Consider the following 71488-nt stretch of genomic DNA (forward strand, 5'->3'; position numbering starts at 1 on the left):
TCCAGATTGGCTGTACCACAAAACCCCTCATGTTTAGAACAGGAAAATGCCATAAAAGGGGGGGTTTTTGTCCCTGTGATTTCAATCAGCAGAAAGCACTAAGTAAAAGGGGTCTGAGCTTAATGAAAATGTGGCAGGAGCCTTTTATCTTGTTCTGAACAGGATTAATTAAAGCAAAGTGTGGAAGTGGCTCCATGACAGGTTCCTGCAAGCTCCTCAAGTTCTCACACTGCCAGCCTCCCTGGATTGCTCCCAGCATTTCACTCTTTAAGCCACCCTTGGTTAACCAGTCCTGCATGTCCCATTAGGGGCAGCATGTCCTCTGGGGACCAGCTCAAACTGCACAGCAGGAATCAGAGATGGAGAGACCATTCTTAATGCTTCAATGACGTTATCCAAACCATTCGAACCCTGCAGTACTGCCACAGTAGAAAGTACAGATATGGTTTGTATCAGCACAGGAGTATCACCCATTGTCTAGTGAATGTGGGGTTTTTTAAGAAGCGGTACCAGGATAAAGCTCATTGGAGAAATTTGAGAAGCCATGGTCTGCTCCAAGCACAAGGTAAATACGTTTCATCACAAGGATGCTGCTGCTGCTCTGAGTGTGATGTGCCTCAGCTCACAGAACAGCAGAGTGAAGTCAGCACCTCCTCCAGCTGCAGCTGCTGAGAGCTCTGCTCCTCACATTTCAGCCAAGGAGATATTAGAGCCCAAATGTACTCCAAACCAGAGCCTACCACTGTTCTGTATGAAGGCTCTGGCCTAAATTTTTTTTATTATTAAAGGAAGTAAGTTTACACAAGCTCAGTATTAAAGTTTAATATCAAACAATTTGCTCAGTGTTACCAATTTTCAATTACAAAACAGGGTCCAAAAAAATTCCATAAAATATGTTTAGGTGGCTGAACAGAGTTAAGCGTGTTCAGACTGCAAGGGTGAATATCCATAACTTTTTGGTATAAATTATCTACAAAACCTGGTATAAACAATATTCCAATCTTAGTATGGGTTCCACTTAGGGTTAGAGAAATTTTCAGAGTGACATCCAGCAGGTGTTAAAGTTCATTGCCATTGACACATTGCTGCTGCTGCAGCCTGGCCTTCCGCAGTGCCTCGAGTTGCTTTGCTCTCAGCCACCTCTCCCTTGACAGCGTCGTCTGCCCCGCACTGAGTGACAGGAACCTGGGAGAGCACAAAGAGCCCGTCAGGAACATCTCCTTCAGCTACTGAGGAACCAGCACAGCTCAAACCCAGCTGTCTTTCACTATCCGGGGAATTAGAAAGCACAGGATGAAAGGGAGGGAATACTTTGCCTAAGAGGAACAGGGCAGAGGAGATTCTATCAGGCTGGTCTGGCACAACTCGGTTCAGCTGCAGACCAAGTGCTGGCTCAGTTTGCAGCTTGCTGGGAAGCTCTGAGTGGTGACAAGAGCACCACACCCACCTGGCCACAAGCAGCATTTTGTGCAGGTCATCGGCAGTGACGCTCTCAGGGTTGTTCTTGCGCATTTCCACAAAGTCTTCTTCTACTGCCTGGAACACAGCATGGAATTATGGAGCAAAACAGATCTCCACCGGGATATAAACTCTTGAGGAGCTGAACACTGTAACAACCTTTAAATTTCAATGTTTCAACTCACTGCTGTCCAGAAGTGAGCCTGAGCAAAGCCAGACTACTTATCTTTGAAAAGAACCCTTTTTCAAAATGAGTGCTAGAAAGCAGGTTACATGTGCTGTTCCTTATCTGGAATAAATTCAGTATATACTTTACAAATCCTCAAAGGTGCAGTCAGGATGTGAAAACACTTTTGTTTGGGCTTTGTTAAAGGACAATCACTGACAGGGAAAGCACAGTAACTGTCTACTAAGGTGCTTTCTATCCAAATACACCATTGAAAACATACTAGGGAAGCGTCCATACCTTGGTCACCTCATCAGATATGCTGTAGTCCAGCAGCCGCAATAAACTCAGATAAATTCGGAATTTGTTCAGCACAGAGGGAAGCACTGCAGTGAGGAGGCTGCTCATGTACTCTTCCATGTTCGGGGGAATTATCTGTGGTTGTAAGTGGACTTGGCAATCTGACTGAAAGAGAAAATTACATTTCATCTCCTTCCACATCCCACTATTTTCTATTCCAAGACTAATTTACTCTCAAAAGCAGCAGAACTAAGAACCAGAACTAAGGTAAGACAATTCTTGAAACATTCCCCAGCTCGCGTTTTGAACAGTTCCTGATTCAAGCAGGAGAGCAAAGGCTCAGCAGCCAAAGCTGGAGTGTCAGAGAGCAGATGTTTGCAAGCTCAGGCTGCTGCAAGGGCAATGCCACATCTGTGCCCATCACCTCAGAACCCACCATGCCAGAGAGAGGCTTTGAGAGTGGCACATGTCTGCAGCTTTACCCAGCCCTGGGTCCTTCACCTCCTCGCCACCCCTGTTCAGAAAGGAGGGAAGCTCCATCTCTGTGTTTTCCCATGAACAGGTTTCCATCCATGAGGGTGAAGGCAGCAGCCACTGCCAGTGTGACACCCTCCCTGGTCACAAGACCATTTCCTGTCCCCACTTGTCCCTGCAGAACCTGCTCTGAGCAGCAGCTGCCAGCCCCATTTCCCAGCAGAACCTGGAAGCCCTTCTCATACCGGCAGGAGCGAGCGGCCCTCGGAGGTGATCAGAACATTAATGTTGCATGGGAATTCCATCTGGTGGTAATTGAAGTCATAATCCACCTTCTGCCAAGTGATCAGGTTACCCAGTGCTGTCACATTATGGACACCTGCAGAGCAAGAACAAATTCCCTGACCACTGGACCAAAACAAATGCCAGCCCTGATTTTTGTTTCCCATCTGTCTTTAAGGGGAAGCCAGCAGAAGGATTCCTGCAATCATCCTGTTCCTTCTTGTGTTTGAGGTGTCTTCCAGACAGAGACACCACTTCTCAATGGGAATTAAAATTAAGAATTCTTGATTTCAGGCCTAAACTCTGCCTGGCTTAGTACATTAGTATATGAGGTTATAGCTCATGCTTTCATTGGCCCTACAAAGCCAGGTATCTATTTACAGAGAAAATCCAAAAAACAAATCTCTCCTCAAAAGCAGAAAAACACTGCCAATTTAATTTTGCCAAATTTTTATAGTACTCACTTGCCTAACCTGGAATTAAGTTATTTAAAATACAAAATGTTAAAACTGACAAATTAACTGGTTGACTCTTGGAATTCTCTCCTTGAAATACCAACAAATTATACCTGACAAATTTAATCTCTCTTCAGCAGTTACTACATCAAATGACAAAACTACTGTTATGATTTTGCCTTTAAATACTTAGTAATAATTCAGTATATTGTAAATAAAGGCAAAGTTAGCAAATAAAGGCTCATTTAATATTAGGGTTGGCTTCTGGGACATTTTTCCGTTTGAAATTTCTAAGCTGTAGCTTCCAAGAGTTTCAAACCAACTACAACATCTGAAGACACCCTGCTCTCGGATTAAATTTTGTTCCCAATGTTGCTGTAAGAAATGAAAAATTTTTACTTCTTTACTCTAAATTCAGTAGAAAACAATATCATATCAGCAAAAATTAAATATAATTAACAAGCCTTTTTTATCTACAACTTTTAATACCTAAAATATTATTTTTTCACTACATGCTGAGGATTTTTAGACATTACAAGCATTTCAGAAAACCTATAAACCAGCAGAGCAAGAGTTCTCTCTAAGTGGGAGTTTATAATATTTTAACTAATTTTTTTAGAAACAGACAATGCAGAGCTTGTTACTAGTTTTATTAAATTTCCTTTAGCAAAATTTTGTAGCTTTACTAAAGCTGAGTAACAAAAAAATACTGAAAACTCAAAAGCAACCAAATAATTAGCAACTTTGAAGAGCAGTAATTAAAAAAAGTCTTAAGAAAGCAGGCTTTCTTAAGACAGCATTTTTATTTTAAAATTACTTTTATTTAAAAATCACTTGCAGTGATTCCCTGTTGTTGTTTCATAGAATCTCCTGAGTTGGAAGGGACTCAAAAGGATCACTGGGCTCCAACTCCTGGCCCTGCACAGGACAGCCCCAGGACTCACCAAGAACACCTGTACTGTGCATCCTTCAGGAACTGAGCTTTTAATATGCAACTCAACTCTTTTATGTGAGTTATAATTAAATTAATTTCTAAAGTTCTGCTGAAAGCATGCTACACAGTGCTACATCAGCTTGTAAGATAGAATTCCCACTATTTTTAACATAGTAATAGCAATCTTTCTCCAGATTTTAGCTGTGTTCTCAGGGATGGTTTCCAGATACACGGCACAAGTATAGAGCATAAGGCATCAGCATATGCTTTTCCCACTTTGTGCACTATCACAGGAAACTGAAAGGCCATTCTAATGAATCAGAGTTATTTTGGTAATAAAGAATTCTCCCAATTTGCCTTAAGTTGGCTAAGAAGGCTGCAGGAAGCTGCTTCAAAGCAGTGAAATAGGATGTAGAAACCACAAACAGTTTTGCAATAGACTCTTTATCAGTGAGACACGATTATCACCACTGTCTTAAAACACAGCAGCTTTTAACCTGCCAAATGAGATTATAGACACCAAAAGCCATGTACCTGCTGTGTCCAGCTGTCCCTGCTCCAGCTGGGTCTCATCTATGAGCAGGGAGGTGTTGCTGGCCAGCTGCAGCAGCCCACTGACCAGGCGATTGGCCGTGTAGTCCTTGTGCGGGATGAAGCGCGAGTGGTTCATGCTCTCGATGCTCATCCGGAGGTGGTAGGACTGCAACGAGAAACAGACCATCAGCACCTGTCCTGTCCTCTCCAGCTTCCCCAGGGGATGCTGCTTCCTGCAGCTAGAGCTGGGCTGGGAACCTGCACAGTAAAACAAAACATGGCACTGCAATGCTTTATCCCTAATATCCAAATGCTGTATGCTTAAAATTTCCCAAAGGAAAATATTGCTGTTAGGAATTCCAATCACCTGTTCTGCACATCTAGGATGAGCTCAATAATAAATGATTCATTGCAGCAATACTGCTAGTGTGACCCCAAATTGAATTACTGTGGCTTTTCTGCAGAGCAGTATCCACAAACTTGAGTAAACCCTAATGACACCATAATTAAATGACCCAAATGTCTAAACATACCAATCCAGAAAGACCAGACAAAGCGTGCAGCACCTGCTTGTCAGTTCAATACCTCTGAGGAGAGGATTTCATTCCATATTCATCCTAGACAATGAGGTACACAGACTTCTACACACAGGCCAGCCACATCTCTATCGTTACCTGCTCTCTAAATGGGGAGCAGGAGAGCATGTCATCAGCCTGCTTTGACCTGGTTGAATCAGTGAGCCATGTCCCCCCCAGAGCCTGCCCAGTGCAATGCTTACTGCTGGCACCAGCTGCTGGATAAGGCGGTACAGGTGCTCCGCGAAGGCGCTGTTCCGGGGACAGCCGCTCAGGTTCACGGTGAATTTTCCCAGAGGAAGCACGTCCCGTCTGGCATAACTGCACCAAAACCAGCACAGGTTAGGCAAACATCTGGATAACACTGGATACAGGTGTCATTCAGCTTGAGCATGGTGTGGTGGCTCTGACAGCCAGCAGGATTTCAGAACACACACACCGGAATCGGCCAACTCCTCTTCCTTTCTTCTGCAGTGCCCAAGAAGCTGAGCCCGGCTGGAGCTGCTCCTCAAGGCTTTGCAGCACCACACAAAAGCAGTAATTTACAGTGCCTGGCATCCTGCAATGGCCGTTCAGACGTTCTGTTCTTGTACTCTGTCGTTACTCAGTGAACACACTTCATTCTTGTCCTTTCTGGTGCCCAATCTCAACTTCCCTCCTTATCACACTTGCTCATCTCCTTTACCTGCCCTCAGCTTTCCTCTCCCTCTTCTCACTGTGTATCTTCTCCCCATTCTTGACAACTCTCAATTTTTTTGTGATACCAGCTAAGAGAGAAAATACATTCTAGTCTAAGTGTTGGAACATTCACAGTCCCCCTGAAAAGAATGAAAACAATCATTTTGATTTTGAAGACTAAAATGACTAGCATTAAATTTGGGCCTGGTAACTATAGTGTCTGAAGTTTCACACTTAAAATTTTAATGAGTCAAAGGATGCTGCTCTTTCATCCAGAAACAGAAATTTATTCTTATGTTGATTTAAACTATCACATGCTAAATAGGTCACTTGAACTTACCATTGAACAGGTTTACATTTAATTAAACAAATTCCCAGAATGTAATTTTCAGTATCTTGCAGTAACTAAGCAGTAATTCCTGCAGTCAGGGAATGCTGTCTTTGGGAAGTCAGTGGCATGTCATACTCATTAGAAGAAGCCAGAGGCAGAAAGATGTTTGCATGCCTCTGTTTAAGTGTCTTGGAGATTCTGTCAGCTCTCAAGGCAGCACTGAAAAGATACACTGCCATAAAGCTGGTCTTTTATCAGTATTTACTATTATTTCAGACACTGAAATCTGCCTTTGTGTGTATTGTGACATGACAACTCTACCTGGACAAAGTATTACTGAAAGAAGCATTATTTAAGCTATTTCTGCCATTTATTTGCAGACTGGTGAAGAACCCCATAAAAAGAGATTACTTTTAAATGATAAATACACAAATTGTCAGCACACATGTAAATACTTACACTGTAGAAATGAGATGCAATATCAGGTATTCAGCAGCCAAACTGTCTCCCAAGAGGGCATGGGTGAGGAACCCCAGCAACTCTGCTCTCACTGGTGACAGCTCAGACATGAAATTAGAAACAACTGGCAAAAGAGCAGAAAACAAGTGTCAGAAAATGTTCTTGTTTCTCACCCTCTTCCCTCTATATAAATTTGACTTTCTGTCACAGTTTGATGAAGAAAAATGTTTATTCCAAAGCAGTCTAGGAAAAATAAATTAATGTTCATTGTTTTTTCCAGCTAGCTTTGGATAACCTGAATCACTCAACACTTCCTTGGAAATGATTTTTTAAAAAATTAGATATTGTGTAATGCATTTGCAGCAGGTGATAAAGCATAGAGCCAAATTTCTAAAATCCATAGCTGCTCCATTTGATATTAAAGGCAGAAAAAAGCCTCTTACATATTGCTCAGAATAAGCAATACAAGGCACTCAAGGAAGCAAGTTATAAATATCAGGTCTGTGAGCCATAAGTCAATGAAAAAAATAACAGTCAAACAAGGAATAGCACAGTTGCTTAAAAGCAGAATTGCTTTATTTTGTGCACAGTATTATGAGTCTCTATATTATCAGTATGTTCCTTATTTCCAGTATCACACTAAATTGCAAATCTGATTTTCCAGCAATTCACAACTCTGAAAACAAATCAAATCTTATGGCTGAACAATTTGGTAAAATCCTTGGGCACGCAGAATGCAAAACCAAATTCCACATAAATCACATTTATTTCAGCCAAATAAAAATGTAAGCATCATATAAACTCAAACATCTGCATCCTGGGCAGCACTGCATGGTTCTTCCATTTAACAAGATTTAAATTCAAACCCTGCTGTTGAGGCATTTGCCTCTGAGCAAAGCGGTATTTGTTCAGATGTCCTGGGAAGTGCCCAGAGTTCAGAGACTCACAGGTTTTACTCTCCTCTTCCTTAAGGCAGGCAGGCAGCAAGGGGTTAATGTGTTGCAACTTCTGTGCCAAAATCACGTGGATCCTGGGCACTAAGGAGGCTGGGGGGCTGTGCACTCTCTGCTCCTCTGCTGTGTCCATGCACTCCATAGGATCCAGGGTTGAGCTGTCCCTGGGGAGAGGGCACAGCACAGCTGGACTCAGACACATTCCACAGGAATTTCTCTCCCTCTGACCCAGAGCAGCTGGAACCAGGCCAGGAAGAGAGGAACAAACATCTGCTCCCAGCTCCTGGTAACTCCTCCCACATTCAAACTACCTTCTTTAGGATCTTGATAAACACAATAAATACTGAATCACAATTACATAAGGACATACTAACATCAAAGCAGGCTTGACCCAAAATATCTGGATTCTATTATTTTCAGAAAATAATCAAGTAATATTTTTCTGAAGAAAAAAACAAACAACCCAAGAAAAAACCCCATAAAACCAAACCCCACAAACAAAACCACATTTATTATTTGCTACACCATTTAATAGGCTGTAGCTTCAAGTAAAATATTACACACTGTTCTTCCCAGCCTGTACTGAATGAAGTCTAAACAGCAGCTTTCAAAAAAAATAAGGTCATTTATTACATTTGTCTCTGCAGGCACATGTGGGATTTTCATATCCCACCAGGTTTTGGAGCCTGCCAAGATCTGCTAGACACTCACATGACAGCTCTATCGCTGGCTGAGTAAAAGAACTATGAATAAATAAATCCTAATGTACCTCTGATGGAACCTGGAGGTATTACCTCTTAATTTAAGAGTTCAGATACACAAGCTTTGCTCTCCCTGAAGATGTCTTACAAAATTTCTTCCAGGTTTTCATAGTTCATTTTCATTTTTAGAAAGTAAAATCCCTAAAGTGACTCTATCAGATGACAGTAAAGTTTAGCACAAATTTCATCCTCTTGTACTGGTTTTAAAAGCTGTCAGACTTTATAACTTCAAAGCCACTTCAGCAGTTCACCCACACACTATCCACTCTTTCCATTAAAAGAGATTTATTTTGTTTGCATTGAAAATGTTGCTAGATGCCACCATTTTGTCTTCTAGTTATAGAATGACACAGGAAAAAAACCCACAAGCACCTGTGACAGAGCAACTGAGCTGTCAGTCTGGGATTAGCTGTCACACAGATGATAACAAAAAGCAGCTGACCAGGCTGAGTTAATTTTTAAGAAGTTGGCACTATAAAGGATTCACATTGCACTCTGGGTATTGTACTTGCCAGACAGATAAACAAACTCACCAACAGAGATGATTCAGAGTGCAAGACATCAGCAGTATTTACGGTAGATTTTAGTCAAGAGTTTTATTTTGAAAATTGACTTCTGGCAGCCTAAATTATTTTGTGTTTTGTCAGGCATTAGGAATTACAGAACAGCAGGCAAAATGGGAGGTTTCTATCAGTGGATTAAGAAGATGAGATACCTTAATTTATGAAAAATCAACCCATTTTTAACTCATTTTTGTCACTACCACTCTACAGGCAGACATGCAAACTTTTTTTAACATTCTTCAGAATTGTTTACATTAAGTAACAACTTTCATGGACTTGGAAATTACTTCAAAAGGACATTTTATAATTTTAAAGCTTCCTTGAAAGCTTTGTTTACTATTCACTCATTCACTGAAAATTTAGTAGATGTGAAAAGTATGAAAGATTTAGCTATAGAAGCATTTTCTGCTTTACAGACTGTACAATAACCTAAAAAAAGATGCACTGGGTATCCAAGGATATGGATGTACAAGAGCACATTGGACTTCAGTTTCCAGGATGCGGGATGTAACACTTTCCTCATCAAGCTATTTTTAAACGACAAAATTCAGTTCTTAAGCATAATTATCATGTATTTACACATTTCCTTGTCTGCTCACTGCAATAAAAACCTGCATTTCAGGGCAGCCTTACCTCTCTTCACTGTTCACTATGCTCAGCACTGGGTCCACAGACAGAACACCAAACACCTCCAGCACATCATTGACTTTGAAGCTCTCCCAGTTCTCATAGACCTGCCCCAGGAAATAAAACACACAGGCAGATGGGCCAGATGCAGGACAGCAGAAAAACTGTCAGACAAAGGAAGCTCAGGAGACTCAACTGTGGACTGAACAGTCTGAGTGAAGATGTCTCTCCTTGCCCTTGGTGTCAGTAAGCTTACACTGGAAAAGGGAGTTTCTCTGATTCCATGCTTTTTTTATTGGCATTCTTTGCCACACAAGTGTAAACAATTGTATTCTACTCTGATTCATCAAGATTCGCTGAATAGGAGAGAAGTCAATACAGCAACAGCAGAGAAATTTTGTGTTAAAGTTTCACAGTAATATAGCATAGCAGTGAATCAAGGACTATTTCAAATTCAATAATCAAAAATGTGTGGCTTATTGGTTTTTCACAGCTGGTTTTCAATTAGAGGAGATATTCTAAAAGAAAAATTCCAGGGCTTAATACCAGCTGCATCCTCAAGCGTCTAATACTGGAATATTTTTTTTTTAAACTAAGTGGGGTGAGAAGGTGAAGGATTCCAGCAATTCAAATGCAGCACTCAAGAAGAGAAACATTGTGTTAGTGAAGAGAAAGAATGTAATTATCTCTAGATATAAAATTCTGGAGTTGAGACACAATTTCTGTGCCTAACAAACCACTGCAAGGCTGATTCTGGCTGCTTCACTGAGACCACAGCCCTGCTCATCATTTCCTCTCTTACCTTTACAAGACACGCTGGTCCCTTCTCTCCTGGCAAGGGAAAATTTAGGTCAAGTGGAGGGGAGCAGTTGGGAGAAATGACATGGTGACCTGCAGAAGCTTCTGTTTCTAATCTCTTTGGCTCCACACATCCATGGATATCACCTCCACTGCCTGAAAAACACAGGATTTGCAGGATTATTTAAACAGAAATGCAGAACTGAACAACGTTCTTCAGTGAGCAACACAGACTAAAACTCATTTAACAAGACATCTGAGCCAAGTATATTCAATAATGCAATATACTTGACAGAATATATCCTTAATATGAAAAGTCTCACAAGTGCATATTTTATGTAATCAAGTTAAGTGTGAGAGAGAGTAGTGGCAAAGATCCGTGTGTCTTGGTAACCCAAACAAGGCCAGAAATCTGATTTTCAAAATACAATCTTTAAACCATGGAATGATTTTTTTCTGCAGTCCATAGGACTACAAAGGTAATATTTTTCTGCACTTCAAGTTTAAAAAAACAGGTTGGAATATGCCAAACAACCAGTTTATATTAAAAATCTCTGTAGATTGTCAGCAAGTCATACAAGACCCATACACACCCCTTCAAATCAAACCACTGACTTCAACAAAGCCTCCAAATCATAAAGGTTGCAACAACATTAATAATTAAAACAACTGCAAAAATTTCAGTTTTTAGCAATGAATTTTGACAAATCCTGGAAAGATACCAGAACAACAATTCATCAACAGCAACTCTTACCCATGTGTTGTTCTTTCTGTTTGGAGGGATGCAGATCCATGTCCTCATCCTCCTCATAGCTCCTCTTGTGGCGGCTGGGGGTGTAGGAGGTTGAAGGGCTCACTCGGGCTTGGCTGGCACTGATGTAGGCGTGGCATTGAGGGTTAAGGAAGCCACAGACTGAGCAGGGAAAACTCAACCACACTAAGGTTTAGCTGTTTTTTGGTTTTTTTTTTTCCACAAAATCCCATTCTTAACATGTTCAGCTACAGGTGTTTTATAGGAGACTCTCACTGTGTAACAGTGTCTTGCTGTAGAAAATGCCAATGGCTCAAAGCGAAGTTTCTCTTTTCCTAAGCACTTGCAACTAGAAATTAACAGAAATTTTCAACACCCTCCCAAGCAAAAACGTCTACTAAATCAAAACAAATGCTCTAAATTCATTTGCATCCTCTTTGTGCATATTACCACCAGAAACTTTATTTTTTCCTCTTTCTACACCTGTCATCTCCCCAGATTCACTTAAAAAAAAAAAAAAGAAAGAAGAAATTTTAAATAAACTTATCTTTCAGTCAAAAAAAGATATTTCTTTTACCCATGCTGATTCACCAGGCACTGGAACACAGTAGAAAGTCTGTCTCTCCAAGGTGACTGTTTGTGAGGAGTTCAAATCGATTTCCTGCTGAGGCTGGAATCCCAAGAGAAATTTTGTTAAAAATATGATTACAATGTGTTTTTGTTTTTTTTTTTTAAACAAACTCCACAGATTCAGTTACTCAGACAGAAGTTGCAATTAACATGAAAGACTAAATAACTTAATATATAACATAATGTTTCAATTCAAATTGTACTGCACTACCAAAAGTAACTGTTTTCCATAGTAGACAGTTTCAAGGTCATGGGCACTCCCCCCTCCACTCAACCAAAACAAATTTTAAATACAACAGAAACAGCTGGAAGCCTACTGAAATTAGAATGCCAGTGAGCAGCTATGAATACTCTGCTTCCCAAACCAAAGATTAATTTTGCATTTAGAGCAGTATCTTCAGGAATCCATTGCCAAGTACCAAAGAAGCTCTGTCACACTTATAAAACATCAACTTTCCATCTAATATTTCTCCTCTAAGTTCATATAATTTATAGAACTTACCCCACATTCTGCCACATCTCTGTATTTACCAAAATGCAAAACCTGTCAATAGGGAAAAGGCAATGCAATCATTCTGTTTCTGACAGCATCCTGAACATGAATTACATCAAAATCACTGCAGTCCAAAGTCCCTCACAGACATCCTACCAAAGCTTTCATCATTCCAGCATTTTCTATTCCTCAGTGAAATGTAACAGGTTATGTTTTATTGATGCCACTGGACTTGATCACAGTTACTACCAGTGTCTAGACTCCATAGGTTTAACTCACAAACTAGAGAAATACATTAGAATAAGTAAAATTCTCATTTTAGTAAAATAATTTTTTTTTTAGTAAAAAAGTAAAATACAGAGAATAAGTAAAATGACAAACATTTGCTAAAATAGTAAATCAGTATTTCACTTACACGTGCATTTGTGTTTGGGTCAACTGTTTCATACACTGCCATGTAAAACTCAGGATCAAACATATCTTGAACCATGCAGCGAAATTTCACTAAGCTGTTGGGTTTTAGGTAATGTACAGGAACATCATTCAGTGATGGAACCTGTGAAAAAAGAGACTTTTCTATACAACTGGTATATACTGAGCAGAGCTCTGAAATAAGCCAAAACCAGCACAAAAACTTAATTCTTTGACCATCCAGTATATCCTCCTCCTCCTCAAACCCCTATATATATAGCACTTTTAATATTTTTTGAGTGCATCTCCCACCCTAATCTAAGCAGTAACAAAGTATATCTATCCCAACACCTTTCTGCTATGGCTGTTACAGATAATTGTTAGAATTATCAGGCTCTTAACAGTTCCCAAATTCCTCCAGTCCCAAAACCATCAGTCCCAATACTGGACTATGAAAGAAATGGTTATAGGTCCCTGGAACTGTATGAAAATTCCAACATTTGAAACCAACTTTTAAATCTGGAATTATTGCAGCTGCAGGATTAAACAGAATTTATCATTTATCTTATTTCTACTTAAAGCACTTCTACCACGTGCTATGTACCAACACTACTAGAGCAATAGGTATGCACAATTTCTTATAACAAAAGGTCCTGGAAAACCTGTATGTTAATTTCCAAGTCCACACTGGGGAACTCTTTTTCACACAGTTTTACATGACAATGGGAAATCGGAATGAAAAAAATCAATGCCTAAGCACGTGGTATAACTTCAAAGAATGAGACTTGCAATTGAATAGAGTTTTCTAAATTTGAAGATAAAATCTTTGTTGAAAAAGCCCACATCCAACATTAAAATGCAACAAAAATCATAAGTGGCCCTATAGGAAGTGGCATTTTAACAGAAGTATATCTCCTCATGATTTTTTTGAGTAAGAAAATATGATTTCAATTCCTACTGATCTTGTAAATCTTACTCAATTTTGCCATTTATGCTTTGATTTAAGCTACTATTTAATACTATGTACAGAATACTTTCACTGACAGAGAAAAAAATAATTTTCACCTGTTTTTAGCCATAAGTAGAACAGATTTGATATGAAAGTTTCTAATCCCCTTGTCAGTCCCATTTTGACATTTCTGCTACAGCCTTTTAAAAAAGCTTTTGAACTCAACTGTGCACATCTTATTTTTAAAACTGAAAGCACAGATTCCCTGGTAAAGTGCACAAACCAGGCCTGACCCAACCCAAAAATGCAGAGCTTTAGTAGTAAAAGCATTTTTTCCTTAAAACCTGAAGGTCAAGGGAACTATTTATTCAACTCACACAAGCGTGCAGCATCGTAATAAAAGCTCCTGAGAGAAAAGGTTTATAACCAGCAGCTGAGAAGCACGTGGTGCACACTGAGGACCCACACTTCCCCAAAAATGACAATATTTGTCATCTCCTGCCATCTACTGACTGCTACAGAGTGGCAGCACCCAGCAGAGATGGCCTGGGGGAAGGAGGGTGCTGAAGGCAAGGGGATGGATAGGCTGGGATTTAACATCCCGCCTTTGCACTCAGGTTAAAGCAGCCGAGGTGTAAATTCCACATCCCAAAGCCTGGGCCTGAAACTCCGCTGCGCACTTCTCATTAAAAGGCAGGACCTATCAAAAGCCACTGCAATAAAATGTAAAAAACAACGAAGCTTAAGGAAAAGTGTACTTGAAAAAAAGAAAACACTCTTACCCAGTTAGTAGCATTATTTTCTTTTAATTTCTCCTTGAAGTATTCAATTACCTTCTTCTCCCAGTCAGAGTTTGGAACATTTTGGGCTACAAAAACCAACATATTTATGTGCCTACTAACACCACATAGGAGACTTTTATCCAGTATTCTCCCAGCATATCAAACAAACCCAACTTTCACTTCTATCTTAGGGAAGTAAGTCTAAGCATCTTAAACTAATTTATTCCCCTTGCAACTCACTGACTTCCCATTTCAAACCCTTTCAGGCCAACGAAGAAGCACAGAGCTATTCCTTGTAGCGAGGGAAAGCTCCGGAACACCCCAGTGGGAAAGAGCAGGAGCCGAGGCACCGCTTTCCGCGCTGTGTCGGCTGCGGAAATTTTTATTTCAGTATTCTTTTAGTTAAGCTCAAGCCCAGCACGGAAACAGGCGCGGCTGATAGCACTGGTAACATCAGCACCGCGTGCAGACAGCACGCGTTGTTGCCGGAACCCAGAGATACCTGAGATATACCAAACACACGCTGTACACAAGATATACAAGATATAAGACAGATATATAAGAGACAGAGCCGGCCTCGCCGCTCCCCCGCCACCACCCCGCGAAGGAAAGCGCCGTCCGGTTCCGGGCGCCTCGGGGCGCTCCCGCCGCCGCCCCGGGGACGCGGGCCCCGCCTCACCGAAGATGCCCTGCACGATGCTCAGGGGGCTGTTCAGCCAGTCGCCCACGCACGGCATGACGGGGTCGCGCCTCGCCGCGGGGCTGCCGGCACTCTGCGGCCGCCGAGTCCCGCTCGCCAGCCCAGCGCGGGGCCCGCCGCCGCTTCCTCCTCCTCCTCTTTGCCCTCCTCCTCCTCCTCTTCCTGCGGGAATGGCGGCCGGGCCCGCCTCCCGCCCCTCACGGCTGCGCGCGGCGGCGCCGCCATCTTGGGTGAGGGCGGAAGGGGCCGGGGCAGGGACGTGGCCGGGGCGCGGCTATGGCGGCGGCGAAACCCGGGGGAGGCACCGGCACCAACCTGCTCTTCTCCTCCTCCGCCACCGAGTTCAGCTTCAACGTGCCCTTCATCCCCGTCAGCCAAGCTCCGGCCGCGCCGCCCGGCCCAGCGCTGCTGCCCGCCGGTACGGAGGGAGGGAGGGAGGGAGGGAGGGAGGGAGGGAGGCAGGGAGGGCAGCCGGGAGCTCAGGGCATGTGCGGGCTCCCGCCGGGAAGGGCCGGGGTCCCCGGCCAGGGGAGCCCCCGGAGCCGAGCCGGGTCTCCAAGGGAGGCTGCGGGCCTGGGGGCCTCGCTTCGTGTGGGCTCGACCCGGCGCTGGGGCTCCCCGAGCCAGGTGTCCCTGGAGAGACGCTGCTTGGGATGACATTTTCTGCTTTCCTAAATTTTTTCTTCTAAAGAATTCTTCTACTAAATTTCTTCTACTTCCCCCCTTCCTAATGCTTGTGCATGTGGTTTTTAGTTTTTAGCACTGTGTCTAAGGACGGGCGCTGATCTTCGCACTTCTAGCTCACCTACGCGTCAGTGTTTCCATTCAGTGTATACTTAATGTTTTCGTGTTTTTAAACGTTTTTCCCCTCTCTCGTGTTATCTTCCGCTTTCCCGGTTTGAAAATAGCCCATTAAGCAGCCACCTTATATATCCTTGCTAATTTAAGCCTGGTTCTAATATCCTTTTCTCCTAAAGCTTTAATGGTATTCCCAACACATGCTTGTGCAACTTAAAATCTGACGCTCAGGCAGTTTCAGATAAAGATTTTTCTGGGAATGTGTTCAGTCAGAGATTAAACCTTGAAACATTAGAAATACATCTAGAAACCAGATATTTCAAATTTTACTGTATTGTACATGTTGGGGTTGGACTAATGACCTTTGAAGGTCCCTTTTAACCCAAACTATTCTATGCTGAGTCTTCAAGGCTTCATTTCAACACTGTTGTATCTTAGCTACCTTAGCTAAAGTAAGTATTTATATAGCTGGAAGCCAGTGCAGTACTTCTCTTTAGATTTAATAAAATGTTTGCCAAGTGTGATTTTGGAATAGTTTTTTAGAGCAACTACATTTTTTGGGTAGGAGGGATAAAAACATTATAATATTACTCCTGCTTATTTGAGTAAATTAGATCATAAAGAAGTAAATCAAATACAGATTACATTGTGCGAACTTCCTAGGTTTTCATTCATGCAAATATACATTAATTTTTCTTTAAGAAAATAAAGTAATTTTTAACTGATCTAGCTAGTAGCTTTACACAAATGACTGTCCTGGCAATTTCCTGAACATTTTGAAGCCAGCTAGGGATAAAAATCTGATGGGATTTGATTGATGTGATAAATCTTATGTGCTCTGTGTGACTTACAATTTTATTGGGTGAGGATTCATGGTTTTGCAGCTGGAGTGAATTTCAGTGTCAGAGGCTGTGCCACATTCTGTGTCAGTCCAAGTAAGGCCCATGTCCTTAAATGTTAAATGTTCTGTTTCCACAGTCAAGTGTGCTCACCATCTGTCCAGCCAGGTGCTGTTGGGATCTTCTTGAGCTTTGCAGTTTGACAATAAGATGCATTTTCTGGCTCAGGTGTGGGTGATGTAACCAATATATTTACTGTAGGTAGGGAGGAGCATTCCCAGAGAGGACGTGAACTGAAATCACTTGTGGTTGTCTGGTGACAGCCTGTGTGTAGGGAGGGATGTACAGGAGGTTGACACAGTCACGGGTGAAGAAAGACTGGTCTGTGCATGGGGAGAACACACGTCAAAGCTCTACACTCATTTTTTTACATTTCTGTGATGTGCTTATTTTAACAACATAGTTTTTGCAAAATTAGAAAAAGTCAAGATAAACGCTAACATTTTGTTTTGGGAAACTGCATGTACATACATATATACCTATAGTTTTTTATTTTGGCAGAACTTTTGTCGACCTCATTTTGCAAGGAAAGCTGCACTTAAGCTAAATCTCCAAAGCCTATTTGAAACTGGAGAATAAAACTGGTGTTTTGTGAACATTCATTTGCTAAAGGCCTTGACAACTCTTGAGCACACTGCTGCATGTTTATGGTGGCCTGACACTGTGAGGTGAAGGGCTTGCTCTGCTGCCAATTGTTTGGGAAAGCTGAGAGTTGACAGTGTTGTTTGCAGTGTGCTTCCCACACTGTTTATGAAATGTGGATTTTATTGTTTAGAAGCTGAGACCTTTTATTTAGTATAAATGGCTACTGCTTGCAGCTGGGAGGTGATCCCCAGGCCTGACTTCAGAGTGGTCATTGGGTCTTGCATTCTCCACACTGTGGGTCACACACAGAGATTCTGGCTTTGTTCATCAAAGTGAGATCAAGGGTTGTAAGTGAAAGCAATAGGAATTGATAAATGCAGGTGATGCCTCACATTGACAGTGTCTGCACAGACTAAAAGAGGGTTAAAATAGTTCTTTTTAATCTTGGCAGCTCTGTCTTTTATGATTAATTAATTAGAATAGCAGCTTCCTAGGGAGTCTTCTCTGTGGATTCCCCTGTACTCCCTTGATGCTCCCTATTAGAGTTGTGTTGGCTGTGGATAAAGGCATTTGTTGTTGGTTGCTCACACCTGCAGACACTCTTGGTCTCTCTGCCTGGGGACTGAGCAGCAGAGATTCTCTGTGGTGTCTTTCCCACAGCCTGGGATCATTTGATTGCCAGGCAGGTGGAACACTGCTGGTTTCTGCAGGTGGCACTGACTCCTTGCAGGGTGCTGTTCCCTCAGCAGGCAGGCACTGCTGCTCAGACCATCACAACCTTAGGTGAGCTTACTGTGGGACCTACAATTGTGACAAACCTCCTTTTTATCCCACTTGCTCCTTTTTATCCCACTTGCTCCTAGATCACTGCAAAGTAGAAAACTGTGATTGATCAAGACCTCTTTTATTTATTTTCTCCATGCAAAAGGGCACTCATGGCTTTGCATCTTTTTAAAGTCTCTCCTGCAATTATGCAGAATGGGGACTGATTTTTCTGAATCAGAGATGTGGCTTTTATGCAAGTCTAGAGTAGGATTTTTAGGGAGAACTGAAGTAAGTCCTGCTCATTAAATGGCTTGGGATCATGAGTTATGGCCACCTTACAAGTCAGATGAGAAGCCTTGAGGACTCTGCTGAAGGAGCAGGCAAGAATGGATGGTTTATCCTGTAAGTTTGGCCTATTTAGGAATGTTTTTAAGCTCTGTCCTAAAAAATTGGAACCCAAAGTCCTATGCTTAGTAGCTGTTTTCATGGTGAAAGGATATGAACCAAGGTTGTTATTGCATTTGGGGGATAAGTGAAGTTGAGAGGGATTTTAGTGCCTGTCACATTGCCCTGGAAGGTCCTGACTCCAGTTGTATTTTGGTTTCTTATTTAATATTTATTGCATTTTCTGTGCACACTGAGTGACTTTCATGGTCCGTTTTAAGTGTTCATCTTTTGTTTCATTTCATGATGTGCTGAATCAAGGATGTGTAAGCTTTACGGGGGCCAACCGTTTTGGCCATAGCTGATGGTGTTACAGAACATTTTGACCCCATACACTGATTTGGAGCTCTCACAAGATGCTTTTGTTTTTGCAGATGATTCTGCAGATGTTGGGGAAGAGGACAGCTTCTTGGGTCAGACGTCAGCCAGCCCTAACCCACCACAGACTTTCAGCTACTTCTCTCAAGTTCCCAGCAGCAGTGATCCCTTTGGGAGTATTGGGCAGCCACCCTTGACAACTGTTTCAACGCCTGTTGGAGCACCAGCCTTCTCCAGACCTCCCACTTCACTCCCACTCGTGTCTGGGTCACAGGATGGGCAAAATGCCTTTCCACCACATATTCCCAAATCCCAGTCTTACAGTGCACCACCCACTTCCCAGGTGGGAATGGCACCATACCAGCCCCCTCAGCAGAGCTGTCCCCCACCGGCCAGCACTGCCCTGCCCGCAGGGAGCCCGCAGCAGCAGGGCTACAACCCCTACAGGCACACCACCCTGAGCAGCAGGGCCAACCCCTACCTCACCCCGCCCCAGCTGCAGCAGAGCCACCCCCCTGCCACAGCGTCCCCTGTGCCACCCGTGCAGATGTACCAGACACCCCCAGGGCCACTGACACAGGTATGTGACTCCTTCCAGCTGCCACAGCAAAACAAGTCATTTTCCTCTTTCAGCTCTGTATTTTGTCTTTTAAAGATTTTTCTTCTCTGAAAAAAAACCCAGAAGAAGTCTTGAACCATTTATAACAGCAAAAGCTTTTCACTAGAAATAGCTTGGAACTGTTGTTCCAGGAAAACTTGCTGATCTTTAAAGTGAGTGTACCCTGAGGCTGTAGCTCTGTGAGCTTCTGGGTATCAGAAACAAAGCCAGGTTGTGAAGTTCTGTCGTTCTTTTCTGTGGGTTTCTGAGTTTGCTGAGCTTCAGCTGTGTTGCTGCATTTTTTGTGCCTCAGCTTCAAATCAGGTCATTCAGCTATTTCAAAGATATGGGCTAAAATCTCTTTTCAAGCTGGTTTTGTTGGTGAAGCCAGAACTTTTTGAAACTAAGTTGTGTAAAATTATCAGCAAATGCTTTGAAACACATCAGTTGAGGATTTTGTGTGATATAAAGCAACAATCTTCATCCTTTTCTACCTGCACAAAAGCATTATTAAAGTAATGCCAATGGGTTAATAAAACCTGGCACGTTTGCCTTGAAAACAGCAAAAACTGTTTTTATTTTTGCCTGAGCTATTGCTATATTTCTGTTATCATGAATAAAGAATGTGAAGGTTATATAATGACAAAACATAGCAAAGGCAGTGGAACCTAAACAGTCTGGAGTTTTTGATTATATAATTTTCTGTTTGTTGGATTTCATATATTGTACAAGATTTTGGTGCCCTTTTTTTTCCCCTTTAAATGTATCATGAACTGAGGTAGTTCTGCTGACTTCAGTTGCTTTTAGTTGTACTGACTGGGATTTTTGTACAATTTCTATGCAATTAGCTTTATGTAGGCTGTAGACCATTTCAAAATCAGTTACTTTTCTTGTACCACTGGTGCTACATTCGAGTTTGAAATCTGCCTGTTCTGGTCACTTTGCAGGTCTTTAACAAGTGGCCACTTGTTAAAACCGGGAGTCTTTATACAAAAGCATAATAATGTGTAAATGAACAATGAGAAGAATGTGTTTTTATTTTCATGTCAAATTTTGTGGCTGTAAGAAACAAATTTAGCTTGAGTTTTGAAAATTTAAGAGAATATTTGAAATCTCACTGATTTTAGGTAATCATGATGGTAAACCATGGCAGTTTTTAACAGTGTTTGTGGTATTGAAATTCACATTCTTTCTCAGTTTGAGAAGGTGTAAGTTCTCAAACACATGATAAAGTGGACAATATTTTTTTGAATGAACAGTAATGTTCTTGGGGAGGAAAACATGTTAGAAATAAAGTTTCAGAGTATTCCCTATAGCGAAATATAGAAGAATTCTGTAAAAGCCCTAAGACTGAGGTGCTGAATCCATCTCTCTTTCAGTTTCCACAGTCCCAGCTCCAGCCTGCCAGGCCTGCAGGGCCCCTGGTCCCAGCCCCTCCTGTGCTGCTGCAGAACCAATATGAGCCAGTTCAGCCCCACTGGTTCTACTGTAAGGAGGTGGAGGACAAGCAAATATGGATGCCATTCAGCATTCTGGATTCTGCAAAACTAGAGGAGGTCTATAATTCTGGTAAGTCCTGTCTTATCCAGAGGTGAGCAGAAGGACTAAAGGAAAATATTGGGGTAATGCCTCTCGTGTGTGTGGCAGCAATAAGTAAGGTTTTGAAGATGTCTTTTATGCCACTTAATTTATTTCACTGACATCATCACTGATTGATGTTGTTAGTGTTGAGATGTACCATCCCAAGTAGGTATCAGATTTTCATATAGAACTCCTTGTTATTTGTGTCTTAGGTCACCTTTTTGTTAAACTGCCAGTTCTGGAATAAGTATTTCTGTTTGGGAGTTTTCCCAAGCTTTTTGTTGTGTACAGGGTATAGAAGCATTCTAGAAGCATCACAGTGTTACAAAGCTTCGCTGCTGTGGTGTGATTGACAGCCCTAATGGCCTAATATTGATCCCAGGAGTGGCTGGGGCTGGGCTGAGAGAGCAGAGCTGTATTGGTGTGGTAACCACGTGTGGCTGTGTGTCCCAGTCCAGCCTGACCCCGAGAGCGTGGTGCTGAGCACGGACGGCGGCCGCTACGACGTGTTCCTGTACGAGCGCATGAGGAAAGCTGTGTACTGGGATGAGGAGCCCTCGGAAGTGAGGCGCTGCCTGTGGTTCTACAAGGGAGACAAGGACAGCCGCTTCATCCCTTACACTGAGGACTTCAGTGACAAATTGGAGGTCAGTAAGTCACAGAGATCTTGTTAGTTCATTGTATTAATCACCTTAGAAACAGTTCTTTCTGTTTCGTGAAGATGATTTTCAGAATGCACTTCTTGGAACATAAGGAAATCCTGGAAAGAGGAGTGTCTAGAAGGCCACATTACTTCTGCATCAGTCCTGCACTGCTGTGACCTACACTGCCTGTGTAGCTCTGCATGTGACATTTTTATATAAAGAAAATTATGTAAATTTTAGCTGTAGCATTGCATGAGGCCACAAAAGACGGAGAAGGTTGTCATGCTGATTTTGTGTAACTTGTTACTGTTTCAGGCAGAATATAAAAGGGCTGTAACTACAAACCAATGGCATCGGAGACTTGAATTTCCAAATGGGGAGACAATTGTTATGCATAATCCCAAGGTAATAGATTTTGACAATTGTTTCTCACAGGATTCCTTCAGGGGGAGTGAGAAAATGGATGGAAGCATAAATTGAATGTGGTCTTAATCTTGCATGAAACATATCCGTTGTTTGTTCTGGGTGTGTGTGCTGTAAAGATGATCAAGTTTACAGAACACTGCACTTGTGCTTGCTTCAGTGTGCTGTCATGTGGTTAACAGACAGTACTTTCTGAAACCTAAAGAGATTAAGGGTTTGCATAGTAAATATTTTGTCTGAGCATAGCCGGCAGCAAATGGTAAGCAATTTAAATTTGTTTAACATCAGTCTGTACCAAACAAAAGATAATTAAAATGAAGAGCTTTAATGTGGAGAAGAGCATTAATCTAACTATAAGGTAAATAGTTTCTTTAGGGCCTGAGAAGGTTTCTGCTTATTTTCAGGCCATAAGAAAGTATAGCAAGACAAGCTTTAAAAGTATTCTAAATACTCTGTGAATGGTCTCATGTGATTAAAACATGGACTTCAGCCTTATTGATCAATGCTGTTATCTGTTCACTTACCACAGATGCAGTAATTAATACACAGAACTCTCCAAGGGCCAGAAAGGATCATGGTTAATCCTACTTAAAGTGTTTAATAATCCTGGTTAGGGAATTCTGTCCAGTAAAAATCTAGAGAAGGAGCATTTAAACCACTTGGTGTCATAAATATGGGTTCGGGCTCTAAGTACTATAAACAACTCTATTACTGAATTCCTCACTTTTTAAGGTTTTTGGACTACTTTAGATGCTGTTGTCCTTCCCTGAAAAGCACTGCACTCTTTCTCTTTTCTCCTTGTGATAGAGTTATTGTATATCAGGTAGCATTCAATTTCCTCGCATTAGCAGTAATCTGCTAAGGAAGAGTGGTTACTGGAGACTGGGAAGGAGGAGCTTGGCTGAGGATTTAAAATGGTTCAGGATCACTGAGTAGGCCCAGCTTCTTCACCTAGTGGTTGCTTTGAGTCATCTGTTTGCTTTTCACACTAATGAGGATTTTGTGGAAGAAAACATTTGATGTTCAGATGCAAAGTTAAGCAGTCAAAAATATTTTCAACCATGCAGTGATTTTGGACTAACAGTAAGAGTCATGAGGGTTTTCCATGGTTGGAATTGGACACTGTATGTGTTGCAGGTCATAGTTCAGTTCCAGCCTTCTGCCACACCAGATGAATGGGGAACCACTCAGGATGGGCAGACAAGGCCAAGGGTAGTGAAACGTGGAATTGATGATGACCATGATGAGATTCCTGATGGTAGGTGATGAGATTCCTGGTGTACTTGGGTCTGCACTGGGAGCAGTCAGTTTAGATCTTTGCAGAAGCTGGATAGTAGTGGGTGGAGTGGCTGCGTGCTGTTCATACCTGAAGTCTAAAGATTAAAGTTATTCCTTCATCTCAGCTTCTTGATGAGGTTATCTGGTTTTGGAGTGTTTTAATCAAAGGAGTCCTGTGGGCTCTGTTATGTCCTGAGCCATGTTATGTAATAGGCTTTATAAAACAAGAGTGTATTACACTTGCTAGACTCTAAACTTCACTCCTGCTGTATACATTGGTACTCTGAATGTTTTCCTTCTTTTTTTCCTACAGGAGAAATGTCCCAAATTGACCATCTGGTATTTATGGTTCATGGCATAGGTCCTGTATGTGACTTGAGGTTTAGAAGCATTGTTGAATGTGGTAAGTTTGGACTTGTATAATAAGCAGCTGGATTCTTGCTGTTTAAATGTGGCTCTGTCTAGCTCATATTCAGATAAGCATATCTTTTTTTTTTTTTTTGAAAGAGGAATCTTTAATGTTAAGAAGTTCAATTTTTCCATGGTTATTTTCCAAACACAGAATCTGTGTTCTGTCAAACGTGAAGCTTTAGCTGTTATTACTAGTACTCAATATCATACTTGCAGGGTGATTTGGGTTTTGGGATGTGTGGTGAGGGTTTTTTTTTTGTTGATTAGGTTTTTTGCTTTTTCTTTTTGTGGTGTGAGTGGATGTGTGGTGTGGTTTTGTTTACTTTTTTTTTAAATGCATTTTGGTACAACTGAGTAAATAAAGAAAGCCCTGTCTGGTTATGGAGTGAACAGGCAGTCATTGTGAGATAAATAGAAGCTTACTAGAAAATCCACTCTTAACAAAAATTTATACTTTCTTATTGTTAAAATAGTAGTACTTGAAAAGATTTTTCCAATTTTCAGTTTCCATCATTTGTATTCTGACTATCTGTGAAATTAAGGGGAAGGAGGGACTATTGATGTGTTACTTGAGTACTGCAGCTATCAGATTTTCATTCTTTTTTCTTCGCAGTTGATGATTTTCGGACTGTTTCTCTGAAGTTGTTGCAGACTCACTTTAAGAAATGTTTGGAGGAACGCAAAGTGAGCAGGGTGGAATTCCTTCCGGTTCATTGGCACAGTTCTCTGCATGGAGATGCAACAGGTGTAGACAGGTGAGGGCTTTGTTTAATGTTGAAAACATCTTAAAAGCTGCTTTTTAACAGGTTATGGAAAGTGGAGAAAAAGAGCAGTTCATATGATCTGTAAGCTATATGAGTAAATGTAGGACTGGATTAGAGAATTGCAGATTTTTTTAAATTTACATTTTGATGAGGAGTATTCGGAAAGCTGGAAAGGTGTGAGGGATATTTCTCCTGTTTATTTTCGTGCACACACCTGTTCAGTTCTGGATTTGCATGAGTGGCCAATACATGATACTTGATGAGTGAGTCTGTGAGTCTGTGATCACAAGGATGAGGTGGTGAGCCTGGAGATGTTTTGTCCAGTATCAGGTGTGCACAATTTAGAGTGGAGAATTTTCTATTCTTTACTTTCCTTCAGTCTGATTGAATTTGACCCTAGGAGTTATTTCTGAGGAAGACATTAAGCCCTCTGTCCAGTCCTAGAGGAGTGCCTGAATTATGATTAGGCACTTGAGCTAAGGGGTTCTCTTTTTTTTGAAGCAAAGTATTCTATATTTGGGTAGAAGTTTCAAAATCTGTTTAAAATCCTTTCCATGTGCCTACCCCTTTGCTGTGACTTCACATTTCAAGCTGTTCCCCTTGCTCAAAGCTGGGGAAGTAAAAATTGTGAGGGTGGCAATCTGTGCCACTTAAAGGGATGCTGATGTTCTCCAGACTGTTGTAGCTCAGTCAAATCACACTGCTTTTCTCCAGCCTTGGTGTTTTATTTGTATTTGAGCACTGCATGAGGAGGGATCCTTATTCTGTTAATCAAACCAGGCAGTCTCAAGTCTATAGCAATTCCAGTGCAGCTGTCTTGACTCCAGGCAGGCAGATGGTGATGCCAAGCTTTTTCTTCAAAAAGAGAGTATTACCATTCTATGATTCTAATTTTATATGCAAGTTCCTTTTTCTCTTCCCCTTCAATCTGCTCACCAAACTTCCCTGGTACTTTATGAGAGCAGTGTTGGAATAGAAAAGAGGTTATTTCAGGCATTTCTTCAGCCTGGAGAGAGGAAACGGAGCTGTATCTTTCTCAATACTGCAATCAGCAGGTAGCATTAATGTGTGAATATGCAACAAGGCCCGGAGGCTGTATGGGTTTTTAAAATCTCTTTAGAGACTCTTTCTATAGCATTTACTTTGCATTAATTTCAAAAGCTGACAAAGTCCTCACGAGTGTTTCCTTAAAGCCTTTCACACTTTTAACGATTCTGTGTTACCAGGAACATAAAGAAAATCACTTTGCCGAGCATTGGTCGCCTGAGGCACTTCACCAACGAAACGCTGCTCGACATCCTGTTCTACAACAGCCCCACCTACTGCCAGACCATCGTGGATAAAGTGGGCATGGAAATGAACCGCCTGTACGCGCTCTTCATGAGCCGCAACCCCGACTTCAAAGGGGGAGTCTCTGTGGCTGGGCACAGCTTAGGTGATTGTCTGAGGAATGTTGCTTTTATTCCAAATCGGTTCCTCCTTTAAGGAAAATGGCCCCTTTGTTATTCATAGAACTCAATTTGGCTGTTAGGGCATGGCTGTCTTTCAGAAAACAGCTGACAAACTCCTCTTAACAGCTGAGTTTAGCAGGCTTTGAGAGAAAGTTAATATTTCCCATCATGAAAACTTAGTGTCTAATCTGTGTTAAAAAGTTAACAGGTTATCTGGTGTCTTGTTAGGTGGGTGATGTCTGTGTCTCAGAACCCCCACTTAGTAAAGTACAATCATTTTTTAGAATATAGAATTAGTGTTAGAACAGCATACTGACATACTGGTTTGGACTGACACTTTTCCTCCAGTTCATCAAGCACTCAGGTGTTTAAGGAAAAATGTATAGAAAAAAAATATACAAATAATTTAGTCATGACAACTATATAAAGCATGAGCAGGGAAAAAAAGGGGTTGCTTTTAGCTGAGAGTGGTTATGTTTGATATAATATATGGCTGTTTTAATTCAGCCATCTCTTTTGATCAAACTATACTGTGGCATTACTATTGCATATAAATTTGCTCAAGATTAGGGAGAGGAAAACTTGATATTTTTCCTAAATCAACTCTAATTCCTGTTTGCAGGTTCTTTAATTCTGTTTGACATATTGTCTAACCAGAAAGACTTGGCTTCATCAGTAAATTCTGGACCGTTCTCTGGTGTTAATGGGAGTGTGAAGGACGTGGCTGTTCATGATAAACAGGTAATTTGCATGCTGGTCTTTCCAGACCAATAGATCTGATATTTTTAGTCATTTTTTCTTAGAACTGAACCAAGTTTGTGGGTTTTGAATAGTACATTTACATGCAAATGGAAAGGTGCTGTTTTGTAAATACTGTCATTTCTCAGGACAAATTAATTAGATCTCTCTTAAGTTCCAAGTAGGCCAGTAATGAGATTTGATGGTGAGCATCAGCTTTGACCCTTGTGAACATGTAACTTGGTCTAGCAGTATCTAAGTGGTGGGGGAGGTGCAGAAAAGGAAAGCAGTTTGTGTTTAGACTAGAAATGGTGGCCAGTTGTTTGAGGAATAAAAGGAAGCATTTTTGGGTGTTTTATCTCTCATAGTAATTTTAAGATATTTATTTCGCAGGTCTGTTTTAGTGGAAAATCTGTATCCTGCTTCACTAAAAATGGATATATATTTACAGAGCTTGCTTGATAATGTTTTTAGGAGAAAGTAGTTAAACGTGGTTTTGCTTGCTGCTTACTGGTTTTCCACTGTTAGAGGATGTGATTCTGTTTCTGTGCTGTTCTGTTGAGATGACTGAAGATACCAGTTCCTTGGGCTCCTCCATTGCTACTTCTGCTGATGACCTTTGTGAGCCTGAGGCAGAGGAAGATGTTCCTACTCTGCAGAAGACTCTGGAAATGCTCAGTTTGTCAGAGTACACCAGCACCTTTGAAAAGGAGCGGATCGACATGGAGTCTCTGGTACAAAAATGTTCACTTGACTTGTAGGGGTTTCCCAGGGTATGGAGGTTTCTGTTTGGCTTTTCTTCCTGTTTTGTTTTTCCTTTCAGTTCTGTGGCCATGAAAGCAGTTGCAAAGATAAGATAATCAATGTATGAAGACTGCATGTTCTGCAGCTCTTGTTTTATCTTGGTTTGATGCATCCTTCCAGTTAAGGCACTTTGTGTCATATATTTTTTTTCTTTGCATTTTCTGTAGCTTTATAAATTGACTGAACAATTTCATAAGTCACTGCCAGTAAGAAATTATTCAATTCACTAGAAAAGTTACAAGTACTTTTTCTTCTAGAAAAACGTTTTGATGTGTCTGTTTGGTGTTTGTTTCTTTAGCTCATGTGTACAGTTGATGACCTCAAGGAGATGGGGATACCTCTTGGACCAAGAAAGAAAATAGCTAATTTTGTAAAAGACAGAGCTGTCAAGCAGGTAAATACATATTTCAGGACTGAAATAAAAAGTTGTTCAGCAAATGTAACTGACTTTCTTGTTGTGGAGTAGCTTCTATTCTTGAACACTCTTGTTAACATCCTGAATATATTAAAGAAATTTTGACAACTGTGAAATTAACTTTTTTTCTCCCTAACTTTAAAACTTTCCCTAAAAGGAGCAGAAAAAAGCAGTAGCTGAAAAGAAAGCTGTGCTGGCTGCCACACTCCAGACTCAAGAAGACACCCAGAAACCAAAAGAGGCAGTTTCTTCTGTCTCACCTTCAGACTCTGGTCAGATGCACTCAAAGAGGAAGCTCCCAGTTGGTGCATCTGTGTCTTCTGTGAACATTGACTATGAGTATTTTGAAGTTGGAACTGGCCAGGTGAGACTACATAGATCTAAATGATTTGAACAATTTAAAGGATTTGATCAGTCCTATCTTTTCACTATATTCTTTTTAATGTTGATGACCTTTCGCTGCTTCCTTTGAAGTTCTGAGAGATGATGTGTCTGATTTCTGTCTGGTAGGTTTCTGTGGTTTACAGCGCACTGGACTTCGAACCAGATATTTTCTTTGCTCTTGGGTCCCCTATTGGTGTGTTCCTTACTGTGAGGGGTGTGGAGAAGATTGATGAAAACTACAGGCTCCCTACCTGCAAGGGATTCTTCAATATCTATCACCCAGTGAGTAGCAGTGCTTTTAAGAATTTGATTTTAGTTGATGTAGATCACAAAAAAGGCAGAATACTAAGTTTTATCTTCTGAGCATGACACCTCTTGTTCCCCTACATGCATTTCCAGGCATGGGTTGTTTTGATAATATTTGCCTTGTTTCTTTTCAGAATTAAGGAAGTTTTTTTGGGGGGGGAGTTGTTTGGATTTTTGCATTGATTTGAGGCCACTCTTGTAGATTTTAATGGAATATTTATATTTTTACGTGCAGTGTTTGTCCTCCTTTGTCTCATTTTGTTTAACAATTCAGTGTTTAACAGTGAAATGTTGCTAGAGATTGAGTCCAAGGAAATTTTGCTGTTGTGTTTCCTCATTAGAATCTCCTGTAGGAGAACAAGACCAAAGTAGTTCATGAACCTGCTTAATATGTCTTGAACTGAATTTCTGTAAATTTAAATAGTGCAGAATTCAAAAATGATTGTCTATAAACCATAAATAGGGATTTTTTTCACTGAAAAGTGGTAATTGGAATAATTTTAAAGATAACTAAATGTCAACGTGTTGTTTCTTAACAGCTTGATCCAGTAGCTTACAGGTTAGAACCAATGATCATTGAAGACATGGATTTAAAACCAGTTCTCATTCCACATCATAAAGGCAGAAAAAGACTTCATCTGGGTAAAAAGAAAACTTATTTCATATGGATCCTATGCTTATTTACTCATTTGATGCATTAGAATATTGGAAGATTTTAAGAGACTAATGAATATCCTGGATATCTGGCTCCATATTTTTCCTAAACATTAGAGGTGATTCCACCCAGCCCCATAAGCTGAGCACTCACAATATCATTCCAAAGTAATAATCATATTTCCTCCAGATTTAACCTTCTCATTAACCAGAGTTCCATTAAAAAAATTGCTGTACATTGATCATTGTACCTGATCACCTTCATTTCTAAGAAGCTGTGAAACAGAAACCAAATTTATTGGTGTCCCTAATGAGCACGATGATGTGTTTAACCAGAGTCTGTTCTGTGTGGGAAACCCTGAGGGAAAAGGAGGTTCTGTAGCCATTGGAGGGCAGGGACTGATTTTGTTGCTCATGGCTGTGCATCAGACCAAGGTGCTTTACTTAGATTTTGTACATCTAATAAGGAAAGTCAGTTTTGCTGCTGTGTAAGTTCATAGAGCCCTCCTGAAAGCCTCTCTTCGTGCATTTGGAGAGATTCTGCAGCATCTGTCCTTGGGAATTGTCCATTAGAGTGAGTCTGCTTTGCTAGACTGCACAAGATGCTTGTTTCAGGTTACAACTCTCCAAAAGTGTGTATAGTAAAGGAGAAAAATATGGTCTGTTGCTGCTTTTTTACTTTGATGTAGGTGAATTCATTGACCTGTTCAGTAAGAAGTCAATTGTGTATTAGTTGCATTTCACCTAATCTTTTTAAATGGAATAGAGAAGCAAGAAGCACACATCTATGACATAGCAGGCCTGTTTCCCCTGGTAATTGGGATGTTTATTGAACAGAACTTCCATCATTTTGGTTTTAGTTGGTAATTTTAAATCCTTCTGAATTAAATTTTTTGTTTGTTTTTTTTTCTTTCTCAGAGCTGAAAGACTCTCTGTCTCGTATGGGATCTGATCTGAAGCAGGGCTTTATTAGCTCTTTGAAGAGTGCATGGCAGACCCTTAATGAATTTGCACGTGCTCATACATCTTCAACCCAGCTGCAAGCAGAACTGGAGAAAGTAGCTAACCAAATTAAAGAGGAGGAAGAAAAGCAGGTGGTGGAAGGTATGTGGACACATTTTTGGCTTTTCTGTAACTTATCTCAAATAAGTTGACACTTGAGTATCCCAGTGACAGTTTGCTATTGATTTCCTGACCTTGTTAAGGAGGTCTCTGCTAAATGCCAGGTTCCCACCAAAGCTGCTGTGTCACTCTCCTCCTCACCTGGGTGTGGAAGAGAAATTACAGTGGAAGCTTTGTGGGTTGGAGTGAGTTCAGGGAGAGATCACTCAGCAGTTACTTCCTAAGAAAACTGTTTTAAAGTGTTAGGAAAGAAGTAAGCCTGTAGTTCAGTAACCTTTCTGAACCATGCTGGGCAGTTCAGGTTGTTACTGTCTTATCACAAACACTTGGAAATTACAGCAGGAAAAATGGGTAATATTGCTAAATTATAGTCAAGCAGGCTGTGCTTGAAAATAGTTTAAATCTGAAACTCTTTGATTTTAGCTGAGAAGATCACTGAAAGCCCAGACCCTCCAAAAGATGAAGATGTTTCAGTGAAGGTTGGGATGCTGAATGGAGGACGTCGCATTGATTATGTTCTACAAGAGAAACCAATAGAAAGCTTCAATGAGTACCTGTTTGCTTTGCAGAGTCACCTGTGCTACTGGTAAGGGGAAATCTGTGATTCCAGAAATACTGCTTATGGTACACAGCATGTGTGATTGTCCAGGAGTGTCAGGCTCAGGGTGTTGTGCTTGGATGTCACTATCTGATAATCCTATCTCAAAATAAAATCCTGTGTTAACACACAGTAAACAGATTTTTTGCAATAAAGACATTGAACACTGTTTTTGACCTTTGACACTCCAGATACACATTTTTAGCTACTGTAATTTCAAAACAAGGAGAGCTCTGGAAGTATTTTCAAAACTAGTTTTTCAAATAAAACCGTTCACAAAGGATTTTTATTAGACTACAGTAAGTGGTAAAACTTTATTGCTTCTTCTGGCAGAGCAAAGGATGTGTGAACTATATTTAACAGCACACCTTGTAATAGCCAACCTCGGGTGTCAGCTGTGAGCTGTCCAAAGTGATGTTGGTGAGGGAGGAGTAACTGGTCTCTCATTTTGAGTTCAGCAGGTGCTGGACAAAGAGTGCTCTACATTCTTTCTGAAGGTTTTGGTTTTCAGTAGGTAATTTTAGCAGCAGGCATGTTTTCCAGAGGTTAAAACACAGCTCTGAAGGCGTTACCTGAAGGGTCTCATTAGAGCCATCATCACTTCCCCGGGGAAGTTCAGCACCTGCCAGAGGAGAGGAGGGGTTACCGTGGCTGCTGTGAGCACTGAGCTCTGGCAAGGTGACCTGCTGGTGGCAGTGCCGTTCCACGGCCAGGGCTGAAGGGATGGGAATTCTTTCCACAGGGTGGCAGCCGATCACTGCCAGGATTTAAAACACTTGGTACCTGTAGCTGTTTTTGTCATTCGAGTAAGGAAGATCAGTATAGTGATTAATGACCCAAATAAGAGAGGATTTTTTTCTTAAGGAATGTTGGGAAAAGCTTTAAATGAAATGCTCTGAGTGTTGGAGAGATTGGAGCTTCTGTGTTGAACCTTCTGCTTACTTGTTTGCTGCTCATTTAATGCAGAGAAATGCATCAGCAAATGTTGGTGCTGAATGGTGGAAAATACATTGTAGTCCCTTAGCTTGCATGTTTAATACTGTACTGGTGTTACGCAAATTACGTTCCTCATATTTGGAGGATCACAGTTCTAACCATCCAAATCTCCTTTACTGGTCTGTATGTCATTGATTTTAAAAAGCACAGGAAGCTGCCCTCATCTAACATCTCCTGCAGCTCTGGAACTTTGTTAAAATTTGCCTGTTTAACATTGTTTTTTTTTTAAGTTGGTATTGTTTATGTGTGCTTTAATAGCATTTTATAGTTGAAGAAAAAAATTAAGTCTATTCATATTAACTTTAAATTCAGATAGCCCAAAGCTTTAATTTTTGAAAAGAGGAGGGAAAACAGCACTTAAAAACATTGCACTTGAATGATATTAATCTTTAAATAATTTGAGAGCTATCTAACATTTTAATGGTAGGGAAGAGAGGAAGACTATGGGTATTTAACAGTCTGTTTACAATTAAGGGCCTGCCAATTAGAGAAGAATTAGAATATTGCTGCTGGAACTGGGCTAATTAATAGAGTGGGATAAAACGAGTAGAATGAAGTGTGGAATATATTCAGGACAAAAAGTGATACATTATTTGAGGGGATTAAAACAAGGAAGCAATGTCAAGGAAGTGGGTAGAGGTGGGGATTTAGAGTTGCAGCATAGGAAGTTAGGGAGGACAGGAGGAGGAAATGCACTAGAGAAAAGGTGAATGCATAGGCTGGGGTTGATAGCAGAAATAATTGAAAACTTGTGTGGATTTATAGCTTGAAAGAAGTTGGTAGAGGTAAGCTCATGTTCATGAGATATAAACACTAGGCCAAGAGGTTGTGCAAACTTTTTAGAAAGCTGAAATAGAATAGAATGTGACTTAGGAGAATTATAAGATAGATAGACCATACTGAACTAACTTTTTCCTTTATTTTTTTTCTTCTTCCCTTTTTTCCTTTTGTTTAATTTAATTCATTCTTCCTAGGGGATCTGAAGACACTGCCTTGCTGTTTCTCAAAGAGATATACAGGACCATGGATATCAATCCTGAGCAGCCACAGCATTGATGTATAAAAACCTGAATTTGTAAGTTTGCTCTGATGTAACTTCTGTGATCATATCAAATTTAGCTGCAGCTTAGATGTCTTTACTTTCCCTTTCTCCTCTGAAGTAAATTATGAAGCAGCCATAAAATGTCATTTTGTTTGCAAAAACAGTTTCTAAACTTGAATGCAAAGGAAGCCTTTGAGTTCTTCCTTTCATTCACAGAAGATATCTGATGTTTTGGTACTGGATAATAATTGCCACTACAAATACAACTGAAGTATGATCTCTGTTATGCTTCTCCCTCAGTTCAGTTCGGTTGTTCAGTGAATGTTCAAGAATAGGAAAATTTGGTGAAATTGGATATGATGAAACTTGATTTACAGTGCTGTGGATTAAAGACCCCAAAAGTGTTTCACTGTTGCAGTGTCCATATTGGATTGGTTGACTAATGGTGCACATTTGCCAGCAAAAAACTGTTTGTCTCCTCAGAAGATGTTAAACATTGCTGTTGATAAATTAATGAGACCCTTATTTAGGTCAGTATTTTATTATCTTTGTATGGATTAAGACTTTCAGTAGAAAAAGTGAAATGACACAGCATGGAAGTTTGCTATGAAAAGAAATTAAGTACACATTATAATTGAGTAACTTATATCTGAAATATTCTTGGAGGTATTTTTATTTTAAGATGTAGGTTTCCAAACTGAGGATCTGTGTTGTACCAGTTGGCATCACTGGATGTTCCAGGAAAGAAAATACTGTATTTTGAGAGGCAAGGAAGAAATAATATGCACCTTGCCTTTTTGGAATTATACATGATAATTTCTGATGTATTTCTCCATTTTCAGAAGAACTGATAATGTCAAGGTACATAAATACCCAGCATGAAGAGAAATGCTTGACATTTCAGATGAATGTTTTAGGTATCTTTCATTGCTACCCTACAGCTTTAGTACTCTTTTGTAACAGAATGCTTCTGATGGTCAGTTGATAGCAGCTTTCTTTAAAATATAATGTCAAGGCTGATCAAATGCATTTCTTTAAAGTATGGAGAAGTAAAAGGATAAAGGCACCAGCTGGCTGCACAGCTCTGACAGTGGTGTATCAGTCATCACAATGGCTTATGCAGAATCTCGAGTCACAGTTGCAGAATTTTTTCTCTACTTCTATTTCTTTATGATGGTTCTGGTTGAAATTATAGGAATCTCATTGCAGAGGAAATGCCTTTAAGCCTCATTGCAGGGGGGAATGGGATGTGATGATTTATCAGTGCAAAGCTCAGAGGAGCTTGTTGCTGAGCTGCAGCAGACGCTGGGATAACTGTGTTTTTTTCATTGAGAACTACACAGTTGGGGGACAGTTTATCAGGATATCACACAGCAAAGCACAATCAGGGAAGTCTGTAATTCCATCAGGAGTTGCTCAGAATGTCCCTCAGCACTGGCTTGACTGGACAGTGTTTGAGACTGGAATTCAGATACCAGAGGCTTAAATGGGAGGGCAGAATGCACTGAAGTGGTGTCTTGGGAAGGCTGCACACCACGAGACCAGGGTCTTTTCCACGTGAAGAGAAATGTCTTTATATGTGGTGTGTAAAATATCACATCACAAGGAATCTGGAAGTACTGACGTGGAAAATTCTCCCCCAATGGTAGCAGTGATGGGGGCTTTTTCTTTTTTTTTTCCTGTTCTTTTGAGATCTTCAAACATGAAGGGTGGCAGTGTGAAGTTAATGGATTATCCAGTAGTGCCTCTGACAGCAATATCCATTTTATTTTGTATGAGTGATTTGGTTTAGGTCTTCTAGACCATCTTGAAGCTGCTCTTTGTAAAATAGTAGTGTAAGGTTTCATATAAACAATGGGAAGAAGTGCACCAGCAGATTAAACCTTGGACATATAAACTATCACCATCCTCACTAGGATAATTTATTACCAGAAGCTAAAGAATCTAACAGCTGGTTAAAATGTATAATGAATGACACCCTATTAGCAGTTGTTGTGAGCTTTTTGTATTTGCAGTTGTAATTGCCAATTTGTGTCCACAGAAAGTACATTTCAGAGACTTTCCTGTATGTAAAGTTTGATTAAAAACGTGTACGGATTTCTAGATCTTTTTGAGCCCTCTTGAAATTAAATGGTGGCATATTTAATTTGATTAGTACTACTGCAGGAATAGAAAACCTGATAGATTTCCTATTTCCAATATGTACATGTTTGTTCTCTCTGCAGAGCCATAGCTGTTGCTCCAGCAGACCTGGTGAAAAACCCTCTGAAGAACATCTGGTATTTTCATAGTTGCATATGACAGGATAAGCATCAGAGGTTTTTTTCTTGCTGGTCCAGAACTTGCTTGGATTCTACCTTCTTGTGTCACGTCAAGCAAACTTAAGTTATGAGATGATCAACACTGTCATTCAGGAGATGAATGAAATGACACAGATTTGATCTTAAATCAGTTCAGTTGTATTATTGCCAAATATAAGGTGTTTGAAGAAGGTTTTATTGGTATGCAAATCATAACTTCTGTCCTTCAGCTCTCCTGGCTCAGCTGGCTGCCAGATATGCCTTGCCTTCCAAGGCAGCATGTCCTTAGTAAAAAGGACTTGATGAGAAACAGCAATAATTAACTTTTCTTGACACATTTGTTCATCCACCTTTAAGAAATGAAATGTGAACTGTAGTTATAACCGTCTTTAATACAGATTACATAAGCCAGTTCATATTTACTAAAAACTAGCAACCAGAATCATTTTCTTACTATTGTAAGTGTGATGGAGATTATTTTATAAAGACCTTTTTAAGCCTCTGTTAAGAGTTTTATTGTGGCTTTTTTTTAAGTAAAAATGAACCTTTGACTTTGAAAATATTAGAATTTTGTTACAGCTAGTTCAGTGTTCACATATCCTGAAATGAGGAACGATTTAAAATGACAGTTTGATCTGATAATTATAGAATCACAGACTATTCTAAGTTAATTAAGGCAATTTTAGTGAAACTAGGCTGCAGTTGTGAGAGCTAAAACACTTACCTTGACCTTACAGTTTAATATCTCAAAACAGTTACTGTAAATAGGAACCTGAAGCTTATGGGTGCTAGATAATAATCTAGATCCAGCCCTGCAATCCAGACTCCATTTTCATGTGGTGAGGTTGAGGTGAGTTAGTTATTGTGAAACCCTTGGAATTCATGTCTGAATACTGAGCTTCTGTAACTTTCCCTCTGGCTTCAATTCACACACACATTGTGGCTTTCCTTAATATTAGTGGCTTAACCTTATTCCTGGCTATTTGCCTCTGTTATTGCAGCAAACAAATTTTGAAATGCAGTATGGTTTTTTTTTTCCTTGATATGTGTACAATACACATTAATGTGTATATATAAATTGATGGATGTAATTAAAATTACCTTATTTCCACTGTGTCTTTACAACAAGATTTTGTATTTAATCACAAAAAATTGCTTGGAGGGTTGCTTAGTCCAACTTCCCTGCTTAGGACCTTGTTAAGGCTGGAGATCCTTTGCCTCTCTGGCCCTGTTGTAATGTTTGACTACTAGGATTACATTTTTTTTTTCTAATACACAGTTGAAATTTTCTGGGAGGAGCCTGTATCTGTGGCCTTTTGTCCTTTCTCTGCATCTTCAAAAATAACATCTCTGTCTTCTCTTGTACTCTCACGTTTGACAGTTCAGGACAGCAGTGAGATTTTCCTGTTTGGCTTCTCAAGACCCAGCACTTCCTTTGGCATCTCCTTGCCTGCCATGGGCTGTGACCTTTTAGTGAGTCTTGGGGCTTCCCACTCAACTGGCTTTCCAAAATCCTTCTTGCTCTGGGGAGCAAGTTTGCCAAAGGCAACTTTTTATCCAAAACAGACAAATATCTTTGTATCTTAATAAATTAACCTGCCACACAAAATTTCTTAAGCTTTACAATGTCCTTTGTTAGTTAGAATACATTTTAAAAATATATATATATACACTACAAAAACCCCATGACTGCTGGCCTCATTTTCATGTTAAATATCAGAGTGGAGAGTTATGTGCACTTGTATTTATCAACTCTGCCACACTGAGCAATCTGAGTTTGCTTAAATAGCATTTTTAAGAAAGTGCTGGGCTGTGACATCCCCTTGGGAGGGATCAGCAGCACCACGGAACAGTCAGATTTTACGGGTGCGTGAGAGGAGTTGTTGCAGGGAGCCCCTGGCTGGCAAGGAGCTGCCTTTGCAATGGAAGAGGGAACAGGAGGATGCTGCAGGAATGAGGAGCATCTGGAGTGCAGAAATTGGTTTGGGAATATGGCATAAAAATTAGTTGTACTTACAGAAACAAAAAATGGGCTGCAATTACAGTAACAAGCCATTATTACCTCTTAAAAGCAAATGGAAGTTTAGACATAAAGGAAGGAAAAATAACTGTAACCTATGGTTATGTAAAACAAAGAAAAACAAAATAAATAGAGTTTATAGAGTAATTTTAAATCTGGTACAAGTGAATACTTTGCTTCCTCAGCAGAAATCTTCCTTGTGTGCTGCAACACACACCACACACAGCACAGCTTCCAGTACAGCCAGTAAATTTTGATTTATTTTTGTATGTATTATAATGCATAATTAAACAGGTCAGGCTAATGACACTTTGATTAGTCAATGCACATACAAAAATTTAAGGTTCCTCTATATTTTCATCTGTGCTGAAGTGGTTGTAAGCATTAAAAAAAAAATAAAAAAAAATTGTCCAGAAGATTTTTTTTAAAAAATCAAAATATCTATGTAACAGAGTAAGACAGGAAAGGAGGTGGAAATTTTATATTAATTATTTCCAATCAAAAAAATCAGAGCCTCTCTAAGACATCCAGTACCTTGCCAAAAAAGTCTTATTTGGGCAGAAGTGAATTTTTCACTGAAAACTTTTTCTTCTGGAAAACTTCTTATCTACTGCTTCTCTCCCTCTGTGCCAGGCCTCCCTTCTTCTGCCAGTAGGAACATTTCTCTCCTTTGGGAACACCTCCTCACGCAGCTGTTCATAAAATAGCATAGTCAAATAATTCTTATATATAAATAATTCTTATATAAATAATTCCTTATTCTGGGAGATGCTTTGCATAGCACAGAAAATTTTCAGTAACTGCTGGAGTTGCCCTGGTCCTTTCCCAATGAATTTTAAATTAATATTTATAACTCTGTGTCTGCAATATGACAAACATTTTACAAACTCTGTCTAAAATGCTGTTTCCATAATAATATTGTCCCTGATTTCTCCCTGCGTGTGATTTTTTTTTTTTTCTAACATGTCATGAATAAAATCCAACATTTCATGTTTCCTACAAAATGATCAGCGCCAGGGTACTGCTGGTGGAGACTGGATATTCAAGTAGGAGTAAGGATTAGGAAAGAGCTGTATTAATGGACTATTACTTTTAATCATCCCTTTGAATTAGGGTGTGTTCCCCAGAGTTGAAATAAAAAATCCCATTAATTTCTGTTTAATAATGGGAAATATTATTTCACATGTCTGTTCCCATTTCAGTGCTCTTGGCAAAGATGTGCTTAATCCAAATGATGGAATCACTTGACAACTGCTTGGATTTAATAGGAGCAGTCTGGGTTTTTTTTCCACACTGTTCTAACAGCAACTCTTGAACTCTGAGCTTGGCTCTAGACTCGATTTTCATAACTGTAAATCAGGATTAACTTCCCAAAGGCTGATGGAACCAGTGTAAATACAATTACAGGCAGCCTGCAGGGCATTTCCACAGAGCCACAGAGAGGGTGTTTATTTGCTCCAGGTGCAGATTTACCAGGGATGTCCTCTAAAGAGTTCCCATTTTCCCATGGTGACAGGAATGGGGTGAGGGGGAGCAGAAGATGGGCTCTGGGTACCACACAGCTCTTGGGTGTCTGCCAGGAGGGAGGCTGAGGGAAAAATGGGCATTGCAGCAGTGAGCTGGGATCTGGGGCATCCAAACAGGGTTGGAGCATCCTTGGCGTGTGGGGTTTGACCAGAAAACACAGGAATATGTGAACCTTGTGTTTTTTTGCTGTGTGATGCAAACAGGGATAAGAAAAGCAGGAATGTGGATGTTACCCACAATCACCAGGACCCAGGGCTGTCCCTGCAAAGCTGCTTTCCTGCTGGACAGCCCCCACTTCTCCAGCCTGCTGAGGTCCCCCTGACCAGCAGCACAACCATCACCCAGCACTTCTTTTAGGCTTTATTTCTAACTGCAAAGTGATCTGTGGACAGAAAAACATAAACTGCTCTGCCCCTGGTTGCAGATCCCAAAGACCAAAATGTTTTGTCTTTTTTCCACAGTGGAAATTTTCAGTGACCTGAGCAGAGGTGGCCACGAGTACGGGGTTTGCTCGGGCACTTGGCTGAGCTGTTTGGAGAGCAGAGGAGCCCAGCTAATGCACCCCCTTGAAGGTAAAATGCATTTCCCCAAAGTGCAGGAGGAGTGGTGCTTTCAGCTCCTAAAATGCAGGACTTGGGCTTCCTTTACATATGGAGGCTGTAAAAGAAACATCTTTTATATGTCTATAAACCAGCTTTAGATCTATCTAAATCCAGGCTATCAAAAGGGAAGTGTGTCTATTTAAGAGATGGTTATAGAGAACAAAGGCCTGAGAGAACAAATGGAGCAGATGACCTTGTAGCTCAGCTCACTTTCTGCCAAAAAACAGTTCAAATAACTTTTAATGTAATCTTGTTAAAATGGCCTCATGAATACAACCAAAGCAATGTTTGAGACTGCTCTGAGTGCATGAGAAGGACAGGGTTTATTCAGAAACCAGGAGCTCACTTGCGTGTAGTGAGAAGCCAGGTTTTCCTGAGCTGAGGTTTGTTGTGGGTGTTGTGAAATATTTTGGTTATTCATCTGTTGGTAACTTAGGGGTTCATGGTGTTCTCTGCATTGCTGGGTGTTCAGGTATGATTGTTCTGTCCCCACTTTGCTGTCTGCATAAAGGACTAAGAAAATACAGCTCTGAATATCTAAATAATCAGGTCTAGCTCTAGCAGCCACCAGAGAGAGTCTAAAGTGGTGTGGAAGAGAGCTGGAGAAGAGATCTGAAGGAGAAGCAGGTTTCTGATTTCTGCCCATATAAAATAACCAGGAAAAGGGGAGCTCAGCTTTGTCATGGCAAATACTTTCTCTGGTTTTCCCCCCTTCTCAGTAGAAGCTCCATGAGGAAAAAATATTGACAGTGAAAAACAGGAGTTGTAGCTGGAGAGCAGAAATAAATCACCTCTGAAAGTCCTTCATGAAGATGGCAGTATTTCTGCAAAGTATCTTGGCTAAATGATTTGTTAAGGGACCATTCTTTCTCAGAGCTGAGCTCTGTCAATAAACAAGATTAGTTTTGCTTTTCAGGCCATCCTTTGTACAAATATATGTGATTTCAGCCACTGGCAGCCCCTTTGTTAATAGGGTCATGATACAAGTTTATTGATTGAGATGTGGTGACATCTGATATTGAATGATTTGTGAAATCCTCTCAGGAGATAACACACAACACAGTGGTGACTTACAACAGCATCAAAAGAGCTATTAACAGATGCTACAAACTGAGATAGAATTAACAATTAGTTACAAATGCATATGTATAATTATGTATTTATGTAATGAGGCACCTGTTTGAAAAGTCCTGAGGACAGAAGAGGGATTCCTCCTGGAACTTCGGTGCTTGATTTGCAGAGTCTGAGATCCTCAGCACTGTAACCTCTGAAGCAGGAGGCACAGGGAACTGCCCAAGCAGGAGCTGCAATAAACTGGGTTTGGCTCCCAAGTCCTCCTGAGCTCGGCCATTTGTGAAACTGCTCTGTGCACCCAGGTGTTTTATTACTCACAAACTGGAAGAGGAAATAAGTGCCAAATACATGTGCAGGCTGTGGGCAGCTTCTTCAGCCTTTTGTCCTTTGTTTTGATAATAGATCCCAAGCTTAACCCTTCCTCCAGGAGAAATTGTACAAGTTATAAACCCTCAAGGATGTATTGAACTGAAATACACTTGACTTTTATTAATGTGTCTCCAAGATATTTTTAATACGACCTTGACTTGTTGCCTTTCTTTTAAATGGCATGAAGTTCAAAATGCCAGCTGCAGCAGACTACAGACACAGAAGATTCCAGGCAGGGGTGTGAATGCATCTCAAAGTGTTCAAAGGGCTTGTGTCAGGCCCCTTTTACTCTAATGTGAACTGAGTAATTAATTCTGCAATCACTCAGGTGGTGTTTTGACATATCTGGAGTAGTAACATCACCCTACAAGCCTCTTTTCCTATTTTGATCACTCAGCTGCTTGCTTGGATGTCTGTGCAGCGTGAGGCCGCCTGGGGACCTGGACTTGTGTTAAAAGTAGTTCAGAAGAAAGAAAAAAGGCTTTTTCCTCTGCATCAGCTCCTGGTTCTGGTGAACCAAACAACTTCTCAGCCACAGCAGAGGTGACAGCTTGGGGATGTGGAACTTAGGCCAACAGCACTGCAGGAAGCAAGTGCTTGTCAGGCTGTTCCTTGGGAGGTTTATGTGGCAACAAATATCTTTTTATTATTTGAGTTAAAAGCGTGTAACAGACTTATTGTCTACAACCACAGCTCCTCAGGTGTCATTTGGTATCTGGCAGACTGGACTACTTAATAAATATTAACAATTCTTTAATCTGAGTCATTGTTAATGTATAAAGGATTTTTGTTCACTAATGTCCATGGGAGGTTTTTAGCCAGGCAGTCTCCTGTTGACTACAAGCAAATATCCTTAGCAAAAAATCTCAAGTACCATTAGTACAGAAGTAAAAACCCTTTGGACAGTCTATGTGTGCTGAACTCACAGTGTGCTTCTTAATTTGCTGATAAATGTACCTTGTTAGGTATCACTTTCTCCAGATATGCATTGACCTTTCCTTGGATTTCAGCAGGAGGTTCATAGTTAAAGTACAAGATAATTAATGGCCTAGCTAATCATATCAGATGTTGTACTGGAAGCACTGAGGGTAAAGCAGTTAGGAATTAGTTCAGTAGAAATTAATAAAATCTGTAGGCTAAAAACACTGTGGGCTTGAGCTTGGCCAGCAGTGAAACTTTGGAAGTTTGTAGGAAGGACAAACTCCTTTAAAACAGGCATAAATTCAATAAGCTTAACACTGGGTGCTTTATCAGCCACAGCCCTAAGGAAAGCTTGAGGCATCCTGTGCTTTCAGTGCCAGGGGTCAGGATTTTGAAGTTCACCAAATTTATTTAAAATTGAAGCTGATGATAGGATGGGGATGGAAAGGAAAAGTTTGTACAACCTTAAATTGCTGGAAATTGTTAAGAAAAACTGTGTGAAGAATGGATTTGGGAGCAAAGCAGAAAAACCTTTTGTGGAAAACTTGTCTGTGCTGGCAGCTGGGCCCTGCTGTGGCTGAGCAGCTCCTGGTTTTTACCTGGCACAGTACCTGGGATGCTCCTGATGGGAGCATGACCAGGCCTCTGCTGGGCTGCTTATCCCAGGAATGAGGGAAATGCCTCATTCCAAAAGCCCTTCCTTGCCTGGTGCATCGAGTCCAGGCTCATTTCTGCTGGTCAGAGTCAGCTGTGAGAGCTCAGAGCCTGCAGGAGGGCTCAGCTCTGCCCACACAGTGTGTCTGCAGAGGAAATAAGATTTTCCTTCTACTGCTCTTCATTCCAGATGCACCTGTATGTGACTCTCCAATGCACCCTTGCAGCACCTTGCTAATCAATGCAAGATTCTGCAATGTTGTTTTTTCACACTGCCCACATCTATTGTGACAGGATATCCACTGGGAGAGAGCAGCCAGTGCAGCAGAATGGTTCCTGTAAATAATCCTGGATCTGGGTGAAACAAGCAGGAGTCCAGACCTTGGACTGGGTGATGTGATAATATACCGGATTAAATGCAAATAGCAGAGTGGTAACCTGCAAGACATCAGTGCTAGAAGAAAAAAATCCTGCTAGGAAAGGGCAATGTAAAAATATTCACTGCCTGGCTTAAACTTGATTTGATCATTACAAACCTACAATTTACAGCCCAAATTAGGCTTTTAAGTTGAAAACATTATTTCTACCTTAACTTATGGATGTGGAAGCAGAGAAAACACCAGAAGTAGGGACAGATGGCTTGTCATCTTTGTAAGCAGTTCCCTTAGGAATGCACCAACTTTCAAATACAGTGAATTTGTGCCACTTGCCAAGATTTGTTACAGAGCTCCACAATCCCTTGACTCCAGAGCTGTGCAGAAAAGGTCTATGTGAAGAGCACAGCTCTCTGGATGAATTGTCTTTTTAGGTACCTAAGAGAGTGACCAGAAAATCCCATTGGAATATAGAGGGAAAAGAGTTTGCTCTAGATGCCTGGTAAACCACAGAAGTCACGCACAGCACGTCTGAGGACAAACAGGAATGGTGCAATTCCTTTTGTGTCCCCTGCAGGTTTTAGTGTGTCTGACCATGTCTGGCCCCAAAATATGCTGCCAATGTTTTAGCAAGGGCTTGCTATGGATAAAATGTGTTCCTGTCCAACCTTGCCCATTATCCAGTGGTAAGCTTCGTGTGCCAGTGGCAACCTGCAATGCAAAGGTAATAAATGTCTCATTTCTTGCTCTCATGAGGGCACTTTAAAATAACAATGAACTCCACAATCTTTACCTTTCCATGCTGAGTTTCAAGAAAGAATTCCTTCAGGAGGGAAAGGAATTTCTTAAATTCTCTTTAATAAGGGAATTTCAGTACAGATTATTAAGGACTTCACCTTCAGCACAGTGAGTTAAGGACTTGGGGCTGAGCTTTGTGCTGATGTATTTTGCGGAACTACAGCTCTAACAATGCCTGCCAGCAATAAAAGCAAACCTTGAGTTTATCTTGGCAACACTCTCACTTGCATTCTATCCAAGACTATAAATACAAAACTATACAATACTACTATCAGCCCTGAATCCATTGCTTCTGAGCAATGAGCTTCATGATTCAATTAGTGTATCATTATTAATATATATGAGAGAATGACTCTGAGTACCTTTCTTAGAAATAATGGCAATGCCTTTACTCATGCAGGGATGGTGCCCATGAGATAGCCTGTGCTGCACAACAGAGCCCTTGGTGCTCTCATGTCCATGGTGTGTTCATGTCCTGCAAAAACAGCAGCTGATCAGGTTTAAACACAGCCTGATGTGAATTCTGCTCAAACACAGACCAGGTCCTGCCCTGCACTGTGACAGAGAAGCCTTGATATTTCCTCCTGCAGGGGAATGATGGCTTTTAGGAGCTCTGTTGGTATTTGCCATTACACACACACACACACACACACACACACACACACACACACACATATATATATATATATGTACACTGCAGAACTTGTTTTAATTTTATCTTTTTGAGGGTGCTTGAGCAGAAACTAATCAGCTGTTTTTCATGCCCAGTATCGAATGTGGGAAGTACTATATAAAATGAGGATTAATCATATCAGAAATGGAAAGCCAGATGAAAGAGAATGGGAGTTTTTTAGTGCTGCAGTGGGATTTAGGTCTGGCTTGACATGTTTTTGGAGAGCAAGCCCTGCTCACAACCTCCTGCCCTTCTCTCCATGGCCAGTTCAGTCCACACCTCTGCAAAGGCAGTTTACAACAATGCTCAGCCACACCAAAAGTCCTACTTGAAAGTGAAAATAACCATGATGGGTCCTTCCTCTTAAGATCCAAGATGTAAAGGGGAATATAAGTGTTTATTTGCATTAAATAGCCAGATACAAGAGTAAAGGAGGTAGAATGAAATGTTAATACCTTTATCTTGCTCCGAGACAATAATTTGTCTTGCAGCATAAATTGATTATGCTCACAAAGACTTTTCCTGAGAAGCCATGCTTCAGAGGGGGGCTTCATTCATGTTTTTATTCAGGAACATGGGAACAGAGCCATGGAAATGAATTAAAATTTCTTCTTTGACATGGGAAGGAAAGACCATTAGCAAGAATTTTTCCAGAGAAAAATGAATAGGTGTGAGAGACTCCTGTTAGTGCCAGTCCCCCACAGATAGCAGCACCCTCCTGTCCAGAAAGATTTCTTCACAGGGAAATTTCATCTGGCCTAAGTTGTTTTTTGGGAAGCAAAATTTCCCAGTGGATCTGTCCTGCTTTTCCTGCACTGGCAGCAGATCATTTTTTCCCAAAAAGCAGAGAAATAAGAGAAGCAAAGGAAGGAGCCATGTCAAAATTCAATCCATTCATCCTTCTTGTCATCCCTGTGCAATCAGGCTCTCATATTTCTTGAGGAGACACAAAGGCCATTTAATCTCTTGGAAGGAAGAGTTGATGAGCCAGAAAATGAATGAATTATCAGCAAGTGCAGACAATCCATAGGAGAACAATACATGCAATGTTGACCTTGTGTAAGAGAATTTGTGTGCAAGACATGAAACCAAATGCTGATGATTTTTTTCTTCCTTTAGTTTTAACTCTAAGTAATAAGGAAAGAATTACAGACTGGAATTCTACCAGCCTGGATGGCCTGTGTTAATTATTCTGTCATGTCAGACTTGAATACCAAATTTCAGAAGTTTTCTCTCCCAGGCACTTCAGTTGTATCTATTAATGTTGTCAGATAACTTATATTTTTGTGAGAAGGCAAAGTTCATTCTGTAGGATCAAATATTGATTAAATTATTTTCTTGTATTTTCATTTTGTTGAAATGAAAGGAATGGTTTTGCCTACAAACCTCTCTGAGCACTTCACATATTACAAACCCCTGTTAAAACATGACATTCCAGAAAGCAAAATAATGACAGATGTTTTTATTGCCCAAGACATTTAATGTGTGAGTGGTAAATTGCTGAAGAGAAAATCAGATTTTAAAAAGTTCTTTCAGATTTAATAACATGGAATTCTATCAGCAGCACAAGTTGGGCTTTGTTTTAATAAGATTTTTCAGCTGTCAATTTAAAAAATCCCCCAAATCAATACTTTATAGGCAGGACAGCTGTCACAAAATATGATGCCAAGAAAAACAAAGCCCTGTTTAACATGAGAATGGTTTTCCATTTTCTTCATTTCTGTGCTTAGCAGCATTTAATTCTCGGAACTATTCTGGTCCTTCCTGATTACAATTTACAGCTAATCACAAAATTTCCCTTTGGAAACTCTGTCTTTTGGCATGTTGTGTAACTAACATTATTCATGGGGGTCCTAGCTCAGTTATATGGCCATCAATCACAGCTTCATTTGAATTTTTTTTTTCTATGTTTTTCTACCTTCTTTCTTCTCTTGGTTTATTGGTTTCTTGTCAGAAATGGAATATTGCATGACAGCTCCATTTATATCTAATGCAGAACATGAAATTATGACATCTCTATTATCTCATAAGAAGTAATGGTTGCAATGTGTTCTTGCAGAAAGTATAAAATTACAACCAAAACATTTATATAAAATAGATGGAAGTGATCTAATTAAGAGCAAACTCAACATACATTATAATTTAACTTAATTCAAAATGCCTCATTAAAATATAACAAAATAATTAGAATAAAATCCTTAAACTGTTTAGAAAAGAAAATTGTTGCCCCAGTACATTTACACTGATGAGACAAGTACACCTTCTCCTATTAGCAGTCAGCATGGGATGATGTTTTCTCTCCAGTCCAGCTGAATCAGAGAACTATAAACTCGTCTATCCGCGTGTCAGAACTGACAGTCTAAACTCTTAAAGGCAATTTTTCTCCATAAGAAAGAATAAGGCTGTTTTACAGCACCTTCAGGATCCTTTATAAGTAAAGCTCTGGCAAGAAGTTCAGCCAAAACTTATTTTTGAGTTTCACTGGTTCTACAGGAGCAGCAGCTCTGCTTCCAAACAGCACCGTGGCACTTCCAGCCAAGGGCAGGATGAACCCTGTTACTCTTGGTGATCTGACCTGCTGAGGGAGTTTTCTGTAAGTGTTTGTGTCTGTACAAATGGGATGGACCTGTGCCAGCAGCCACCATCCTCTTTCTTGACATTACTCTGCTAAAATTTGAGCTATTCTAGTGTAGAATAGCTTAGTTTTCCTGCAAGCTCTGTAGCCAAACAAGACAGTAAATAAAATTGCTGTGAGTGGTCTTTGCAAAATCATTAAATATGACTTTGCTACCAGCAGCCTTTTTTAATACAAATTATTATTATTACTATCATTAATATAAATATTATTAATATTAATATTTTAAAATATTATTTTCTTTGCTGTTAACACCATGAAGAGGCAATGGGCAGAAAATGAAGCCCAGGAAATTCCACCTGAACACAAGGAAGAACTTTTTCCTTGTGTAGTGACCAGAGACGTGTGGAATCTCCCTCACTGGATTTGTTGTTCCAGAGCCCTCTGGACACAATCCTGTGCCCTGTGCTCTGGGACATCCCTGCTTGAGCAGGGAGGACCAGGTGAGCCACTGTGCTCCCTAAAATCCTGTGATTCTGTAAAAACCATGCAGCACTGTACTGCTTTTCATCGTGCTATGAAATTTTTAGAGCTAATGAAGATTTTTTCATAACCAATCTTAAGAGGTAAGAAAGGGATTTCCATTTTCCTTTTCCTGGCACGGTTTATCAGCATTTTCCCTTATGAACCATTAGCAAAGCTACCCTGGGGCTTCAGGGGGAAGTGCATGGGACCTCTATAAGCTGCAGCTGTGACTCAATGATGTGAAAGCAGAAAGATCAAAAAATATAACCCAGATCAGCTTCACTTCTCTCTTTTGGTTGCTCCTGCCCTTTCTGTAACTCGTGAGTGCATCCCTGATTCCCACCAGTGCTCTCTGACACCTGCAGACACTTTGCTGGGGACATGCAGAGCCTGTCTCAGCCTCTTCTCCCTTCCCTCTGCCTTTCTCCCCCTGCAAAGAACAGATCGAGGCAATGGAGGGTAGTTAAAAATGCTGAAGCCTCCATCACTCCTAAACACCTGGGATTGCACCACCCAAGGGCCTGGCCCGGTTCTGTCACCATTCTGAGGGCACTAAAAAGCCTTAGTGACACCAAACAGCCTCGCCTGAGACCTCTGCCCCCAGCCCTGAGCTCAGGGATTCCATTTAAGCTCAGCCTGGGTGTAAAGAATGAGGTTACTGTGAATGAAACATGAGGATTCATCATTTAGGAACAATTTGGGGCAGCTCTCTTATTCCACTGAGCTATGACTTTCAGTTAAATTTTAAGTATTGATGAAAAACACTGTATTGCCCCAAAACATCAGAAAGAGGGACCCTGCCCTAAGCCCAGACAACATCATAGAAAATGTTAAAATGAAGCAGAGGCAGCAAAGTACCCTGGATAATTATGCTGACATGTCCCTGTGTCTCCAAAGCTTGGGGGAGACATTTAGGGAGCTGCTGGATTGCTGTAGTGAATGTTTGTGGGCAATGCACTTGACACTTGTGATAGCTCATTTTAGTTCACACTCCAAAATCCTCTCTAAGCTCAGCACATCCTGCAGGTTCTGCTGCTGGCACCCAAGCAGAGCAGCATGCCAGCGAGCCCAGGAGTGGGGAGAAGTTTGTGGATTCACAGGCACAGTGGATTCAGGACATGGAATGAACATCCTGCTGCTTCTCCAGCCTGCACTCACAGGTGACTTTGGCACTTTGCCGAACAGCAGCGAGGGTTGGGGTTCAGCTGAAGAATTATGGAGTGGTGGCTCCTTTCCAAAACCATTTTGTGTTGCTTTTTTCTGCTGCCTGCTCTGCTGGAATTGCAGGGATTATTACAGGAACAGCACTTGATTAAAGCAGGCAGGGCCAGTGTCCCACCAGGAATCTGCCTTCAGCTTATCCTGCTGAAGTCAGAGCAGCAAAGTGACCACACGCCAGCTCCTCTTTCTTTAAAGAAGAAAAATGAACTCAAAGATCTGTCTAATCAGTCTTAGCAGGATTCAGATAAAAAAAATGTTCTAGAAGACTGGTTTAATACTTTTTTTTTTTCATCTAGGGCTCAACTTGTTATGCAGTATTTCCCAGGGATCAGTGTCTTTTGTTAACATCAGTAGAACTCCACTGTGCTGAACACTGATGTGTTTGTTGTGTGTCTTTGGTCTCAGTCTGATGTAGCTCGGTGGGAATGATTGCCTTCCTCTTGATGTACTTTGGAATGAAGCAAAGGGATCACTCTCCTCTTTTTTGTTGTAGATAGATACCATATCAGTAAAATTTTTGTAAATTCTGAATGTACACAGAAATTCCTCCAGGGAAAGAACTTGATGAATAGTCCCTGCGAGGCTTTGTTGAAATTAAAAATAATGCCAAAACAGTGATTAGAGGCCCATCACTCACTTTACTTTTTAAAAATGTTTTGCTTGAGCAGTGTTTTCCTTGTACCAGCTAATGATAATAAATGGGCTGCCAGTAGCAATCCCACCACCTGTTGAGTCTCATTTCTCAAACCCTCCCACCAGCAGCAGGAACAGATCGACACAGCCACAGCCAGCAGCTGAGGGAAGGAAAAAAGGGAAGAAAGGCTGCCTTGCCTGTGTGCAGCCCTGCTGTGACTGAAACCAGAACCGAGGAGTGCAGGAGCACCAGGGAGCTCTGCACCTCATCCAACCACACACACAGAAAATTCAGGCAAGAAGTGACCTCCAAATGCAGCTTGGTCGAATGTTTCTCAGCAGAGCAGGTGTATGGGACAGCACTCAGCTGTCTGATGGCAGCCTTTCATTCCAAACATCAGCATTTCCCTGCAAGCCTGCAGAAAAGCAGAGAATCCACTTCACCAAAGCATCAGTGTTCACCTGGAGCTGGGCTTCATGTGTTTAATTAAGAATGGTCTCTGTTCTCAGAATGGAAAATACTCATCTGCAGTATTTAGATGTTAAAAGGAGGAATTGCTATTACCTGAAGCCAGCTGCTACCATTTGGTTTATTTTTAAATGGAAGGTACATTTTGCTCACAGAAATTCCTGGTCATTGCTTTTCTAGGACAGATGATTAAAGACAAAAAAATACAAATATGTATAAGTTAATTTTCCTATTTCCATATATAAAAAAATCCACTCTCTAAGTTGGTGCAGTATACATAGCTTATGGAAAAAAGAGATAAAAGTAAGTGGTACAAACTGAAGAATTGATATATATCATTGTGACATCACTATAGCAAAAAATGTTAGATGATCAAGTCCTAAATACTGCCTTTAATGAGTATTGAAAAACACAGTATTTTCTTTTCTATTTCCCTCTAAAGGATAAAAAGCCTGATTTTGTACAGTTATATAAATGCATAGTTCCAAAGCTGAATACTGTTATATTTCCAAGCAGTCAAGATTTCTTTTTTTTTTCAGGGAAATCAGTCAAAAATCCAATTTCTTTTGTTATTTTCAAATCACACATGAAGAACTGCAGCTTTATTATTGCTGCCTGTCACTGCTAAGATATGAGACTGTTTTAAGGCCAGAATATGAACACATTGGAATATGGGAGTTTCTGGAGGTGTTGGGAGGCTCCACATCGTGGAGAGTGTCAGGATCACAGTGCAGTCATGGTTCTATAAGTCCAAGTCCTCATCCAAAACCTGCTCCCATTCCCCTATCAGGAAAACCAACCAAAATGAACAAATAATCTGCTTTTAGAGTAGGTTTAGATGGGATTTTGGGCAGGAATTGTTCCCTGGGAGGGTGGACAGGCCCTGGCACAGGTGCCCAGAGCAGCTGTGGCTGCCCCTGGATCCCTGGCAGTGCCCAAGGCTGGGTTGGATGGGGCTTGGAGCACCTGGGACAGTTTGAGGTGTCCCTGCCCTGGCAGGGGTGGCACTGGGTGGGCTTTAAGGTCCCTTCTTTTTGTTTCTTTGACTTGAACCTTTTCAGTTTCTGGCCACATCCATTTCTCATCAGTGCTGGGAAAAGTTGTTTGGAATTGAGAACTTCATTACGTTCTACAGGATTTTGAAGGGAAGAGAGAGTTTGTTATTTTGTAGTACTTAATTCAGAGCCCAGTAAAGAATTAAGGAGTAAAAAAGTTCACCTGAGGGAACACAGGCAGTGATTAAATTTTAGCAGAACCTTCCTGCTAAATTAATAGATAGTACAGGGATTAAACCCAGAGGATCATTGCTGTAGCTCAGCAATGTAACTTGTACTTATTAAGGAAAAGCAGAATCAAACTGCAACTCCTTTCTCTGAACCTGGTTGTTTCTTCAGGGATTTCTTCCATCACATGGATGAGATTCAGGGCCCAATAAAAGATCCTGGATTTAAGGATTTGTGCTTCAGATAGAGTTTGCTTCAAAGTCCTACATCTGACACTGACTTTCAAAACAAGAGTGAATTCTGTCCTGATTGATACTGGCCTCTGTAAATGTCTGAGCACTGGGAGGGGAGGGCATGGATGGCCTCTCTATGGAAAAAACTGAAAGTTCCAACTTGGTTAGAACTGGTTGACTGATATTGGAGGGTTCCAAGCTGCCTAATAACTGTGAAAGCCATCTGTTCTTTGATATACTTTGAACAGAGACCTAATTAAAGTTCTAAAAGAGGGTGATGTTCACAGAAGCTTTGTTTCCTTTAAAAAAGCCCTTTAATAGCCTGGGCTTTTGTAATTCCTCTTTTCTGATCCCTTCCTGTTTGCTTACATCCTTTAAGACACAGATTCAACTGGCCTGGAAGTTATTTTGAAAACTATAAGATTATCTTTCATACTTCTGAATGAAGGATGCACTGATAAGTATCACTTAGCACTGATAAATGAGGGGAGAAGAAAAGAATCAATTTCCTTCCAATCTACACATTGACTGGTTTAAGTTGTACCTTTTTGCATTGGCAGCTTGCAATACAAATACATTTTAGTGCACTAGCTGGACAAAAGTTAGAATTAATTTATACCAAATATAGCACTAATCATAGAAACAGTGCAGCCCTGAATAAATAACAAAGAGTAAAATTCCAACAAATTCTTTCTGGAATGGAAAGCACTCTCTCTTTTTTTGGGTTTTATTGCATTCTTCTATCATGGATTATACCATGACCTTTTAACTTTAACCCAACTGCTGAACTAAGAGGAACAAGAAAGGAAAAGCTCACGGATTGGCAAAAGAAAAATAATTATGAGAAGCCCTGAAGGCTGGTGAAGCATCAGCTCACTGTGATAGACCCAGGAATGATCAGCTGGAGCTGGAGAAAGAGGAAAGAGAAAAACTTTGAAAGAGGAAAAAACTCTGCTCGTTGCAACCTTCTGCAGTCTCTGGCCTTTCTCAGTTGAGGATGACCCAGAATTAGGGGCAGCCTGTGTAAAAGTGGTTTTTGTCTTCTAGATTCTGGCTTCTCCTGTTGCCATGGTAATATTTCACTTTTCCCCCCTTTATTGGGAGGCTGTGAATATTACTTGAGGATTTTATGGAGTGCTGTTCCCTTTACAGCACCAGCAGCTCTGAACTGCCTGCTTGGGTAAGATAGAGAAATGGGATCATCAATTTTCAGTTTTCTGTGACAGCAATTTCTTTGAAGTCAAACAGTTCCTAAAAGCTGATGTTATCTTTTTGAGCATCCTCAGAGCTTTAGAGGCCACTACTATGATCAAAAGCATTTTCTTCAACTTGTTTTATCTTCTGCTGAGCTAGTGTTGGCCTCCCTCTCCTGGGTTAGAAATTCCAGACTGGAAGTTGCTTGGTATTTATGGCACGGATGAGCTTAAATTATTAAAGCTTATTTCACTATATAACTTTGTGAAAGCACTTCCATATTTTTGTGTCACTTTTCTTCCAAAATAATCAGAAATGAGTATTTCAAGCTGCACAGAAATCATTTGACACACCCTGTCAAACTCTCCTAACTCTGTGTCAGGTTCTTAGAAGCCATCCAGTGCTATCACACCAGCCTCAAATTCACTTTAGTGACCTTCTGCACGAGAAAGAAAGTCAGAATTTTCTTGCAGCTGCTCAAGACTTCAAGGTTTTAATTGCTTCTGCAGTACCTGTCACTAAACTCAGAGAGCAGTGGCCCCATTAGGATTGTTCTCAAGCCTTTTGGGTCTGCAAAAAACATGCAAGTAGGAAATCTTTTTGATACTGAAGGAATTAAAAAATAATACTTGAAATTTTTAATAGACAGGCTTTTTAAGGGATCCTTTTTAGCCCATTAAAATAAGTGGCAATCCATCCAAAGGGTTTGATGAACATCAGGGCAGGCTGTTGTCTCCTAGGCACTTTCTGACACAGCAAACAAAAGCTAATGAGCTGTAATTAAAATCACATTGTTTACTATGTATTACTTGGCAGAGGTAATTTTTGTTTTCAATTTAAAGTATGGTTCTGTTCTGGAATGTCACTCTGAGAGTGGCACTGGGAAATGGCACATTTATTTGTCACTTTTCTCAGGTAAATTTACTCATTTCATAAGCAAAAAAAAGCATTTCTTCTGCCTTATTGCTTGCCCTGTAAATGACATTTTGAAAGGGAGTTTCAGCCATGTCCTTCACTGCTTATGATTCATCATCACTGAGCATGATAAGGCCCAGAGAGATCAGAGCTGAGATAAAAAATGCAAATGAAAGATACCTGTTGTAACCCTGAATTAAAGACACATCAGTGATTTGGAATACAGATTTCTACATTGACTCCAATTACTTTTCCATCTGGTGTTTGGAAGCTAATTCTGAAAGTGTTTATACATCTACTCAGTTCTCATGCTGAAAAAAATCACTGTCAGCATGTGGAAGTCCCATCTAACCTGATTATGCCAACTTTTTCATTTTCCATTGACTGTGAACTTTAGCTGTAGAAGTGACGTTGTGGGGGAAGGGGAGGTGGAAAGGAAAGAAAAAATAAAATAAAAAATATATTTCTTTTTATTCTGACATTTTCTGTGTCTCAGGCCCAGGTCCTGAAGCTGCTGTGTGCACAAGCATCCTCACAGACAGTCTGAGCTCCAGCCTCAGAGGTTGTGCTAAAATCTGACCAAAAGGTCACAAAGCATGACCAGGAGCAAGGACTTGTCACCAAAACACCTTTGCATGATGTCCTGCAGGTCCCTGAGGGTGGGACAGACACCAGAGCAGGGGCAATGGTGGAGCTGGAATTGTTAATGGAGAATTTCAAGCAGAGTGGGTACCAGAATCCAGGGACTTTGGGAGTGTTCAGGATGTGCTGGATGCCTGGGCTGTGTTTGGCTCCTCCATCACCCTGCTTTCCCTGTGACCTGCAGATACAGGACAAAACTGGGGAGGCAGTGAAGAGTGAAAAACAGACTAATTACTGTGAAATAAGTTGTGTTTAAATACACTGTTGTGTTTCTTGGGATCAAAGACAGTTCCTCAGAGCATAAATCTAAGTTTAAGCCAAATTGAAGGTTGTTAATCCTTCATTTATGTGAGCTCTATGACAGGTAAATGGTTGCAGTGTAGAGAAAGACATTAACAAACATTAAAATTATTTTTAATTTATTTAATATATATTATTTATTATCTTATACAATATTATATACATTAGATATATATTATATATTACATATTATATATTATATATTATATATTATATATTATATAATTATAACATATAATATATAATATATATAACATATAATATAATATGAATATAATATAATATAATATAATATAATATAATATAATATAATATAATATAATATAATATAATATAATATAATATAATATAATATAATATATTCTATTTATTTATTTATTTATTATTTCAATTTATTTCAATTATTTTCAATTTATCAATCACACATCTGAGCCCTCTGGAGCTCAGCATTTGCTGACAGCTGCCCTTGCTGTGCCCCCAGGTGAAACTGTCCCCATGTCCCCACAACAGTTTTCAGGATCATTGCAGGGCTGTTGGAATTGCAACAGGAAAAACATTCATTTAGAAAATTTAGAGCTCCTCATTCACTGACCCATCACAGTCACACGGTACCTTGGAGCTTAAAACTGGCTCTGAATGAGAAAAGGTAAATACAAGGAGGAGAAAGAACCTGAGGGCAGTTTGGCATCTCTTGCCTAATTAATAAATACTGAATTACTGAGTGGTGGAGCAGGAGCAAGGCAGCAAACTGAGGACAGCAGGGATTATCACCCCTATTGGTCTCTACTCCTACTCTAGGAGTAGTTTTAGCTTTTATACTGTGTAGTAAATAATTCTGATTAAGGTCTTCTGTCTAATCATTTGTCATAATAAATAATTTTATATAAATGTATCTGATTTTCCATCTTTAAATCCCATGGGACAAAGTCACTTTAATGAACTATGTCTGAAGCTCCCACTCCACCTGTGACAGGAGGTTTGTGCATCCTCAGAACAAGAGCAATAGATATTTGTCCACTGTGGGTGTTAAAATTCCCTTTTCCACTCATATCCACAATATTCCTTCATCTTCAGGAGCTCCCCTGCACTGCTCCCTGCTGCTCAGCTGATGTTTGCTCAAGCACAGCAGTGTTTGTGTTTTCTGTGGGGCAAGACTCCAATTGCAGCAGCTGTAACATCCCCAGGACCCAGAGCCCTGCTGTGTGTGCTCAAATTAACAAACAGCATTTGGGGCACTTTGCAGAAGAAGGATTGAATTATACTCTTATGAATTATTGTGCTTTGTGTGCACATAAAGACAAAAAGCCAGGTGAAGCCAGCCCCTGAAAAGACAAGTTAGAAGGTGACAGCATCTGTAGCACCTGCCTGACAACACAGTCCTGGCAAACCTGACCAGATTGGAAATAAATTTCTGTAATTGATGGCAAACACATCCTCACTCAAATCAGCTTCTGTTTGCCTTCACACACTCCACTTAACACTAATTAACTGAGCTTGGCACAGCCCCAGAGCTGGGTGTGGGTCAGTTTGCTGCTTGGATGGGGAGAGGCAACCATGGGTCAAGAGAGCTGTTCTGCAAAGTTTGGGGTGTCACATCCATTCCCCCTAGCCTCAGAGCATCCCTGCACCTCTGGAAGTGTCACATCCATTCCCCCCAGCCTCAGAGCATCCCTGCACCTCTGGAAGTGTCACATCCATTCCCCCCAGCCTCAGAGCATCCCTGCACCTCTGGAAGTGTCACATCCATTCCCCCCAGCCTCTGCTGGAAGAGCTGCTGTGCCTCAGTGTCCTGCAAGGCAAAGGAGGAGAAGGAAGGAGCTGGAAGTGAAGAAACAAACACCTGGTTTGTAGAAATTCCTGTGTCTGGTTACAAGAACCTGGGTGTCTATTTTGTGAATGATTACTCTCATAAGCCTTCCTGTTGGATGTGGACATGTTCTACTGATGGCTCTGGGGAAAGCACCTTTTTTTTGGACATAAATTGGATTTTTCTTCAAGTTCTGTCCCAACCAGATTTTATATGCTGCACTCCCTTTGGCAGGGAGCAGGTGTACCTCTTTAAAACTTCTCTTTTCCTTCTCTGACACAGGAAAGCAAAGCAGCCCCTTGGAATGGCAGCAGAGTGCTTGGGGAGGAGCTGGAGATATCTGCGAGGCATCATCTGCTCACTGGCAATGGAAATAGAGAAAAGTGCATGAGGAAAAGCAACTTTTCAGTCATATTCCCTAATCTGGAGGGACAAGTGGGTGTGGGAAGAAATGACAGCCTGTAATAGCCTTGGCTGGCCATCTGGTAGGGGCTTTATTTGCTCTGTAAAATAGAGTGAATTTAATACTCAGTTTAGAAAAGAAATTGTGCTGTCTGAAAATTCAGTCAACAAAACAGACTTCCAGGAGGAGAGAGAATTTCTCTCACCTCAGAAAATTTTGTGGGTGTGTACATGTATTTTTTAATTTTTTTACATGGACACACAGATATGTAAATTCTTCAGGAAGTTATCAAAGACCTCTAGAGTATGCTTGGTTAGGTTGTTGGGCTCTAGTGAGCTAAAGAACTAGTCACAGAAAACCAGGAAAAGTTTGAATTTTACACACTGAATAAATTGAAAGACATCAGCAGGAGTTTAAACACAGTCTTCAGTCAACAGCTTTAAAATAACACTTGAAGAGCTGTGAAATCAAACATTCAGAGTTCCAGAGATGGTGAAGAAGCAAAACTGGCATTTCTAACTCAGTCAGAGTTGGTTCATCTGCAGCTTTGGATGTGTTTTCTTGAAGGCTGAGCTGCAGGAGGTTCGTTCCTTCAGCAATATTTATTTGTTGAGGTCTCCATTGACCTGCAGCTGTGTCATTTCAGCTCAAAGCTAGAATTAACTTCTTTAGGAATCTTCATGGAGCTGCCCTCACTGGGAAGTGAAATATCCAGCATGTTATGAGCCTGTGTTTTGTTGTGCAAAGCAACAACCCAAGGCTTGCCAGCTCTCATCGTATTTCATGATCCAATCTTTGAGCCAGGACTGAAAAAGAGATTCTGGTGTGTCAGAGTGAGAACGGATCAGTGGGACAGTTAATTTATAATTGTAGAACGATTTAGGTTGGAAAGGACCTTAAGGATCATCTCATTCCAAGCCCCTGCTGTGGACACATCCCACTGGACACTGTTCAGTCTTATCCTCAAAACTTGAGCAAAATCTCTGGTAGCAGTCACTTCTACAAAGGTGAAACATTCAAAAAAACCCAATAAAAACCTCATCCCAAAGATTAAGGCAGAGCTCAGGTTTCACAGCAGTTCAGTATTTACTGTCCTGATCGCAAAGCTAACCTCTGACTGTAGGGAATTAATTATTTGAAAGAAAAAATCCTCATATGAAGAGCAGACATAGCACAATTTCCACATGCACTGCAAATCATCCTGGCATGGTGACTGAACTAAAATATTAACTTGAGCTCAATGAGAATCCTGGGTGTTGATTTGACATTAGCTTGAGGTACTGACTGCCTCCAGAAATATAAAATACTCAAGGATACAGAGACAGGGTTCATTTAGCCTGCAGGAAGCACCCACATTCCTTAATTCAGGCTTCTCATATCTCAGTGTAAATACTTTGCCAAAATATTTTCTCACTGTATTTGGGGTTTCAAACCCATTTTTGTCAGTAATTGCTAGAATCCCAAGCAACTTTTTATTTGTTGTTGTACTGCCTAAATCATTTTTGTTATCCAAATGGAAGAGGACCAGAAAAAAAATTTCTGTTTGATCTCCTTTGAATAGAAGCCAGCAGGTTAGCACTCCAAATGCAGAAAAACTACTTACAAAATTGATTTTTATATCAAAGCAGCTCTCAGTGTGTTCAGACCACAAGGAGCATCCAAGTTGCTTAATAGGAGATACAATTTTCGAGATATTTTTTAATCATTTAAAACATCAGTGCTAATGTTGGTCCTTATTTTTTGTTCTGGTAACATGGGTATTATGCTAGAATCCATCTCTCTGCTCATTAACACTCCAAGAGAGTAAATAAAAACATGCATCAAGCAACAAATGTGCTTTCTAAGTTTTGATGTTTATGGCACAGAACCTCATAAACTCAGTCTTGAAGTGTTTTGTCAGCGTTAGACACTATAAAGATTTGGCTTTTATACTTTATTTCACAGCCTATCATTTGCCCATTACAGGCTTGTTTTTACTGAATTCCCACTGCATTTCATTTCTTTTTAAAAACATTTTCTTCTATACTCATCTGAAATGTCTTCATGTCTGCATGCTGGGAACATCCATATCTCAGCTCTCTTTGATGATGTTCTCTGTTTAATTTGGGTGCTTTTCATATTTGGTGCACTTAATTGGCTTTTCACAGTCTGGCTTTTCAACTCTGCATGATAGATCTTAGTGCATTAAACCCATTTTTACCTTTGTTTTCTCTCCCATTCTCCAGCTTTTTTCCTCCCCTTTATTAGTTCTGCACCATTGTCTTTCTTGTCAGCAAAGTGTAATCACATAAATCAAAATTGCTTCAAATTATCTTTTTGCCCAACTCTTTCCTTACTCTTTGAAAGCTTATTTAAGGCAGACTGACTGAAGCTATGGGATAAAATCTGGGGTCTGGACAGGACGTGTGGAGTCAACCAATAAGTATATATATTTTAAAAACTATTTGTGCCAAATAAAAACAGCCTTCCTGCTTGACATCTGCTTGCAAAGTGAGAATTCCCTTGCCTCTGTTTTGCTCTTCACATCAAATGTCTTATTTGAAATAAAAGCTTTAAAAAAAAACCAAAACCCAAACCACTAAAAGTCACCCTAAAATGTTTAGTCCCTCACCCAAAAAGGGATAAATTCCCAAAACCAGATCACATTTACATTAACTTTTTATCAGCATTAAGGTTGATATCTAAGGAAAAATGTCATACATAAGTTCAGGGAAGTGAAATGAAATGATGGAAAACTGAAATAAATCGTTCCACCCATCCCCAAAGGGGTGTCAAAACAAAACAACTTCAATATTTTCCCTCACTTTTAAAAATTGTTCCAACTTATGATGGTGGCTGACAGCAAAGCAGGGACTCATTAGGGATTGTGGATGGGACAGGAAAGAGGGAGAGGAGATCCCCTTGTCCATAGCTCGCTGTTCCTTACTTGGGGATTTAGAGAACTCTGAGACAATGCAGCAATGAAATCAATTCAGTCACATGCCATGGCAAAATTACCTATATGCTCAGAAAATGAGACACTGGTGGAAATGAAATGTTCAAAATCCTATGGCTGAACTGGAATATTTTTAATCTCTCAGTATGAATGCTTATTTCTGTCCAAGGCCTTATTCTGTTTTTTCCAGCGTGCTAAAATTATTTCCAATACAGGCAGAAGAGCCTGGATTTTACAGTGGAAGAAGACTTGGCAGCCTGTATCTGTTTTCTTATAAAACACTTTGTGAAGTGCATACAGTGAATTAATTAGGAAATAGAATAGAGAAATACAAAGCCTTGGTCTTTATGAGGCTTACTAGACAGACTAATTAATATTGCTAGATACCATATCAGGTTTGGTGACTGGCCAATTCCATCTGGTTGGGAAAAAAAGTCAAGCGACTGCAGCCTAAATCACCCTGATGGGTGATTTATTTATTATTATTTATTTTCCATGCCTGCTGCATTGAAATGGAAAAACTGGAGAGTGTTGGGTCTGGGCATGGAATTTAATGTGGGAATATCCATATCACAGCTCTGGAAAGGTTCCTCATGCACTGGGAAGAGGAAGAGCCAAATGCAGGCTCTGGACATGGCACCAGCCCTTCCTCCAAGCTCCTGCTTCTTTTTCAGCACCAGCTTGGAAGCTTCATTTGTAGCTTAGAAGATAAAAATAGGCAACAGAAAGAAAAATTATTTGCAAAGCAGAGAGGATTGGCTTTATACCTCATTTAAAAACCTTGGAAGCCTGTGGAGGAAGAACAAAGAGCTTATCACTGCGCTGTGAAACATTTGGAAAAGTGATGAGAAATGATGCTCAGAGGGCTGAGGAACCTCTCCTGTGAGCAGAGGCTGGGGGTGTCCAGCCTGGAGAAGAGAAGGCTCCAGGCTGACCTTACAGACCCTCCCATTTCCCAAAGGGGCTCCTGGAGATCTGGAGAGGGGCTTGGGACAAGGGCATGGGGTGATGGGACAAAGAGGAGAGAGTTCAGACTGAAGGAGGGCAGATTTAGATGGGACACTGGACAGGAATTGTTCCCTGTGAGGGTGGGCAGGCCCTGGCACAGGTGCCCAGAGCAGCTGTGGCTGTCCCTGGATCCCTGGCAGTGCCCAAGGCTGGGTTGGATGGGGCTGGAGCAGCCTGGGACAGGGGAAGGTGTCCCTGCCCTGGCAAGGGGTGGAAGGAGATGGTCTCAAGGTCCCTTCCACCCCATTCCATGTTTCTGTGATCTTTCTCAGGTACCCTCACAGCTTCTCCAGACCAAGCACTGCCCTCAGCTCCCTGCATGGACCCTCCTCCCCAAACCTGCATCCTCCTGGTCCCAAATCCTTCCTGGCCCCCTCCCCTGGGCACTATTCAGAGCACTCCTGCTGCTTTCAGGTGACCAGCACATCCTGGGAGAAAGTTTTTATTTTAGCTGCTGTTGCTGAGAACAGAGTTTACAGATGAGGGAGAGGCCCTGGGAACCACTGGTGCTTTTTGTGTCAGTAATTAAACCCCAGCATTTCTGGGGCTGAGTGCCAGCCTGACTGGGCATTGCCAGGGGAGCTGCTCACTTAGCTCTGGCTGGTTCCACACGCTGCAGGCTCCAGGCTGCTCTTCCAGCAGGGCTAAAGGGATTAAAGACAGCTCTCCCCACTGAAGTGAACAGAAATGACAGGCTGAATAAAACGTAGCTTTTAAAATTACATAGATGGCTCAGCAGACAGAAATTTTGCCCTGTTTGTGTCTCAAGTTGGAATATTTTTCACTTAAACTAAAATAACTGCTGATTTATACAATCAAGGCAAAAATTGGAGTAAGTTACATGGTCTTTTAAGGCAATCACTTAAAAATATCTAACATAAATGGAACTGCTTGCTTAAAATAGACAAAAAATATTTTATTCAGAAAAATAACTCCTTCAGATATAACCATCAGTATTCAAGTACAAAGCAAGCTGTGCTTTCCATCATCATCCATTTGTTCAAATGCAATATGATATATGAAACACTTCCAGGAATGTTTTTTCCATAATGTTTATTTGGTTTTCTTTTATTTATTTATGACAGGATAGAATTGTTGTTGTAGATTCTTGGACACCTTTGCACCTTGCATTCTTTGATACTTTATTCCAATACTGGAAGCAAAGGGATCTGAATGACAAATATAAACATTCAAAATGAGTTGGGAAACTTGTCTTTAATACTTGGATTTTGCCAGGAACTGTGCCCAGCCAAGAAAGCATCCAACATATTGCTGTCTGAAAGTGTCATAATTTTACACAGGGAAACATCTGTATCACCAAATAATTGAAACACAAAACTGCCAGAATTTTCTTTTCAATAATGACAAGAAATTAAGCAATTTTAAAGTTAAATATGAATTCTAGAAAAAAGCCCTCGGGTCCCTTACTCACATTATATGAAAAAGATCACAGTGGTACAGGCTACAGCCATGATCTTGTAAGCCTGGCAGTCAAACTCAAGTAAAAAAAATTCATGCAAACTGTCTGGATGTCAAGGCTGAAGGTTTTGTGGTTTTTATTTTTAATGTGTTATCCTAATGAATTTTGTACAGAAACTTTATTTTCACAGGTTATCTCACAGAAAGTAATTTTAATTATTTTTCTTTTGCTGTTCAACAAAATTGCTAAAAGGTATTTCTAAACAAGACAAAAATTATAAAGCTGTTTAGTGCCAAAAAAGTTCAGCTCAAAACGTAATTTTCTGTTCCAAGAAGCATGAAATAGGATCCACTTTGATTCTCTGAATAAAAAGGCAGTGCCTACTGGAAGACTTCAGCATTTTTATTGTTTTTTCCATTACTGCAGAAGTGCTTCAAAAGCCATAATGAACCTTTTAACTCTGAACGATTTCACCCAAGTGCTGTTTGCTTCAGGACAGACTCTGCCCTCTCCTGCACCTTGGTGAGCTCGCTCTGGGCTCACACTGAAATTGTTCCCAATGATTCCAATCCCCAGTGATTGACTCTTGCAAAAGCTCACAGCTGATAGTGTGGCAGAAGAAATTGAAACCTAAATACCCCCTTTGTTAGAAGTTTTGATTCAAGAGAGCACCATCCATTTTATGCCTTCTTCATTTTTTAACAGGCTCATTTGTGTGCTTGTCAAAACCACATTAAAGGCACAGTGTGTCTGACATGCCAAATACAGGAACTCTTTCAAAACTTGTTTTCCCAGTAAGGATGCTATCCTTTCTCTTCTTTTTTCAGGAGATGGCTGTTTTAGAAAGCAATAATGTGTGTTAGCAACAACTCTGTGAATAGTTATTATTTTAAGCAATAGTTCGCCTATTTATTGGTCAAAATAGAGCAAAACATTGGAATTTCATGAAGTGAAAAAGTGGTGCTGCTGCCTCAGTGCAGCGCAGTCATCCCTCAGTTTGTGGCATCAGAGTTTAGGAGTTTCTTTTCCACTGTAAAGGCCACTATTTCTGAGAGGAAACAGCATAATTTAGTAAACTTGATTCAAACATACAAAACCTGTAATTATAAGGGATGAGGTATCTGACAGGATCTTCAAATCCCAAAAACAAAAGCCAAATCACAGTAATAAAAAAACCCATACAAACTCTGAGACCATCCCCATCCCAGCTGGTGCTTATCTGGTGTGCCTAATTGCTGGCAAGGTAAAACCAGAAATCAGTAATTATCTATCCCTGAGCCCCCAACTGTTGATATGAAAGTCTTTTAGGCAAGCAGACGGGTGGCTGGTGTATGAAAGGAGCAGGAAGGTCAAAGGGCTCAGCTAAGAGGTCAGTGTTGATCTTACCTGTAAATATTTTCAATTTTGTGGAAGAAAGGTGGTTTTTTTCAAAGTGCTTTGAGGGAGTTGGTTGGGCATTTTCTGTCTTGGTTGTGTTGTCAGAGCATTTGTTGGGCTGCTGCTGCCAGCCCCTGGGATGGGCTGTGTGCAGGCTGGTGGCCTGGCTGGGTTTGGGTTTGTGACTCTGTATAATAAATTGTATATAAATACATTTAAATTTGCTGCTGTCTTAGGAAAGTGGGAATAACTCTGCAGTTACAGATGCTGGGCTCTTTCTTTGTGGCCAGGCAGGGCTGGGTTTGCAGCTGAAATGAAGGTGTAGTTTAGATCTCTGTGGATTTTGCTTTGCCATTTCCCCCGCTGTTTCTTTGCTTTCCTCTTGCTCTGAGGAGCTGAGCTGGTTTAGAAAACTCAGGCTCACCACTTGCTTCTGTTTGTGAGGGGTTTGAGAAGAAACAGACAAGTCAAAAACTGAAGTAAAAATTGTTCTCTATTTGTGGCTGGGGCAATAAGTGGGGTGGAATGGCTGGTGCTCAGTCCAGCCCCAGTGTTAGTGTTCAGGGACACATAATTATGGAGTGATTATATCAAGGTGCTTTATTGAAGAGCTCTGGGTTTCAGGGGTACACATACCCAAATCTGACCCGATTTGGTTTTGACATGAACATGTTTTATACTCCATTGTTGTATAACTTACATATTAATTATTAAACTTGCATTGTTCTATTGTATGCATTGTTTTTACCCAAGCATGGATTTCTCATGATCCCCCCAAACCCCTAACATTGTTCCTCAGGATTCTTTAAACAATAATTATATCTAATCACATCTAACAACTATATAATTTATCATATACTGACTACACAGGTGCAGTTTCACATGATCTTAGCAAGCACAAGGCCTAACATTTCCCAGGGCCTACTTTTAACACTTTTCCCAGGCCTTGCCAAGCCTTACTTTCTTTCTAACTCCTCGAATCTTCTATGATTTTAAAATCTTTTGCTATCACCAGGAGTGGGATGGCCCTGTGTGCCTCAGGTGCCTGGGGTCACAGGTGAGGGTGGAAGCCTCTGATCACCCCTGAACCCTGGATTTTCTGCCCCTTGCTCTGTTTTTTACACTGTGCTGTCCCCCAGGGGTACCTGGGCCCGCACCGTGCACGGTGTTTGTCCCACAGCCTGCCCTGCTGGGCTGCTGGATTCCAGCTGCTCCAGGTTCTCTTCCCAGCTTGCTGCCCTGTCTTTGCACCTGCTTACAGCCTGGCAGGTAAATGTTGGGTGTTTGGTGGGTTGCACAGCCTGTGAGAAACACTGCCTGCTTCCCCAGGCTGACAGAGCTTGAAAGGGAGCACTTGTCAGAGCCATTCCTTGCTCTCTCTACTGCCCTTAATATGTATTGTATTGGGGTAAAGAAGGTGGCATGAGATGGGAGGGTGATAAATTTCTTTGTGGGGCTCTCTAAGAACCTCCCCAAGGGGCTGGCACACACACCAGGGCTGCTTTGGAGCACATCTCCCCCGGGGTTCTGTCACCAGCGCTTTTCCTGGCAATGAAACCTCTCATCTGAAGCTCTGCTGGTGCCTTGCAGACATCCTTTGTGTCTTGGTGCTCAAGAGAACACGATGATTGTGTCTTATCTGGTTATAACAAATGAAAACAAGGCACAGATATAAGGGCAAGGTGATGCTCTCACACGTGTGGGTGGGATTGGGGCTGTGCAGCCACTGCTGACACAAAACCAGCCTAGAAACCATCTCTTCCCTCCCATTGCTGCCCATTCCTCCCCTGTTACAGAGTCACAGAATGGTTTGTGTTGGAAGGGACTTTAAAGATCACGCAGTTCCAGCTCGGTGCCATGTGGTCGATAAGAAAAATCTCATTCTAGGCTCTTTTTTTGGGTGTAGCGAACACTGGTCGTTTAATGAGCTGTTCATCCTTAGACTGCACTTTTTAATTTGGTGTGCTCGTGGTTTGAAGCATATTGCTCATGCCAGTGCAGCTTTCCTTAGTACTCGGCAAGCCAGGAGAAAATCTGGATATTACTTTTATGCTGTGCATAGAAATAAGATAATTGTATAACACATCATGGCAGTGGGTGAAAAGAGGAACCTAATACAACTGGCTTGCCCTTCTGTTTGAGCTTTTGAGAAGCTGTTCGCTGGTTTTTGCTGTGTTTTCTGTGGGGCACAGCGAGAGGTGGCTGCTGCACCACAGAGCTCCGGACACCCGTGGAGGAGGAGCAGTCGGATCAATCCCAGTCTCTGCAGCCCTGTGTGGCTACAAAGGCTCATGATGCAGCTTGTTCAGCCCTGGCTGTGCTCACAGCAGAGATCAAAGCCAGCTGAGTGCTGTTGTAGCTCCTGGGATGCTGCAGTGGGGGTGTAGAGGGTGGCTCAGACAAGCTTGGATGTGAGTGAAGGAGGTCTGACATTTGCCACAATGGGTAAATGTGGTTAAGGATAAAAAAGATTGAAGAGAAGGATCTCTGATGCTGATGAAATCAGTCTAATGTAATGCAGATAGTATTTTTGGGGTGTGCATTGGCTGTTGATCAATGGTATATTCCAGGTTGGTGGTGGAAGTGGGGTGGGTTTGAGGGGATTGGGAAAGGATTCTGTGTTCTGCAGTGGCAGCTTTGACATAAACTGGCAGCTCCTCTGCACCATGCAGCACTGCAAGACAAATCTGCCTGGTCTGGTACAACTGGAATAATACTTATGGCACTTTTGAACTAACATTTTTTCTATTTCTGAAGAATTGCTTCCATCTCTGCTTACCTTTCTTTAGTTTTGCCTAAAAAATACCCTAACAAAACTACAGTTGTGATCTCTGGAACCTAAACTACTCATAAATGGGTGGTGGAGAGTGATTACTCTGTAACTGCTGTGTTTAAGTGTCTGTGACTATAATGTGTGATTATATCTGTAGGAAGTAAAAGATAAAAGTAACTTATCAGAATTCTCATAGGTTTAACCTTGTTCCTCTGGAATTCTTGGAAGTATTGCCTCTGATTCAGCCTTCCACAAGATTGTGTCTTGCAGGGGTGTTCTTTAGGTTGTTCTGGTTTTGTACAGAAGTCTGAATAGTGATCCATGCATTTGTTCTTTTCCAATCACCTGTTTGTATTTGGGCATCTTTCACAGTGTTAAGTTGAAATAAAGCTAGCATTAGTAGTGTTTAGGTCTCAGTATTTCCTCAAAAAGGCCCATAAAAACCCATGAGTAAGTCCAAAATATAAATTAAATTTGAGGGTAGAAATATGTTAGATTAGAAGTATTCTTTTCAAGCAGTCCCATAAAGGGTTGTGAGGGTTTTCTTTTAATTCAATCTGGAAAAAATAAACAATAGCCTGCAAACATTCTTTTCCCTTCCCAAATGGCTCTTTTGCCTTTGCAAGGTAATGTGCTTGTGGTTTTAGGGAGAATTAAGCCTGGAATTCTGCTAGGAGAGTATCCAAACCTTTCACTGTGGTCTCTTACATTGAAAAACAGATCTAATTATTTTTACTTACAGATGTTCTTCCTCCCTGCCAGAGGCACTGCAAGATAAATTGTGCAATTAGTAGATTGTTTTAATTCTCACACCTATCCACTATTAAATTACTTTCTATTAAAAGCTTTTGAAATCCTTTTAGTAATGTTATCTCAATCCTTGTAGCTTACCAGTGAAGAGTGTGAGGCAGTTCTCAATAAAATTCTATTTTTCTCAAGGTGTACAAATATGAAAAGAATTTAATAAGGGGCTAGTCTTGGGATGTTGGCTGTAATGAGCAAGTTTAGTTTCATTAAGAGGAAATTAAAATTTAATGCAGACTACATGGCCTAAATTCTTTAGAGAGTGTGTAGTAATAGGCAACTGTGCAGGCAACTTGACTGGATCTAGTCCAGGTGGTCCTAGGTTTTATGGCAACTGATTGATAATTAGAAGTACTTGATAATTTAAATTAAAGTAATTGATAATTTAAAGTACAATTAATTGTACTTTAGAATTGGATAGTTATTGGTAAACACATTTCTGGGGGTTTGAAATGAAATTCTTCAGAGGAATATCATCCTCCATGAGAATATCAACTGTCCAAGTAAGAAATGACCAGGCCAGTTTGGACCCTGGCTCAGGCAGGGTTTAGTGGTAGAAGCTGTGTGCAGTTTGAAATGATCAAATGTTCACAGACAGATTCATCAATTCCCTTGCAGAGTCTAATGAATTTGCTGAACTTGGTTTAGTCCCTGGAAAACAGCGATGAGAGGAGCTGCTTATGTCAGTAAGATTAGCATCTGTGCTTACATTAGTTAGGAAAAAATTAGGAAGGTTATTAATGTTTCAAATCGCTGACTGAAATTAAAAGAAAAAAAAATAGCCCATAATGGCACATCCATGCTGTGGTGTAATTATGTGCATCACCCTTTCTCTGATTAAATGCAATTCAAGCATCTATTAAAAAGAAATAAAGAAAAATATCATACAACAATTACAAACCCCCCTAAACCCCCTACACCTGTTTCTGGTTTATCAGCTGCTCCAACCCCAATCCTACAGACCTTTGGGGCAAACAGCAGCCCCAAGTACACAATATCTCCATGCTTTATTTGGGGTACTGGTGTTTGCAGCTTTAAATCCACAGGTATTAGGTGGGTCTCGAGGCCTCTGCAGCTTTGTGATCTCATTGTGCTTGTGGAAATGGGCACAGCTGCTTCATTCCTCCTTCAGGGTTCAGTATCCTCTGCATCTACAGACTGTGTGTGATAAGGGAGGATGGAGTGGCAGTTCTACTCTTCTCTGGACCTTGCTTTGTGCCCAGCTCTGCCTTAGAACTCCTTCCTAATGTGGACAAAACTGCATCATCTCCTTTCTCTACAGCCAACACAGTCATCAGAAGTTTAAGCTCCTGTTCAGTGGGTGGTGTGTTTTGGGTGTTTAACTTAGTAGCTTCGCATTTTTATATCAATATACTCAGTATAATTATTACTTTGTAGTCTTTTAAGTTGCCACTAAATTGAAAAATGACAGTTTTTTGAACATGGGACAAATTTACTTTATCCCTTAAATTACTTAGCAGGAGACTGTATAAACACTGGAAATAATTTAATAAAGGAGGGACTCCAGATGGCTGAAGGTAGACTCAGCCATTCAGAACATTCCACATCCTAATTGCAATACCATGCACAGCCGTACCTCCTGATGCTTTGGGGAATTTACAGATGAGCTGCACTGCAATCTGCTGGGAGGCAGAATAGTCACAGGGCTTTATTATCACAGAAAAAAGCATAATGTCTATTGAGGAAAACTAATTGCTGACAGTTTTTGAGCTGGCTTCGGTGCACAATACGTTTGTTCTGCTCTGTAGAGTCTTGTTTCAAAAAATAAAGTACATACGTGCAAATAGAAACATATTGCTCCAATCTCCATGGCATTTATGTACAATTTCCCTGCAATGACTCCAATCTCCCTTTGTCTGTACAGGTGTTCAGTTGGCAGCGTGATTTTTCCAAAGGTTCTCTTTCAATGCAACTCTGCTGAGATTGCACAGCCCAGGTCCTGAATAACAAACTCATGTGAGAGGCTTTAAACTATGTACTTCAGCACATCCTTCTCTCCTTTCAGGAGGCAGCAAGAGAACAGAGTGGTCCAGATTCTCCTTGGGGATGTTCTGGGATGCTGGTCTCACCTGAGAGCAAAAAAAGAGCTGTAATTCAGGACTCTGCCCCAGCAACGCCTGCAAACGAGAAGGGAATCCCCCAAACATCTGTAGTTTTGATCTCCAGTGGCCTCTGTAGCATGGCTTTGTTTTTTCTCCTTTTTTTGTCCTTCTCTTGTTGAGGAAAATCGATCAGGCAGTGTCAATATGACATTCAGCACTTCAAATACTCACTCCTAACTGACTTAAAGCCAAATGACAGCCTGGCTGTGAAGAGCTCACCTGAGTGTTTAAAATGGGGGGGTTTATACCACAGACTAGTTTCCAGAATTAATTAAGACATCCCTATGCAGAGATATGCAGCTTAATTACTTGTGATAACTCAACATTAGCAATGGATTCTTGGTAAGTCACAGGTGTAGGAAAGTTTGTACTGCAGTTCAATGGATTCTCCAGGAGATGAGGGAGATCTGTAGCTTCTGAGGTGCTTTTGGGGCTGTGCTTTCATTTTTTCCTCTCATCATACATTCCCTGCCCAGTGAAAAGCCATTTATCAGTTTTCCAGTGCTGATCTTGGAGCAATGGAGAGCTTTTGCTGAAGGAAGGGCACCTCATGTGTCACAAGAGCTGGAAGGTCAGCAGTCTTGGAAGGGTTGTACATGGGCATTTGGGCTGTATGAGAGAATTCAGCAGCCAGACAAAGAGAAAATGTGTTTGTAGTGATTAATTAGTGTTGTCTGCTGTTGGCTTTGCTGATGGAAATGTGTTCCTCTGATTTACTTGCCTTGGGCACCCAAGGAAGTCATGATTGCCACTGTGGTACCTTTGTCAGTGTGGAAAAAGACTGAATACACAATTTGTCTGAAATAGAAGCAGCTGTACATGGATTGATTAAAATGGAGCACAGGGAGTGCCTTCTAGGATCTGCAATCCCTCCTGGGCTTGGAGGAGAATAAGTTCTGGCCCAACAGGGTTGTGAAAGGGTGAGAGCATTCCAAGCTGGGAGACCACACGTGTGAGAGGTATCAGGAGTGTCTCCAGCTCAGTGAGTTAGTGTCATAAAATAGCTTGGTTTAAAGGGACCTTTAAAAGTCACCTCATCCAGCCCCCCTGCAATGAGCAGGGGCATTTTCATCTAGACCAGGTTCCTCAGGGTCCCGTCTGACCTGGCCTCAGGCACTTCCAGGGATGGAGCCACCTCTCTTGGCAGCCTGTGCCAGAGGTTCAGGAAGTAATCCTGACAGAGTAAGTTTCCACCTTCTCCTCTAAGTAAAATAAAGCAAAAGTTGCAATAACAAGAAGTTTAGACTTTTGGAGAAATGTCTGCAATATTAACCTAGGGGCCAGGCAATGTACCAGGGGAATGCTGCCAACACAAATTTGACAAAAGAATGAGTATGGATTATGGGAATAAAACTATTCAACCTCCTCTTGGCATCTGCTGTAATCCATCAGACCTCTGGGAAATTCAAATGTATAAGAAACTCCTGGAACAAAACAATCACTGCTGCTTTCCTATTTAAAAATTTCATGTGCCTGGTCATGAGGGGAAAAAACAAAAGATCTGAAAATGGTTGCAGATCTATCTACTGCCTTATTTAGGCAGCTCACATCTGAGATGGGAGCATTTTAGTGCTGAAAATAGATTTCTGGACAAAATGGGGATCAAAGAGGTAAAAATTGGAGCTCACACCATGTTTTATCATCAGCCAGACTTCAGACAGCTGCATGGTGGGAAGGCTTAGCAGCAGGCTAAGCTGTGGCTTGATGATATGATAAACCTGGCTTTTCAATCAGTGATGGAGGATCAGAAATGCTGTGCCTGCCTGATACAAAGCTCTGATCAGAGAAAACTTGCTTGGAGGGTTGAAGCTTTGTTTAAAGGAATGTTTATGGATTAACTTTGCAGGGGGGAAGGTTTTGTGCCATGCCTGGAGCTTTGTCAGTGGGCATAAATTTGACAGAAGGGAGCGTGAAATTCAGGCTGTGCTCTCTGACTAACCAGAAATGTACAGTTGATGCTTCAGGGGTGGTTTTATTTATTTAAATAGAGATACTTGCTATTTTTTAAGAGGGGGTGTTTAGTTTTAGGGGGATGTTTTTTCAGACTTATCTGAAAGCTGGAGCTGTCCAGAGAGGGGTGATGAAGCTGGAGAAGGGTCTAGAAAACTCATCTTATGAGCAGCAGCTGTGGGTGTTTAGTCTTTATTAAATAACCCAGGATTTCCAGAGAGACTGTACGTGAACCTTGTGAAAATTTCACAATGTACAGCACAGAATCTATGACACGTGATTTTCAAAGAAGTTCATTTTATAACAGAGATCAGTGCAAGCAATATATATATTTATACACATGGACTGTGCTCCTACATTCACAAGCTTTCAAGATCTAGGGACATGGTCCAGTCACAGGCAGGAAAATGCTTTTGCAATGATGATAATCAAAGTTGCCTTCCCAAAGCAATAAGCTGCTTTTTTTCTGCTGTAGAAAAACATACCAGTTACAGAAGGAAACAAAATGCTGATGGATTAAAGATTCCCAATATCAGTTAGTAAACAAATACCTTATTCAGCTGA

General features: G+C 40.8%; 2 protein-coding genes across 3 annotated transcripts; one reads left to right on the top strand and one right to left on the bottom strand.

The window, feature by feature from the left end:
• Positions 1–807: 807 nt before the first annotated feature.
• Positions 808–15200, bottom strand: MCMBP (minichromosome maintenance complex binding protein). Of its 2 annotated transcripts, XM_005520798.2 has the most exons (16): positions 15044–15200; positions 14365–14450; positions 12638–12778; positions 12232–12273; positions 11668–11769; positions 11103–11232; positions 10353–10504; positions 9557–9657; positions 7594–7763; positions 6647–6770; positions 5382–5499; positions 4604–4769; positions 2644–2777; positions 1925–2089; positions 1448–1536; positions 808–1185 (listed from the first exon to the last, which is right to left on the bottom strand). In XM_005520798.2, exons 1-16 carry the CDS (start codon positions 15099–15101, stop codon positions 1059–1061), a joined length of 1905 nt encoding a protein of 634 aa, XP_005520855.1. In that variant the 5' UTR covers positions 15102–15200; the 3' UTR covers positions 808–1058. The 2 variants fall into 2 exon arrangements, with proteins under 2 accessions (XP_005520855.1, XP_014105580.1); XM_014250105.2 differs by lacking the exon at positions 14365–14450 and having other exon boundaries at positions 15044–15183.
• Positions 15201–15304: 104 nt separating this feature from the next.
• On the top strand, positions 15305–37556 carry SEC23IP (SEC23 interacting protein). The gene is made up of 19 exons (XM_014250451.2): positions 15305–15482; positions 18930–19453; positions 20851–21040; positions 21506–21699; positions 22012–22101; positions 23257–23377; positions 23711–23800; positions 24422–24563; positions 25799–26007; positions 26646–26764; positions 27325–27495; positions 27864–27959; positions 28138–28344; positions 28491–28646; positions 29210–29312; positions 30243–30428; positions 30870–31032; positions 33015–33115; positions 35308–37556. Exons 1-18 carry the CDS (start codon positions 15341–15343, stop codon positions 33094–33096), a joined length of 2985 nt encoding a protein of 994 aa, XP_014105926.2. The 5' UTR covers positions 15305–15340; the 3' UTR covers positions 33097–33115; positions 35308–37556.
• Positions 37557–71488: the final 33932 nt, after the last annotated feature.

The sequence above is a fragment of the Pseudopodoces humilis genome, chromosome 9 (genome assembly GCF_049639895.1).
Source record: "Pseudopodoces humilis isolate 2021_Gansu_Grassland_sample_001 chromosome 9, ASM4963989v1, whole genome shotgun sequence".
NCBI lineage: Eukaryota > Metazoa > Chordata > Aves > Passeriformes > Paridae > Pseudopodoces > Pseudopodoces humilis.

Coding starts and splice junctions, on each gene's coding strand:
- SEC23IP (XM_014250451.2), top strand. CDS start 15,341: ATGGCGGCGGCGAAACCCGGGGGAGGCACCGGCACCAACCTGCTCTTC. Junction 21,041..21,505: donor AGAGGAGGTCTATAATTCTG/GTAAGTCCTGTC, acceptor TGTGTGTCCCAG/TCCAGCCTGACCCCGAGAGC. Junction 24,564..25,798: donor GATGCAACAGGTGTAGACAG/GTGAGGGCTTTG, acceptor CTGTGTTACCAG/GAACATAAAGAAAATCACTT.
- MCMBP (XM_005520798.2), bottom strand. CDS start 15,101: ATGCCGTGCGTGGGCGACTGGCTGAACAGCCCCCTGAGCATCGTGCAG. Junction 14,451..15,043: donor CATCGTGCAGGGCATCTTCG/GTGAGGCGGGGC, acceptor TGGTTTTTGTAG/CCCAAAATGTTCCAAACTCT. Junction 5,500..6,646: donor TTGCATCTCATTTCTACAGT/GTAAGTATTTAC, acceptor GTTTTGGTGCAG/TTATGCCAGACGGGACGTGC.